Raw genomic sequence first — 72089 nt, 5'->3', positions numbered from 1 at the left:
TTCACTTTTTAACATGATTGGTCTACTTTAATCTCAGTGACTCTTGTCTTCACAAGACCACCCATATAAAGATAAGTTAGATATATGTATGAAGTGAAAAAAATTTTGCTAGGACTTTATGACCCAGTTGCTTATATACTTGTAATAAATAATGGCATATCTTTATGATTACTTATAGTAGATGTCTGAAAAATATTCTCATCTTATATTTCTGAACTGTTAAAGTAATCATGTCTGCTATTGTAAGTTTTATCTGAGACTAATGGACTGTAATGTGAGTTATGAGGCCTCAACTGTAGCTCTTGTTCATATGATACTTAAATTTCTCGCCACAAGGTTACATGATATCTGACTATTATAAAAATATGTGCTTGAACACATGACTATTAACTAATAGTCTTGGCTTCTTTTAAGGAAAAGGAATAGCGAAGTACCTAATATGTTAATATCCACATTTATAAGTTTAAATAATCAATAAAAAATAAACATTTCTAGAAAATATGATTTGATAAGATAAAGAAAAATAATATTTGGGATGATCTCATAATGATCATGATCATCATGATCATCATCATAATCATCTCATTGATCGTCAAATTTCTCGAGCGGGTCTCAGTAACGTCTCCATTCATCCTAGCCCTGAGACTTTAGAAGCCTCTCTTTACTCGTCTTTCCCAATGATGCCGCATTGGAGTCTCTTCCAGGGTCAGGGGAATAAGACCCAGCATTGTTACTGGTTCTGGCATATGAATACAGTGTGTGAAGCTCTCCCAAGTGGCAGGGAACTCTTGGTAGCTCTCCGGGTTCTCCCAGAGGGAAAACTAGGCTAAAAGATGTCCGGGAGCTTGGTTTTAAGTCTCTGGATATTGGCTGCTGGTGGGATTACACAGTGCTGGGGGCATTCCCTGGGTGTGACCGCCTAGCTACTGGAAATGGAAAATCTAGGCAGAAGAGGCCCAGTCCCGATCCGAACAGGCTTGAAGGTCTCAGTCCCGGGTCCCACACACTTGGGTTCCTCTGCGGGTACCTTCATGCGTGAGGCTCATCCAAACGTGTGGAGAGGGGCCTTGAGCATGGCTATGCCTAGGCTCCAGAGGTCTTTGGCCGCAGGAGCTCTGCTCGGGTGGGGAGGGAAGCTGGAGCCCATCCCCTCTGAGGGGCTCTGGGAAATCATAATAGATATGATTAATATATTCAAAGATAGAAGTATTATTGATTTATTTTCCCCTGGAAACAAAGCAATTAAAATATGCTATTTTTGTCAATTTTTGGTCAAAATTTAATTAATTTGTAATTAAAATATGCTATTTTTGTCAAAATTTAAATGCTATTTAAAATTGCATATATTAAAATTTTGGTTCAATGTTATAGTACCTAAGAGAACTTGATATTTATCAATTTTTAAAACTCAGCCGGTAAGTTCAAATAACTATTTCTGCACTGTCTGCACTGTCGTCCCATTGTTCATCAATTTGCTCGAGTGAGCACCAGTGATGTCTCCATTGTGAGACTTGTTACTGTTTTTGGCATATCGGATACGTCACAGGTAACTTGCCAGGCTCTGCTGTGCGGGAGAGATACTCTTGGTAGCTTGCCGGGCTTCTGAGAGGAACAGCAGAATCAGACGCGGGTCGGCTGAGTACAAGATAAATGCCCTACCCGCTGTGCTATGGCCTCAGTCCAACTATTATTTCTAATGACAGCATAACAAGGAGAGGTATAAGTGGTTAAAAAATTTTTTTTAATTAATGGATATAGTCGCGCTGAATAAAATCTGTAGTGTTTGGCAAGTATAACCACCTAAATCACTATATAATAAATTTTAGTGTTTTGTATCTCACTTAATAAAATTAAAAAAGAAAAATATAGCAGCAAATAGGAGAGGGTGTGTATTTCAAACAAAATTGTTTAATCAAACATTTTAAATCTTAACAGTCACATTGCTTATACAGAAGGATATAGAGATAGTCTCATTCCAGGAAAGTAATATAATAGAAAGAATCAGAAACAGTAATCATTGCATGTGGAGACTGAAATAATGACTTTTTAAAATTCCTTTTTTATTAGGAGACCTAAAATCAGGAAAAATATTAGTGGTAAAAAGTAGCTTTCTACATAGAATTTATGAAAATGAAAAAAAAAAACAACTTTTGAAAAAAAAAAGCTAAGTAAATGTTTTACATATGCCAGTAGACCAAAAGCTTACATTTGGTAGACTGGGAACACCTGTAAAGTCGATTAGAGGCAGCCCCAAAAGCGGAGCATAGAGCAAGCTACTGAGAATATACCACCCCCACAGCAGAGCCTAGCAAGCTACCCGTGGCATACATGATATGCCAAACACAGTAACAATGATGGTCTTCATTCTCCTGACCCTGAAAGAGACCACTATACGCCATCAGGCTACACTAGCACTCGACAGGGATGAATGGAGATGTTCCTGGTGCCTGCTCAAGCAAGTCGATGAACAACGGGATGACAGTGATACAGTGATAGAGTGAGAGATATATTTATTACGCTTTAAAAAGTCAATCTGTATATGTTTATGTATTTAATATATTCTAATTAATATATTTTATATATTTAATGCATTCTCACTTCAAATAGTAATTATTTGACATGTTGTATCGTGTGCTAGTGTAGCCCAATGGCATACTGGGGGCTCTTTCAGGATCAGGGAAACCAGTGCCATCATTGTTATGCTTTTGGCATGTCGAGTATCCCACAGGTAGCTTGCCAGGCTCTGCCATGCAGGCGGGATACTCTTGGTAGCTTGCCAGGTTCTCCGAGAGGGATGGTGGCTTTTTGGGTGGCCTTTTATCACCTTTACAGGTGTTCTCAGTCTACCAAGTGTCAGCTTTTGGTCGACTGGCACGTTGTAACGACAAACATACACCTGTCTGCATCTCTGGGCAGCACCTGGGACATCTGCAGCCTCAGGTTGATCTCCTTGAGGTTGATGGAGTGCGCCCAGAGGTTGTTGAGTATCTGTCAGAGCAGGACCCTATTGCGGAGGGTCTGTGCCAGGTCAAACATCCACACCAAGACCCAGGTCACCCAGTGGTAGGCTGACAGCACCCCACAGGACTGCCGCCATGGCTCTATATCCTATGGCATAGCGACTCAGCCCAGCCAGGGCAGGCACGTGACAGGGACGAATGGAGACATTACTGACTCCCACTCGAGCAAATTGATGAACAAGGGAATGACAGTGATACAGTGATACAGTGATTATATCATGTATTTAGAAGCTATTTATATCTTCTCATAGTGAACCAGTGTAGCTTGCATGTATTATTCTTTGCATTTGTTATAATTCTACAAAACATTCTCAAGCCACTAAACATGATAAAGATGCTGAAAAAAGATACCATGCCAATTAGCTAGTTTTTTTCCCCATGTAATTTCACTAATGCTTAAAGAGTATATTACTGAGTATTATAAGAGGAAATTGAAAGCTTTCATTTTCTTTATTTATCCACCATATTTGGGGGTAATTCCATTAGTATTAGGGGGTTCATTAAGGCAGCAATGCTGAGATTAGCACTGAGAGACTAGATGCACTCCCTGCCCTCTTGAGCACTGAGCTATCTCCCAGTGCTTCATCTACTTTACAGTTTGAGAGTGAAATACAAATAATTTTCAGGATCCAAGAGGAATCCTCAAAATAGAAAATTATAATATAAGAAAATTTTAACTTAATTTTTGGTAATGTTTAAACATCAAGTAAAATGGGAAAAAAGCCCTAACATTATAGGTGGAAATTTATATTCATACACATAAAACAATATCCAGACAGCTTGGGAAAAAAGACTTGTTTTAATCTGATACTAAATAAAATTATCACTTATCATCACACTTGTCATCCTGCTGCTCATCGATTTCCTTGAGTGGGTGACAGTAATGTCTTCATTTGTCCCTGTCATGTGCAAGTATAACCCAATGGTATCTGCTCGCTCCAGGAACACAAAGAGCCTCAAACTGTTCATTTAGGATCTTGATGAAGAAGTTTCTCCATCTTGTAGGATGGTGGCCAGGCGTTCTTTTCAGGTCTTCTGGAATTAGTCGGTAATAGCTCTAGTATAGTGGTTCTCTCCAAATCGCAGTACGTGTCTGGCCCAACTGATTTTTGACACCTTGGCAAATGAGACAGCATCCCTGATTTTCGGATCTCTAGATTCCTTCTCTCACTTGAGTGAAACATGATACTACAAGCATAGCTCTTTCGATTCCTCTTTGGGATACTCAAATAGCATTCTGTCCTGTTTTTGTAGGGCCCAGGTCTCTGAGGCGTATGTTAGTGCAGGAAGAACGGTGGAGTCAAAAACATGTGCCCAGAGCCAGAGTTTCTATGTCTCTTAACCACTTCTTCGACACTCTTGAAGGTGTTCCACGCCACTTTCTTTCTCCTGTGCAGCTCAAGTGTCAGGTCGTTTGGCATGTTGAATTCTCGATCTAGGTACCCATAACTGCTGCATTCGAAGATGTTCGTTCCATTGAGAGAAAATGGAACATCAGGAAGTACTCTGTTTCTCATGAACATTGTCTTCATGAGATTCAGCTACAGTTCGACGTTTCCACACTCATGGTTGAAGTTGGCCAGTATTCGTGCCACTTGGATAATATTTGGTGTTATTAGAACGATGTCATCAGCGAAGCAGAGGTGGTGCAGTTGTCAACTGTCTACCTTCATTCCCATTCCTTCCCATTTCAGTCATCACATGATGTTCTTGAGGGTGGCACAGAAGAGTTTCAGTGAAATGGTGTTGCCCTGCCAAACCCCTCTCTTTACTTGGATGATCATTTCCTTGTAGAATGTTGAGATCCTGGTGGTGAATCCATAACACAGCTCATAGAAGATCCTGATGTATTGAGTTTGAATACTGTTTGGTTAGGGCTTTGATGACCATTTCAGTCTCAACAGAATCAAAGGCCTTCTTTAAATCAATGAATGTTAAATAGAGTGGCATCTTGAACTCCTCTGAAACCTCAACAAGCTTGATCACCATATGGATATGGTCAATAATGCTGAATCCTTTTAGGAATCCAGCTAGGTCATATGGTTGTCCTTCATCTTGTGTTCTGACAATCCTATTCAGCATGCAACACTGGTCAGGAAAAACTGTCCATTGAATATGATGTAGTCAATTTTGTTGTGGAACTGTCCACTGGGAGACTCCCATGTACAATGTTTAGATTTGGACTAAAATAAATAAACAAAATTATCAGGGAAAAAAGCTGTGGGCTCTAGGCAGAGAGATAGAACAGTGATTAAAACATGTGATTTGCACACAGTTGACATGGGATCCACCTATTGCACAGTGTCTTATTTCAGAGGAAAAAATTAATTTAAGACTGCTTAAATATTTAGTTTTGTTTGGGGGCCACACTCAGTGGTGATCACTTCTGGTGGGCTCAGGGAACTATATGAGGTGCCAGATTTCAAACCCAGATCTGCTGAATGCAAGGCAAATGCCCTGTTAAATTTGAAAAACAGACTTGAAAAAAGTAAAGGCTAAAGCTCCATAAATAAAATAATATACAATTAAATTATTCAAAACAGTGTTTTCCAAGGACACTTGGGATGAGATTTCAGTGGTGTATGAAATCAAAATGTAGAGGCCATTGATAGTGCCCTGCCACTCAGGACATAATGTGTATCAGACTTCACAAATATTTCTCATTTCTGAGTCTTAAGAAATGTTCTAGGGGCTGGAGCAAGAGCACAGTGGGTAGGGCATTTGCCTCGCATGCAGCCAACCTGGGTTCGATTCCCAGCATCCCATATGGTCCCCTGAGCACCACCAGGAGTAATTCCTGAGTGCAGAGCCAGGATAAGCCCTGTGCATTGCCGGGTGTGACCCAAAAAGCAAAAAAATAATAATGTTCTAGAAAATATTCATAAAAAGCTTAATCTGAATGACATCTCAATTTCACAGGTTATTATCACTGTTAAAATAATTCTACATTGATACATTTATAATATTTAATAGCATTGTCTATTTACCTTGAAGTTTTCCAAGTGCAAATATCATCATTGCATGACAATGAGACTTGAATTTTAGTTTTGGAAGAATTGATCTAAACTCCACATCCTCATCTGGACTCATTTGTATTTTCTTTGGCACATGTAACTTGAAAAAAGGCAGGATAGTTTTAAACACAATATCTAACAGAAAGTGTTGAGTGCTGAAGGGCCAGGGATTTGAATTGACAGAGATCCCATTATAAAGGTGAAGAGTTAAATTTGCTTGATGATTTTTTTACTATTAAAAAGAATGACAGCATACTAACCCATCCAGTTAGAAAATAGTATAGCAATAAGCCAAGCCAACAAGCTGGAAATAGACCTAAAATGCTAGTTCTATCATATTTTTAGAAATCTTTTTTTTTCCCCCAGAAACAAATGGCTTTAAATTATTGATAAAACACTGAGAAGGATTTTATCTAGTGGTTCAGAGGTTATTTCAAATTGCAAATTTGCGTAGGAAAGAAAATGATGAACAAAATAAATTTTAGGAAGTGGTAAAGTGGCAGGTTATTCTTTGATAGCTTTTTGGTAATAATATTTTTCAATGGTTTTCTATTTCTGTTTTGGCAGTGTAGAGTCTAGACTGTTGTGAATTTCTCATTTTTAAAAAACTATTTATTTAAAAATTGTCTTAAAATTATATAAAATTCGATAAAATTGGAGCCAGTAATTTAATATAGCAGAGAAGGCACATACTTTGCCTATTGTTGAGTGGGATTCAATTCCAGGGCTCCCAGATGGCCCCAGACCCTCATCAGGAGTGATCCCGGAGAGCAAAGCTAAAAGTCAGCCCTGAGCACCTTTAGTTGTGACTCTGCCCTCCATAAATAAAATAAGATAAAATTAAATTAAATTAATTTTGGTGTTTGGAATCAAAATGTAGAGACCATTGATAGCAGATATTTAATGATGAGCACATGAAAGCTTTTTGGTGAATGTGTGCCTGGGGGTTTGGAACACATAAAAACTAGCAACATGTCTTGCAAAGAGCTAATTTACCTATTAAATCAATAAACTACCTACATTTCGATGATTTTAGGGGTTCTCACAGAAGTGGAGTTACTGCTGGATTTTGTGATGCTTCTATTGTTAACAGGAAGTAATGAGAGGGAGCAGGAGTAACAGTGCAGAAGGTAGAACGTTTTTCTTCCAAATGTCTGAAGTGGGTTTTCACATAGGATCCCTCAAGCCTTCTAGGAGTGATTCCTGAGTGCAGAATAAGGACTAACCTCTGAGCCCTGGTCCTGTGTGATCCCAAAACTGGGAAAAAATTTAGAAGATCTTTATTTAACTTAAAAAAATCATTTTATTTGGAGGTGGATGGGGGTTGTGGAGGTCAAGTTATAGTACAAGCACTTAAGCCATTTGTTTTGCATGTTTGAACACAGCCAGGAGTAAGACCACAGCACAACCCTATATGGACCCCCAAATCTCTATTTTAGGACAAAGAGAGGAAATGGGTAAACCTACAATTGTAAGAAGTCATGCTGGGAATCATCCAGTGTCAGCATAAAACGATTAAGAGTGGGTGTGAAAAATAAATTGGGACTTGTATTATAGACTTGGTGTCAGTTATTTGAATCTTCACAATGATGAGATATATTCATCATTGTTTGTTGAAGAACAATTCATTTTTTCTCTCACCTTGTCAATATTCTATTAACACCGGAGACAAAATAATCAATTTAACATAGTTGCAAGCTACAATAAATTTTACATTACTAATACGATAAAAATAATTTTATGCTAGTTATAATAAGATTTTATTTACCATCAGCTTTTATAATTAGTAGAAATTTGTAGCATAAATTTAAAAAGTGGATTCAGGTTAAAAAAACTTATTAATTTATTAGCTTATTACACTGCAATATTTTCATATTTTCAAATGAGATTACTTACATTCTAAAACTTATTAACATATTGTACAAGTAATAGGTTACCAAATCTTTGATAATTTATATGTTTCTCTTTGTTAGCTTAACTAGCTGCTATTTATATGACTGTGGATAAATTATTTTAATTTAATATATATGCATCAGTAATTGTAACTTTAATGAAAACAGTTATATCTTTAAATGGCACTTGCTTTGTATTTCACATAGTATTATTACAACAAAAAAGTGATGGCAGTTTTAAACTCTAAGTATGTGATCAGCATTTTGTTTTCATCTTATTTTACTTTTTGTTTTAGTGCTATAGCCAAAAGTTCATGACTTACTCCTGGCTCTGTGCCCAGAGAATATTCCTGACAGGGAACACAGGATCATATATGGTGTTATGAATGAAACTGGGCCTACTGTGTGCAAGTCAGGGTCCCTACCCTCTATATCATCTTTCTGGCCCCTTTATCTTTGTCTTAATAATGTTTCTCTGAATAATCTAAATCCACCACTTTGAAATTAAAAACTATATATCATTTAGAAAATTAGATACAATTAAAAATTTAAATTTTTTTAATTTGATTTTTTAAGATGCCATCTATTTCTTTTAACAAAGGACCATTTTGTTATAAAAGAACTACAGGTAACTTTCTCTTTTGATTCTAGTTAATAATGTTTTTTATTCTTGTGTTAAATGTGTATATTCATAAAGCATTTCAGCCAGAATTGTTTCTACATACTGGACTTGTAATGTACTGAACAGAAATTAATGTGTAATTATAGTTAAAATTAAGTTGCCTCCACCCGAGTCTTATCTCTTGTTATATGATTTTCATATGTGCTTCTTAAAGATATTGTTTCATTTATCTACTGACATATTTTATTTATTGAATTACCTGTTTGGGTACTGAAACAAAATTGTGAAACATAAACCTCAAGTTTTTATTGTTTATTAAAATGATCCAATTTAAGTTTTTAAATTATTAATGTTAATATATGGCTTCTATTTTTAGTAATCTGATCTCTTAGTTTAAAGAATATTTTACTCATTTCTCTTCAGCAGTTTATTTTTATACGAATAGCATTATAAAATATGCTGATTATAAATTTCAGTAGTAAATTCACATTTGAAAAAATATGTGGTAGGGTAAATTCCAGAAATTTTCAACAGTAACAATTTGAAAGTTAAAGAAAAAATAATCCATATGGATTTTTGTTGCTCATTTAGAAGTAACCAAATAATTTAATTGTTAAACTTTCAGAATGCTATACTCAAGGTCATAGCCATAATTTTCCCTACCTATATTTTGTGTTCACCCATATTTTTGTCCTACAGAATCAAATATCCTTTCATAAAAGCTGTTGATTTTAATTTCAATCCAAATTTAAAACTTACATAGAGCAATCATTATATATTAGTCTCTATCCCATCTACTTCTTTACTTATTTCATATCACAGGGACATGATTATCAGATTTTGGAGTCAGAAAAATATTACATTTCTAGAATATTTTACTGTATAAATTTAAAAATGGTAAGTTGTTTTTAGATTTCTCATTTTTAAATATGAAATCAATATAGCCACAAAATTGTCATTTTAAAGTATGTTAATACACTTGAAAAATCACAGACAAATATAAATCATCTGGTAATTATTATTTATTGCTTCCTCTCCTAACATTTCTTTTAAAATTCAATTATTGGAGACAATTCTTTTATATAATTATGAATTTGTTTCAAATTTTTGTAATTATATGTTATCAAATTTTTCTGTTATTCTTAAAAAATAGAATTCTAAATTTTAAATATTCAAAATAATAGAAAATGAAATGGAGAAAACTATTGCTGTAAGTGAAATTATTAAACATTTCTAGCTCTGTGATAAGTTATAGATGTAACAGGTCAATTTGAAAGTTTGAAAATGTATTTATATTAAAATAATTTCACTGTTACCTGTGTCTATATTTTCTATTTTGTCATTTTGCTAAAGGGATCAGAGAGACACTTCATTGTCTGCTCCTTACTTGGTTTCAGTTCCTGGTACCATACGTGGTTTCCCTAACTACTACCAGGCATAAATCCAGAGTCAAGGGTAATGTATATTATATATTTCTCCTTCCCTCTCGGAGAGCCTGACAAGCTTCCGAGAGAATCTCGCCCGCACGGCAGAGCCTGGCAAGCTACCATGGTGTATATTCGATATGCCAAAAACAGTAACAAGTCTCACAATGGAGACATTACTGGGGCCTGCTCAAACAAATCGATGAACAATGGGACAATAGTTCTACAGTGCTATATATATGTGTGTGTGTATGTATATATGTATATGTGTATATATATATAGATAGATATACACACATGTATATGTATATATGCATGAAATTTACTTTGTAAAATGTAGCAATTGAAAGAGTATTTTGAAATAAAATATATGTCTATCTTCCCTTTCTGTTTCTTTATGGGGTTCACGATCACGATCACGATATCTCGTTAAATCACTGATTTCTCGGGCAGGCTCAGTAACATCTCATTTCTTCCTTTCCCTAAGATCTTAGAAGTCTATCTCGACTCGGCCCTCCTAATGATGTTGCACTGGGGGCTCTTCAGGGTCAGGGGAATGAGATTCAGCTTGTTACTGAATTTTGCATATAAATACACCATGGGAAGCTTGCAAGGCTGTTCCATGTGGGCAGGAAACTCTCAGAGGATTGCCAGTTTCTCCCAGAGGGAGAAGTAGGCAAAAGATATTGCTTCTGAAAGCTTGCTTTTAAGTCTCTCTGGATGTTGGCCGTTGATGGGATTACACAACCCCTTTATGGGGTTATTGGTTTTTTTATTGAGCTTTGTAAGTGCTTTAGATATATTGAGATTTAGAGGAAGGGAGTTTAGGTCACAGTCAGACATTATTAAGGTTCATGACTGGCAGTGTTTAGGAAATCATAGACACAGGAACAAAAGCAGGGTCAGTATGTACAAGTCAAGTGTCTTAACACTTGTACTTTTATTCAGGCCCTGTATATTAGCCCTTTATTTGGTGAATGCTATCAATATATATTATTCCATTCAGTAGGGTATCTTCATTTCAGCCTGGGTTAAATATGTATGTATAAATATACAAAATAAAAATAAGTGGAAATATACATGCATATATATGTATATACATACACACTCATATATCACTTTATCATTCTCATCCCATTCTTCATTGATTTACTCGAGCGGATGCCAGTAATGTCTCCATTCATCCCAGCCCTGAAATTTTAGCAGCCTCTCCTTACTCATTTTTCCCAGCAATTGGAGGGTCTTTTCAAGTTCAGGGTAATGAGACCTGTTATTGTTACTGTTTTTGGCATATTGAATACACCACAGGGAGCTTTCCAGGCTCTTCCATGTGGGCGGGATACTCTCGGTAGCTTGTCATGCTCTCCAAGAGGTATATATATATGTGTGTAGGATGACATTACTTTGTCCTTTCCCTGTTTGCCACAAGTAGCTTGTCCCGGTTTTCCCTGGAGTTTAGGCTTACCCCAGTCTCACCCATCAAGGTGTTCCCGAATCTCTCCCATTCCTTTGTTTAGCTATAATCACTTCTCCATGCTCTCTTCCCCAAAAGAGTTAATCCTCGGCTTTCCCTTAATCCGACTCTGCTAATTTGCAAGGTCAGACCTTCCTAGGATACTGAATTTATATTATATAAGTTAATATTGCCTTTCTCCTCTTCTTGTGCCTTTTGAATTATTTACTTTAAAGCTATGACTGTTTTGTATAGACACAAGAAGACAATATTATGTTTTTATAACTTGAGAATTAATTGGCCTCGAATATTATTCCCTCCCGGGCATCTGCTTTCTCCACTTAAGCCTCAGTTGCCCTCAGTTCCTAGCACCCCAAAGTAGGGTCCCCGACGTGGGACGGGAAGGATCCAGGGCAAGCGGTGAGTTATGTGCTATCCTGGCATCGAGATGGGCCTGGCCAAAGTGCCTAATTCTTAACTAAGTTAAGAGCTTGATCATAGACAAATGCTGTCATGATCCAATAGTAATTATGAGACTGGGACCCTGCCAGGGATAAGAAAGACTGATCTGGCCTGAGCACTGTAGTCTGAGATTGGGATGGCCCCAGGAGAGCAATTCCATAAGCTTTAATGAATCTCTTATTGTGTCCATACAAAATAATTAATATTATGAATTCTTATATGTTTTCTGACTGAGGAGAAGAGAAACACATTCATGGGACTCCGCCCTTGGGTGGATCCTCCTGCTGAAAGAGAATTAAGTCCTAGGAGTAGCATCCCCTAAGGGAAAGGACCTTACCCTATTGATGGTGACCACACCTATGTGTACGCCCCAACCCCCTCATGCTGGGGAGATTTAACTAGGCTGTAAGAGTGGGTTGGGGGGCCAGATCCACGGGCCAGATCCACGGGGGCCAGACCCAGAGATCCTGAGAGAGACCGAGAGCGGGAGAGAAGCTGAGAGAGAGAATGAAATAAACTGATCTAGCAACCAGTCTGGACTTCTTCCTTTCGTCACCTGCCCTTGACCGACAGCACACACAGCAGTTCCGGGGCACCGAACGAGGGCAGTGAGACAGAGCCACCCGGAGAGCCCACGAGTGCACTCACCCCTCAGCGAACTTTAGTTTTTTACATATATATATATATATTTATGATAATATGTTGCACGGCCCATAAGCCACCTCCTGCTGGTGCCAGATAATTTCCTCATTGGCCACCCTCCAGAACTCACCGCTGCCTCTCCAGGAAGGGAGCATAAAATGAGGCCCCCATAAGCATACCACCAGACTGCACATCAGGGGTGCCCCAGAGGGGGTGGGTGGAAGCCCTCACTACTCCAAGGGACCCAGCCCCAGCAGCCGACCTCCACTACCCAACCGTCGCCACACTCCAGGCCGTTAATGGATATAACAGACAATAAATGACTGAGAATTAGATATAGTGCTTCAAAATATTTGGGAATAAAGCAGGAATAATTAGGCAAACTAAACTGTCAAAACTCTTTAAACTCCAAATGCAAAGCTTCAACTCATGAGTTATTCCTCACCAACAAGGAATACATAAGTTTTTCTTAAAAGGCATCATAACTGCTAATCTGCCATGATCCAAAGTAAGATTATCCAGTCTATTGGTGGATATTCTACATTATATAAAAATATCTCACTAATTTATAAACTGCAGTATGCGCATTTTAACTGTAAAAGATAGAAACAACATTATATTTAGGTAATACTCTATTGAGAAAAGGTTAAGAATAGGGGTAGGGAAATAAAGAAGAACAGCACATGCCTTCTATGTGTGAGATACTGTCTGATTCCTAGTATCTCTTGGCTTCCAAGCACTATAACAATATCAGACTAGCCCCTTCAGTCATTATTTCTAGGAATGACATTAGGACCCCTGGACACCACTGGGGAGGCTTCTAGTGCTCCCCAAAGCTCCGATTCCTAGTTGAGGCATGCCCAAGGTATGATTGTGGTTCTTCTCCAGGAATCCCTGCAATGTTCACATGTGGACCATAAACCCACAACATCATTTTAGCTGCAATATTTGCTGGGATCACACCCCTTTTTGTAGCGCTATCACACACCTAATTGAAATTTGGGTGGAAATAGTTTGCAGCACTGGGAAATGAGGAAGAGCTGTAAGGTTCATGCTCAGAGCCTGCAGGGATTTGAACTCATTATGACACACTTGCAAAGCAGTGCTCTATGCCCCTGTAAATTCCTCATAACAGACAGAAACTTTTGCAGATAGGGCTGGAATGATAGTACAGTGAGTAGATTTAAAAAAGAAGAAATTTTTAGAGTAGCGTATTCCATATCTCTCAACACTTTATTTCAACATTTATTATAAGCATATAATTTGCCTTGAAACTCTAGCATTTCTTTTTCTTTTATTTTTTTCCTTCTTCCTGGTTTTGGACCAGCACTGGTCAATGCCCAAAAGCTACTCTTATAGAGCCTGCAGAGCCATTCCATGCTAGGGATTGTACCTGGGACTTCCAGATGTATACCAACACTTTGAACAATCTCCCACCTTTTTGTTTGTTTTGTTTGGGGAGCACACCTGGTGGTGTTCAGGGCTTACTCCTGACTCTGTGTCCTGGAATTCTTTTAGTGCTAATAGTTTGCAGTTGTATCCTATCATCTGCCATGTTTCAAGATTCCTAAGTGTTAACATATGTATATACTTAAACATCACCACAATAAAAACAGTGAACATGGATTGGAGCAACAGTACAGTAGTAGGAGACTTGCTTCACATGTGACTGACCAGGGTTGGATCCCTGGCACCCCACATGGTCTTCCAAGCCTGGTAGGAGTTATCCCTGATCTCAGAGCCAGGAATAAGCCCTGAGCTGAGCCTCACCAAAAATCAAACATCCACACCTTCCTCCCTAAAATGAAACAGCTGACAACCACAGAGAACATATCTGCAACCCACAAGTACCCTTGTGTCTGCCCCACTGTAGTTCTAGTCTTCTGCCCCTCCCCTGCTCTGCATTTGTCCCAGCAGCACTTGATCTGTTTGTCTATCAGCTTGTATTTGCATTTCCCAGAATTTAAATATAGTAATCATGTAGTATATACTCCCTTTCTGAGTTCATTTTGTCACTCAGCATAATTAGAAATGCATCTTTATACTTATTTTTGCTTGAGTTATCTTTGTCTATGGAATCAGCTCTTTAAATATATATTTACGGTCAATATTCTGGAAAGTTCTGCCTATGTTTTGCTCTTTTTTTTTAATTCAGGTCTAATTTCAAGGTCTTTACTGTGTGAGATACAGATTCACTTTTATATTTTTCTTTTTTCTTTTTTTTTCTTTTTGGGTCACACCTGGCGATGCACAGGTATTACTCCTGGCTCTGCACTCAGGAACCACTCCTGGCGGTGCTCAGGGGACCATATGGGATGCTGGGAATTGAACCCAGGTCAGCCGCGTGCAAGGCAAACGCCCTACCCGCTGTGCTATTGTTCCAGCCCCACTTTTATCTTTTTCTTTTATGTGAATATCCACTTTTCAAAAAATCATTTTGGTGAAGACTTTCTTTTGGAGAATGGGGGCATAGGGGCAGATGAGGAGTTTGCATAACACCTGACAATGCTCAGTTTGCTACTGGCTTTGCATTCAGGGATCTCTCCTGGCGGTGCTCAGTGGATCATGCAAGGTTTGGGGGATTGAATCCAAACAAGCCACAGCTGTACTTTTTCTGGCCCTTAAAAAGACTTCCTTTATTGTAGCACAACTAAAATTCCTTTGAAATACATTAAGTTTCCATAAATATAAGGGTTAATGTCCAGGTTCTCAGTTCTGTTTCATTGTTCTTAGATGTACAGATTCATGATGAGGACGCATGGATGGAAGCTAGGCATATGAAAATGTGTTCAATGTCATTTATTATAGGTGAAACGCATATTGAAACAAAAATGTGGTAGCATCTCACATTGGTGAGAATGTCATAAACCAAAAAGACTGTAAGCAAACAGTATTGGCATTGATGTGATGAAATGGAACTATTTGTGGGATTGTTGAATTGGTTCAGCCTCTTTAGGGAAAAAAAAAACTCCTAAATAAAGTAAAAGTTAAAAGCAGAACTTGCATATGATACAGTAACTTTATTTGACATATGTTAAAAATATCAAACATTTAATTATAAGATGTATATCTATACCTTTGTTACTATAATATAAAAGCAGGATATAGAAATAAAACATGACTGATGAATGAATCAATGACTGATGAATAGAGAAAGAATTTGTGCTATATATGCATATGTACAATGAAATCTGTTGTATATAGTCAATCAAAACAATAAAATAGACAATAACAAATAATGACAAGCATTTGGCTTTACATTACAAAAGCCGGATTGCTTACAGTTGCAAAGAAGGGAATTAGAGGGATCAAGAATAGCACCAGGACTAATCTGAAGACAGTTTTGGAAAGAGGGTCCTGGCACTTTGGTGGAAGTAACTTAAACTACAACTTAAGACATAATAAATTGAAGGAAAAGATAAAGGAAACTTAGTTATTGACTTTAAAATTATAATCAATTTCTAGGAATTTAAAAATATCTCCATCAAAAGTCATTATAAATGTTTAATATTGTAAATTAAACTGCACTGTGTTTTAAATTTCAAAGTAGACTTTTAAAATGAATTTACTTACAAAGGATAATACACTTAGTGTGTCATACAGATTTTGGTGAATGCAGGAATATTTGGTTTCTTTGTTCAAAGTGATGGGAGAGAATCAGATTGTCAGCTGGAATTATTGCACTGTAATCATTTATTGTAAAATTCCAAAAGACATTTTAGCAGAAAGTAGTGTGAGTATTTATACTTCTATGCAAAATATTGTGTTTACAATGCTGGATCATATATTTTCTAATTTTTTGTTTTCTCTAATACATAAGTTTTCTTCTGACTTATACATATTCATTATGGATGATGAAAGAAGAAATTATCTAGAGTTTATAGCATATGGATGAGTTGAACTATATATTTGAGAATTTTCAGGACAAAGAGGAAATATAAAACCAGGAGTATTATGATTTAACTAAGAAAGATATTATAGATGTAAAAGAAAATTCCCAAGAATGATCCAAGAGGTACATTCAAAATTTAGTCCCCCTGTAAAGCCATTGTTAGATGCAAAAGAGTCTGTAAATGATATAAAAAAAGAACCATCATTGAATTAGAGAATTAAAAAACAAGTGATGTTTCAGATTACAGAAGAAAATAAGTAAATCTAAAGATAGATGTTATATAATAGTTAATATTAATATCTGACATTAACAATATCACACAATTACTGATAGTAAATATCATATTGACCTCATGTCAGTCATGATCATAGCACCATAGAACTATTGACTTATTTTTATGGTAATTATATAAGGTACTTATATATTTTTCATTCACACATAAATTCTCTAATGCCTTCAAAGTTTCAATGATTTACCTAAGATCATATTATTAAATAGTTGGGATTTGAGCCCACGTCATCTGGTTTCAGGTTTATGTCTTTGTTACTACTTGAGAACATATAAAAGCATTGACATAATCTTCTATGAGTTTCTCCTATAATTATTTTAGGCTTGAATGTGCTTATTGTTCATATAATCTGCTTTAGTATAGTTACGGGTAGTAGGTTCTTTTCTTAGTACAAGTAATAACATAAAAACATCAAAGAGGTTTCACTATTTGTATTCTGAAATTCTGAGTTTTATTCTTATGACTATCTCTTCCCATACTGTGTCCTTCCATCTGTTATAGTCATATTTCTTCATGTTTTTAAATCTAATTGTCTAAGACTAACCTCTAACAAATAAAGAATGACAGGAACTGAACTGTTGGTGAATGATTCACTATACCTGGTTTTAATTAGGGAATGATGGTGACTGCTAAATACTTTTTGTATTTGTCTGGATAGAGGCTTTTTAACATTGTCTATCCTTTGAGTTACTCCAGAAGTAGTCTAGTGGGATGGTCTTCATCCTTGTTGCAAAGGATTCTCAGGGTGGGTCACTTTCCAGCAGAGCCCAAACAATAGTTGAGGTTTCCTGGCTATGTGTGGAAAATCAAACCCTGATAAACCCTGCTTGAGAGATTGTTTTCAACTTTCATTGATTTCATTGATTTCAACTGTGCATATTTTGCCATAAAACCTTAAGGAAGGTAGTAAATTGTTTAAGGTTTTAAGATTGTTTTTCTATATGAAACCAACACTTAACATCAGAGAAGATCAGATATAGTAGATTCTCTTTGTGTGTGTACATGAGTACATATGGACATGTACATGTGTAGAATGGAAGAACGTCCTTGTATATGTCACTCCAAAATCTTAGATTTAAGCAAGAGTACATATAATAAAGCCATGAGTGGCATTTATGTTTTTCTGTGAGTTTTATAACAGGATAGCAAAGCTGAAGTCATCAGCTCATAAAAACAGGTACAGAAAGAATGAGATTCAGACACCCTAAAATTATTCACTAGAAACTGTGATGTGAAGTGACAAATTGTCACTAATACCTATGGTTCAGTCTGTATTCATACACAGAGTATGCTACTTGTCACAGATCCAGAAAACAAATACTGTAGTTTTACAGTGATGCCCTTAGGAAGAATTGAATTTGATCAACTGTCTTGATCTTCACTGAGCAATTTTAACAGAAATAAGAGAACAGCAGCACATTTCAAATGTTCAACTAAAAGTCCCACTGTATTGATAAAAGACAATATAAAAAACCTGCCTTTTTGAAATATTGAAAATATCTCCAGTAAATTTTAGAATATAAAATGCTGCTTCAAAAGTGTAGAAAAACTGCATGTCCAATAAAATCAACAAAAATTCGGGGATAAGGATCATTTTATCAAAATGCCAAGAAAAGTGTGTTAAATTTAAACAAAAGCCGACTCAAATGAATCTCAAAATATTAGTAAGACTATAGAATTGCATCTAGCTACAGTAGTTTTGATGTTTATGTCAGAATGTTTATTTTGTCATCAATGTTGCTGAAAATTAGCTTTTTCAAGGCTTGAAAATATTGTTTCTTTCAGTAATTTGTTAAACAGTTCCAACAGCATTGAAACTATTTCCTAACAAAATAAAAATAATTGGACAAGTTTCACATTAAAATAATCTTATATTCTTCACAAAGGTAAAACCGTATTATCATTGTATCACTGTATCACTGTCATCCCACTGCTCATCAATTTGCTCGATCAGGCACCAGTAACGTCTCCATTGTGAGACTTGTTACTGTTTTTGGCGTATTGAATACACCATGGGTAGCTTGCCAGGCTCTGCCATGCTTGAGAGATACTCTCGATACCTTGCTGGGCTCTCTGAGAGGGACGGAGGAATCAAACCTGGGTCAGCTGTGTGCAAGGTAAACACCCTACCTGCTGTGCTATCGCTCCAGTCCAATATATAGAACAATTGTATTTCTAATTCATGTGTTGAAATTAGAATAATATAAGAGTTCAAATTACAAATATATTTCAGAAATAGCATTTGGTGAGTTGAATGAAAACAGTTGTTTTTTTTTCTTTTTTGCTTTTCTTCATTGAATTAAAAATAGGAAACGTTTGTCAAGAGTAAACATAAAATAGAAGGTATGTATATTGCACGCATATATCTGTTCATGTGAATATGCAATACTATAGGCATTATAAAACAAGACCAGATCTTAAAATGGGAATTTAACACATAGAAAAAATTATATCATCTCAAAGCTATTTGCTTAATTTTCATTTCCCTGGAATTAGTGGTAGACCTGCCAGCTTTTAAATTTGGACTCTTTACATCGATAGTATGTTATTTGTGTTCCTTTATTAATATGGTTGGCCTTCAGTAATATACTTATTGCTAGAATAATAATATGGCATACTCAATAAAGGTGCTATTGAACAAAGTATGTTAATATCATACTTGTTATATATTTTTACATAAATTCATAATTTTTCAAGAGCAGATGGTCTGAATTTTTTAACTTTTTACATTTTATAGTTTTACATTGAACTTAAATTATAGCCATTTTCTTTCTACAGTGTATCAAGTAGTCTATAAAGTAAAATTGATTATAAAATCAAGCATTGTAAAAATGGAATACCTTTGTAGGATTGCCTAGATAAAAAGGGGATCAAACTGAGAATTTTAAGAATGCACTATAAAACACATTATCACATAAATTTTTAATTATATTTTTATTTTACTCCCTGCCCCGAGCAGAGCCCCTGCAGCTGAAGACCACAGCCATGCTCAAGGCCCCTCTCCACACGTTTGAACGAGCCTCATGCATGAAGTAACCGGCAGAGGAACCCAGGTGTGCAGGACCTGGGGCTGAGATCTCCAAGCCCGCTGGAATTGGCACTGGGCCTTTTCCGCCCAGATTCCCCATCTTCCAGTAGCTAGGCGGTCACACCCAGGGACTGCCCCCCCCTCCATGTAATCCCATTAACATCCAACATCCAGAGACTGTAAAACCAAGCTCCCAGAAGACATCTTATAGACTAGTTCTCCCTCTTGGAGAACATGGCAAGCTACAGAGAGTTTCCTGTCCGCATGGGAGAGCCTCACAAACTCTCTGTGGCATATTCATATGCCAAAACCAGTAACAATGATGGGTCTCATTCCCCTGACCTGAAAGAGCCTCCAATGTGGCACTGTTGGGAAGGATGAGTAAAGAGAGGCTGCTAAAATCTCAGGGCTAGGGCGAACAGACACGTTACTGAAACTGCTTGAGAAAATCGATGATCAATGGAATAATAATGATGATTATTTTGCTTGGTTGCTAGGTATTACTTTTGGTAAAAAATAAGATATTACAAAAAAGCTTTTGGAGGATTTCACTTGATCTTGCTGTATTGATTATTTTGAGATAAAATAATTGTCATAATTTACTTTGGATAGTTGTTTAAATTATAAATTGCTGAAAATTGCATAACTGTGTCCAGGGAAAGTGAAGAAATAAGTTCCTAGAATCACCTTAGCAACATATCACTAGGCAGTTTGTTTTATGTGATTCTGTTTATTGGCAGTATTTTAAATACATTTTTGATTAGTGACATACTCTGTGAAATTTACAGGGGTCTTTTTAGTAGGACATAACTCCTGTCCAAAGACATTTATCTTACTCTTGTAATTTCTCAATCAGACACATAACAGCCTACTTTGGAACAGAATATTAGCTTCAATATTACTCTCAGGTTTGATTTTAACAGTACAAAAAGCACCACCAGGCAGGAGAGATAGTACAGTGAGAAAGAAATTTGCCTTGCACATGCCCAGTCCAGGTTCTCTCCCTGGCACAATACCTACTACCCAAGTACTGCCGGGAGTGATACCTGAGCACAAAGTCAGGAGTAAGCCCTGATAAAACCAGGAGTAAACGTCATTGAACCAAAAAATACATAGACCAGAAGAACACTAATTTGCTTATAAGAACTTAACAATGCAGAAAGTCACTTTGCTTAAATTCATCAGGAAACATTTGTGACAGATATTCAAATTTCTCATTAATTTATTTATGTCTAAATGACGAAGTACTATGAATATTGATGGGAGACAAAAATATAATTTATCAAGCACATTTGTAAATATAGAATCAATGGATAAAGAGGAATGAATAAAACAATCTATAAAACAATATATAGTGAAATCCTGTCTCTAAAGCACAGGAAAAGTAGAATAAGATCCTAGTTTTAGAGTTTTCATGTTAATTATAAGCTTTCTGCCCTAGTAAGAATGTAAGTCATTCAGATGTAAAAGAAAAGTACTTCTTTTATGAGTTTGTCTTGAGGATTAGAGGAAATGTGTGTAGTAACAGATTGAGACCATTTTTATATGCAACTATATACACAGCTTAGAAATTTGTCTTTACCATATTCATACTTCTTTTTAAACTGTATCTTTTATCTTTAACATTGAGGAGAACAACAGCAGAGTTCCTTTTGAATTTTCTCTATTCAGGAATGCAAAGTTCTTCCCTTGAAGTTTACATACATCCAAGAAGTAAATACAACTGCATTTTCTCCCAGACGTAATAGTTTCATTATATTGTCTCATTTTTTTCTTCAAGGAACAATGGGCATCTGTGACATATTTTGTAGTTCCTTTGATCATGGAAGAAAAATAGCACAGATGTTGCCAAACTACAAAATAAAACAATAACAGGGGATTATCTGTCTATGTGAGAAGAAGAAGATGTATCCCCAGAGAGCAAACATTGACTTGCCAAACACATTTTTGTTTGCTTATAAATTCTAAATCCTTGTATATGTGGTTTAAGTCAAGCATCTAAATCATAATTCAATCAGTGTATGGGTTTCATCAGATTTTCTCTGTCATTTAAAATATATCTGAAATGAGACATTAATCAAGCAGATGGATTTTGACATTTTCTAGTTTTTGCAAAATATGGACAGTGATTAGAAAATGCCTAAACAGTGCTCTTAGTCCTATAAAAAGCACACTACCTAAAATAAATAAATGTGACATAAATATTCAAACATTAAAATATTAAAATATTTTTGATACTAAGGTTCATTATCTCTTGCACTCTATAAGATCAGAAAACAATTATTCCATGTAAGTAGTCTCTTGATGAAGTGAACGACTTTATTATTTTTTAATTTTTGGTTCAGGGTCGTCATCCAGCAAAGCTCAGGGTTTGCTGAGTCTTACTGATTTCTGACTCTTGCTCTGGGGTCGGTCACAATAGGGCTCAGAGGACCATACTGGGTTTCAGAGATTGAATGCAGTTGGCCACATAACAAGTGCTCTATCTACTGAAATATCTCTGTACTATCCACTGTCCAGCCAGATAGCAGAGCGGGTAGGGTGTTTGCCTTGCACACTGCTGACCAGGGTTCTGTTCCTCTGGCTCTCTTGGAGAGCCTGGCAAGCTACCAAGAGTATCCTGCCCACAGGGTGGAGCCTGGCAAGCTACCTGTGGCGTACTCAGTATGCTAAAAACAGTAACAAGTCTCACAATGGAGACGTTACTGGTGCCCAGTCAAGCAAATCGATGAACAACAGGAGGACAGTGCTACAGTGCTACTATCCACTGTCTCTTTATTCCTCTAAGACTTCTATATCTACAAAGCAAAAAGGATGTAATTAAAGTAGAAAGAACAATATAATTTCAGTTGAATCAATTTTAAATGACTTTCTGTTCATCCACAAAAAGCAGACTCTTAATTTGTGACATTTGCCACTTTTATTGTGAACAAATTGTTGTGATGGCTTATTTCAAACTATCGACATATCTACAAGATAGGACATGAGAGAGAGAGATAGAGAGAGAGAGAAAACATGCCTGCCATAAATATAGACTGGGGGTAGGTGGTGGGGATAATAGGAGGGGAACTGGGGACACTGGTGCTGGGAAATATACACTGTACACTGGTGGAGGGATGGGTGTTGGAATACTGTATGACTGAAACCTAATTGTGAACAACTTTGTAAGGGTAAAAAAAAAAAAGAAGAATGAAAGCAAACAAAGATACAGTTATTACAAACTGTTAAAGCTGACTTCAGGTCATATCTCTAACCAATCAGAAATGAGGACATTTCATAAGCTAACTGATAATATTACATTGTATGTACTGAATTATCTTACATTGTATCTGGCACTAAGGAAAAAAGTGTCAAGATTTTGAAATTTTCAAATGTTTTTAGAAATTTTCATAGATTATTCAAATATGGTTATTTTGTTTCTAAAGACATAGTTATTATTTTAAAATAACTACTTTATATATAAAAATTACAACTTTATAACTTCATCATATATTCAGATTGAAATGATTAAATTGAATGAATCTTACCCTTTTCCTGACATTTTTAATGCCTAAAGGTGAAATGTGTAGGTATGCATTTATATGTTAGTATATTTTTTATATACATAAAGTTTAATATGTTAGTGAAATTATCACTAGTGTTTTATTAGATAAAAACAAGTACTTATCACAAAGTGTTTATGAAATTAATTAAATTAAAATATTGAATTTTTAATCATTTATATTCTCATTTTTAGTTATCTCATATTATATAATTTACTCAAGTAAATCACTGTCACTGTCACTGTCATCCCATTGCTCATAGATTTGCTCGAGCAGGCACTAGCAACGTCTCCATTGTGAGACTTGTGTTACTGTTTTTGGCATATCGAATACACCACAGGGAGCTTGCCAGGCTCTACCATGCAGGCAAGATACTCTCAGTAGCTTGCCAGGCTCTCTGAGAGGGGCGGAGAAATCGAACCCAGGTCGGCCACAAGCAAGGCAAACGCCCTACCCGCTGCGCTGTTGCTCCAGCCCCATTCAAGTAAATACTCAAATGAATTGTTTTTATCTATTTTTTTCTTAACTTTTAGTATTCAGAATGTGCTATCTATAATTTATAGGCATATTAAAGGAGAAACGAAAATAATAATTTAGAACGTTCCTGTTCAAATCTTATAGTCTTTTTATTTTAGACTAAACTCGAAGATTTTCATAAGGTTATGTTTAAAACATTAATATTTTATGATCTACCAACTTTAATAGTTCCATAGTTCTTTTACAAACAGTTTTCTGTCAAATTGATGGTAAAGTTTTTATTTAATTTTTATCTTATATTGATTCACTATTCTCTGGTTAATGAAATTAAGATAGTCACTTAACTATACTGATTATTTTATAAAATTCACTTCATCATTTTTATAAGATACAATTTTAAACTGACTCTGGCATTTTTTGAAATCAGCATAAGTCAAATACTTCACTCAACTCATTTTGATAGGGAAATATAGTGGTAAAATTAATTCAAAGACTAATTGATCTACAGGCAACTTAATGAGAGAAAATTTAACTTTTATTGATACATTTGATACTAAATTGGTATCGTTTATTGGAGGAAAATTATGTTATTTTATGAACATTGATCTACATCTTAACCTGTGACTCTGTTAAGCCTGAATTATTTTTCCAGCAGTGTTAACAGAACAAATTTCTGATTTCCTTTGGATTCTTCCCAATTCTTTTAACTGAACTGTCCTCAATAACACCTACTGTTATTTTCAAATTTAAACACAATCTGAGATCCTTAATGTTTAATGGCATGCTATTTAAAATTCAAGCAGAAAAGTCAATACTTATGACAAATATTTATAGATTCATAAAAATATTTATTTGTCTTAGCTTTACATTTGAAATCTTTCACTAAGATAGATATGCAACAATGAGTAAAGCAAAAACTCTTACCTTCATGCTATTTAAATGGAGGGAGAGGAGGGGAAAATAAATCAGTATATATAAATACATTGTAAACTTTGTTAAAAGTTGTATGTTCTATGAAAAAAATGAACTTTGAATGCAGATAGATGGGGGCCCTGGTAAGGAGTTTTGGAGAAATAATAAAACTTAAGAAAGTTTTTCAGTCCTGAAGTAGCCCAAAAGAAATATGAAGACCACATCTCTTTGAAATACAAAACTATAACTCTTTGAGAAACAAAAATACTACCCAGAGAAGGATGGACCTCATAGAAAGGGGGAAGCTACAGGGAAACTCAAAATCATGACAAGAGTATGTAAGTCAAGAGCCTTAGGCCTCCCTTGTGACAAGAACCAGGTAACTTGAATGTATACCAAGGACTCCAGAACAAGAAAATTTGTTGAAAGATGTGTATAACTTTCTCCCAAAAGCTATTTTCACCTTTTCCACTTTGGAGAAGGCCCTGTTCTCTCTTGAACTGCATATTTCTTTCTTTCTTTTCACACTTGTCTAAGTAAATTTCTTCCAGTAAAATAATTTTTCTTTGTAGTGAAGATGGGAGGCAGGTAGATAGGGAAAAATACCCGAAACATGCCCCACCACCCCATCCAATGAATTTTGGAAATAATAAAACCAAGTAGCCATAAGGCTGCTAAAATTAGATTAAATTAAAGATACTCACCTGTGAGCCCAGAAACTATGGCCTGATAAGACCTTTACCTGTTGCCAGCACAAACTCAGAGAAGGCAGCACACCCCTCTGGGAAAAGTTCAACAGGACAGAGCCCAGGAAAGGAAATTTAAATAAGACCATCCACTGCTCTAAAATCTACTCCTTAAAAATTTTCCTAGCAATGGACTCTTGCCAAGGTAGAAAGCTTGTGCAGCAGCTTGGGAGAAACCCTATTCAAGTCAAACTGAACAAAAGAAGCCCGGACCTGTGCTGCCAGAGCCCATGAGTTGTCTGTGCCAAATGTTGCTTTGGAGTTCTTGTTGTGTCTGAATTCCCTCCTGAGATGTGACTTTCACACCTTTATTCTTCAGTGCTGGGAGGCTTCCACACAGAAGCTTGTGTTCTATCTTGAGTGCACGCTCTCTCTCTTTCCTCTCGCTCTCTGTCTCCCTCTCCATCTATCTCTCCATTTTCTTTCTCCCTCTCTGCACATTCTCTCTCTCTCTCTCTCTCTTTCTCTCTCTCTCTCTCTCTATCTCTCTCTTTCTCTCTCTTTCTCCTCTTCCTCAAATCTCTCAAATCCTACAAATAAAATCTATTATAGTTAACTGCTTATCTTCTGAAATTCTTTTCTGAGAGGTAAAGATGAAGTATGGGAAAGGCCTGGGTGAGGTCTAGCACTGATTTTTCTTTCCTGCAAGGGGCAAGGCTCAGAGCTGACTCCTAATCAGTCCTAGGTTTCTCCAGCAGTTACCTGGTGGCAGAAGAGGATAGAGAGACAAGGGCAGATCTCCTTCCAGGCCTTTCTCCTCTCCACTTCACATAAGTCACCTGAGGACCCCCACTGGTATCAGTAGGAAACAAAAAACAACCAACAAATGACTTAAGAATGGCTTATTTTAGAAGTGGAGCAATTAAGATATAAAATATCCCTGGCAGGCTGTATGGTACTAGAAAGCAAAAAGTCTTTTCATGTCAAAATAGAGCATAAAAAGGGCTCTCAGGTGTCAAAGCTGGAAATATTTAAGGAATAGAATAATGATATTGAATATAACTCAAAGTATAGAATAAACATTCATAAATTGACAGTAATACATATGGAGTAATAAATAATAGAAAGAAAACATTAAAAATAACTCTTATAAATGTAGATAACACTCCTCTAGTAGATGGGACTTAAGTCTACTCTTCACTGAGTATTGGCTAGACATCATAATTTGCTTCCAAATAATTGAATATGGAAAGAGGAAACAACAATTTTACAATAGCAAAATCTGATTAAGTTTACATTGACCAAATGATCAATGCTAACATCCTCAGTGAAGTCATATGAGTATCATTTATCTCCTAATATACGATGAGAAGGCTCTTAAGTACCCATAATTCCAGTTCAATCATGAGCAGGAAGAAAGTAAAACCATAAACTAAAAGATGTTTTATCAACCACCGATCAGTTGTCATAAATACAATCAAAGTCATGAAAAAATAAATGACTGAGAAGCATGTCATATAAGAGAAAAATTAGTTCTAAAACTGCATGCAATGGGATATCCTGAACTGAATTTCCACAAAGGGCTCTAATGGAAATTTAAATAACGTCTGGAATTTAGTTAATAGTAATATATCAATGTTGGGTTCTTAGTTTTGACAAATATAACACATGGTACTGTAAGATGATAACATCAGGGAAAACGAAAATTAGCCGAGGGATACACAGAAACTCAATACATTTTCTTTGCAAGTTTTCTGTAAAACAAAATGTATTCCCAAACAAAATGTTTATTTAAAATAAGGTGAGATGTGAGCAAATATTTGAGTAAAATAGTAAGCCATGAGAATATTTTAATTGGATGTACAAGTAAAAGTATACCAGCTAAAGAAAAAAATATAGACTAGTCAATTGTCTTCATTGTTTAAGGAACTGTAAGGAGATAAATATAAATTTCTAAACATAACTGAGTAAGATATCAATTATATAAAAGGATTTTTTTCTCAGGATGAGAAATATTGTATCTGTCAGAATGTGTATGCATGTTATGTTTGTAGGCTCTTCCATTTACATTTGCAAGATTTTCAAATGTACATATTTTTAATAGCTTATGTTGATGTCTATATTCAATATTTTTCATCTCCTAATTACAACTGCTGTCAACTTTGTCTCTTGAGAGGACACTTCTTCCTCAGTGCTATTAAAAGCAATGGAAGAAAGATTTTATTACAAATAAGTTCATATTTAATATGTGGAAATTCATTTCTACCAAGAACTGAATAAAAATATCTCATTGATATTTCTAAAATGTCTGAGATTAGACTTCCCTACATCAATATAATCATTTTATTGACTGTTGGTTTAAGTCCCAACTCAAAATAAATATTAACTACAAATTGGTATAATTTGTTTTTCTTTGAAAATTATTTTCTTGGGGCTGGAGCAATAGCACAGCAGGTAGGGCATTTGCCTTGCACGCGGCTGACTCAGGTTCTATTCCCAGCATCCCATAGGGTTCCCCAGGCACCCCAAGAGTAAAGGAGTAATTCCTCAGTGCATGAGCCAGGAGTAACCCCTGAGCATCGTTGGGTATGACCCAAAAAGCAAAAAATTTAAAAGAAGAAAATGATTTTCTTGAGTATAATTAAATATTCACGTAATGCGAACAAAGATAATTCTCTAGTATCAACAATGTTGACATGTTTCAGTTTCCACTCAAATTTCTCAGTTTGTAAGAATTACCAAAACTATTTGTCAGAAACTGAAGAGGTCGTAATAATTACTATAGAGTATGGAGTGAGAAAAATAGTACAGTGGGCAAAGTGTGCACCTTGCATGTGGTTTACCTGGGATGATCCTAGGAATACCCTATGTTGCCTGGAGCAATACAAGGAGTGATTACTAAGTGCAGAGCCTAGGTAACCACTGAGCATTGCCTGTCCTGGCCCCAAATCAAGCAAACAAAAAAATATAAAATGAAGAGATGATTGTCATTAGAAAATTTGTAAAACTTTTAGTTTTATTGAGATTTTGATACAGGTATAAATCCATGTTCTTGCACAGGAAACTTAAATGCTGTATCACTTAAAGGCTTTTATAGATTTGTTATTCAGCTACAGCAACATGTATTTAGTATAAATTTATTAGCAACATGTATTTAGTATAAATTTATCCTAAATTAAAAATCTATAGTAAAACATCCTAGAGAAAAATAGATTCTTTCATAAATTCATATATCTATAAAACAATAGCAATGGCAAAAATGCAAATAAAACTGAAGTGCCTATTTATATTAAATTCCTTAGATAATAGAAACTAAAAATTTATACAAAAAACATAAAATAATTGTACCTTTTACAATTTTGTCATAGTTGAAAATGACAATGTTCTGGTATAAACCCTTCCTACATCCAGCATTTTTCTTCCCTGTAACCATTAGAATGTCAGCTAATTTTCCTCAAGTTGTGTGTAGGATAAATCATTCGCAATGAGTGAGACATTTAGTGGTTTTAGAGTTATATGCACCTTTTTTCATAAAATTTGATCCTCATTACCTGAGTTCTATACTCTTCAAGTTCATCGATTTGCTCAAGCAGGCACCAGCTACAAAAATAAAATGCTTCTATTTCAGGAGACACTTTAATATACCGATGACACTTTCCCATCTTTTCTGAAGTATCTTTTATTTAAGTTATCCATCCTTACATTTTTCCCAAAGAGTATCTAAAATAATGGCCCCAGGAAAGCACATGCAATAAAGCTGCAGAATGCAGTGATTTCTCATGTTCCTTATGTCATCTCTTCACAAATTTAATCTTTCTTCTATGTTTTATGATACATTGTTTTACAATGACTTGCACCCATTCAAACCTATTGTACAAACTTTTTTCTAAAAGAATTAAGCATTTATTAACATAATAACACAATTAACATAATACTGAATGTTGCTACATATACAATATTCTTTTTTTGTTCCATTGTCCATTTATTTATTTATTTATTTATTTATTAAATTTATTTTATTGAATCACCATGTGGAAAATTACAAGGTTCTCAGGCTTATGTCTCAGTTATACAATGCTCAAACACCCATCATTTCACAAGTGCCCATATTCCACCACCAAAAAAAAAAAACAGTATACCTCCGACCCCCCACCCCCCAACCCCCCACCCCCCTGCATAACTGATAAATTTCACTTCTTTTTCTCTTTACCTTGATTACATTCCATATTTCAACACAAAACTCACTATTGTTGTTGGAGTTTCAACACAGAACTCACTATTCTTGTTGGAGTTTACCCCCAAGAATATGGCCCTATTGACAAGGAAATATTTGATAATTAGTTTTCCACTAATGAGAATGAAGAGATATAAAGATTTAGGATTTCTGTATTTTAGTAATTAAGTCCAGGGAGATTTAAGTTGGAAATTGCAGCATTTCCCTTCCTGGAGCAGCATGGAGCAAAAGCTTAGTTCACAGACTGGAGACATGGCTGCAAGCACTCGCTGGGACCCCAAGTAATATATCAGGCTCTGGATCCTGGTCGTTCAGCAGCAAAGCGGCTGTGCAAAGACATGGCCACCTGGGTCGAATCTCGGCGGAGCTCGAGCCGGCACTGGTCCCGGCCCGAGCTATACAATATTCTTAAAGATCTTGAGCTTCTAGTAAACATAATGTCACTTTTAGAGGCATTTATTAAGTCCAGCACATATGTCTCACCAACACATAAACCAGAGTCCTGCCATATTTTTCCATTTTCATTCCTTTTTCTTAACCTTAATTTCTCTTTTTTCATTCATGAAACAATATTTCCTGTTTGGTGAGCATGAGAATATGCAAGTACACTAAATCCAGATAACATGATTCACCTTATTTAGAATAGAAATCTTTATATTTCTGTTTATATTCCTCTATTTTTTTGAATGGAAATCCTAGAAATCTGTCTCCTTCTTTATTGAAATATAATAGTCTCAAGAGTTCTGTATATTAGGTTCTCTTAAAATACCATGTAAATGAGGAAATTGAAGGACAAAGTAGGTAATTTCTCAAACCCTTAATTGCAAAATGGTGTTATATAATTTCAAAAATGTGGTCGCTAAAATGAATCACAGTCACCAAATATATATGGTCAATGAGAAGTAAACCGAATCTATTGTCTTTAATATTTCACTGTAGTTATTGAATTTGTGAATTTTGTTCGTCTTCAAAATTTAATTTGTATAGGAAGTGATAAATATTATTCAACTCTCTGGAGTTTCTTTTGGCTACACTGTCTTTGCTCAGGGTTTATTTCTGGCACTGTTTTCAGTGATAATTCTTGGTGGTGTTAGGGGACCACATTTGATGCCTGGATTGAATCAGGGTCAGCACAAGCAAGGCAAGTAAATTACTCTCTGTACTATCTCTCCCACACTCCAAACGTGTTAATAATGTTTGATTTTTACTTTTTACCAGAAAAACTAACTTAAATAGTTTTTCTACCATATCATTGATTTCTTTGTGGCATATTTGTTCATTTTTCTCTAATTCATTTTTTCTAATACACAATATTTATTTAAGAATAACATTTATTTTTCTACCATGGTATATAGTTGATATTATTCAAATAATATGTCTACAAAAGACATGCTAATTAAACAGAAAAAATATGTTATTAGATTGTATTCTTGGATGATGCTTTAATTATTTAGTGCATTTTAATTATTAAATAAAGTGCAAAAGCAATAAACTTTGTATCAAGGTGCAAAATTAGATTGTGCAAGTTATTGGAAATAAATCAAGAGATTACTATATATGTGACTGAATTGCATTATGATTCACATTTACTTCTAGGAAACAGTTTTTGGTCTTTGGACCAAAAAACATTTTTCTGGTCTCTTTGATAAATTTTTTTCTTTGACCTTGATACAAATAAAATTTTCTATCTTTCTAGTCTGCGTATATGCTTTTTTTCTTATAAATAATTTATATTAAGAGAAGAAATTTTTTAAATAGAACATTTAATACTCTGTCCGTTCATATTGAAAACTATTTAAATATATAAGAAATATTTATCTTGGACAAGATTATGAGATTATAATATTTACAGTTTATAGAGATAAAATACATATAAATGAATATATGGCATTTTAATTTATATGTAGCTACATAGAGAGTAATAGAAAACTCTAAGTATATAACTATGTGGAATAAATTTTCTTTCACTTAAGTTTGAAAAAATGTAAACCCAAATTTGTTACAATTACACATTTTCTTGCATTAATTTTAATTCAATAAAGCACAATATATCAATCCAAGTAGGTAATATAGTGACAGTAATTTAATCTTTTCCACTGACTGCATAAAGCTTCTTTAATGAGAAAATTGGCAATAATGCACTCATATAGATTAATGATTGGCAGATGTTCAATTATAAGTTTACACAAAATGTTGTTCTGATATTTAAAAAAAAATGGTTCAGCAAACAAAGATGGTAGAACAGAAGCTTGGACATAGCTGAATACACGGACCTCCTGAGATCCTGCAGTAATTCTAAAAGATGCTCATTAGAAACTATGCCATTTTCATATTAGGCAAGCCGTATTTCTTCTTAGATTAGCTATACCATGTTATTTATCTTGCTTGACCTGCAATATGGAACACAATTTTATATTGAAATTGAAATTTGTATTAAGTGAATATTAAAACATAGTTATATACAATTCAAACACCCAAGAATTTCAGTGTTTATATTACTGAAAGTTTAATTTTTTTTTTAAATCATGATTTAAAGGAAATGTTGTATCACCATCTTTGTGTCACCACCCTATGTAATTGCTTTATAAACTAAGACTGTAAGGTGGGGAGGGGCAGAGGTAAGACAGATACAAGGAGAAGAGACAGAAATGGGAGAAGAGACAGAGGCAAGACAGAAGACACAGAAGACCACAGAAGTGGAGAGAGGAAACACAGAATCAAGGGAGTAGACACAGAAGTGAAAAGGCTCCGGAGAGAGAGATTGGGAGAGATCAGAGGAAAGATGGCAGAGAAAGAGACAGAGATAGAGAGATAGACAGAAGAGAGCAGAGCGGCACACACAGAAGCAGAGCACAAAGGAGGAGCCATCCCGAACTGGTCTATACACAGCGGCTTGAGAGCACTGAACGCTAGTGAAGAGACAGAGCCACTGCGATAGCCCGAGAACAACATAACACAACACATCTCATCATCTCACCTTTCTGCACACGTTGAAATTATTTACAAACACCCACATCTAGTTTAGTGTTGACTCAGAAGGTCTGGGAACATATCCTGACGAAAGAGTTTTGGGGACTTCCTCTCACTCTTGGTCTGCAGTGCCAAGAATTACCTAGGACACACTGGTTATACTTGTTCAGATGCCTCCACTGGTTCCCTATGGATCAAATTTCAACTACATGCAAGGCAGGCACTTTAACCCCTGTACTAGCTCTCGGACTCCATTAGTGAGAACTTTAAACTCAAACTTTCACCTTGCAAATGATCTACATTTAAATGTCATGTGAAAGGAGAAGTGACATGTTCATTTGGTATGTTTTTTAAAAGCATTTCTATAATAATTTACTCTACTACCTACATGTTTTACATGCCAGTGTTATTATTATTAATTCATTCTATTAAAGGATGAATTTGCTGAGGTTGTAACTTTATAACTTATCTTCACTACTTATCTAGCTTTATTAACAATATGGCATCTAGCATAGATGCACACATACATTTTTTATCAAAATTAATTTACTTCAACTTTGCTTTTGTTCTTCTTCTATTTCTTTCTCCTAATTTTCCTCTGACACTTAATTTTATACAAAAGAACCAGTGCTATACCATTTGGCCAACTCATAAAAAAATACAATACATGGTTTTGCAAAAACAGATATAAAGATTCTTTCCAGGACATTAAGCTTCTATCAACTTCTAGGTCTGAATTAGTAATTTTGGCCTTAATTTATTAAATATTTTTTTATTTATTTTTGTTTATCTTTTGGTTCTTTATTAGTTTTCAAACTTGTCTTTTATTATGACTTAACGGCAAGGTTGTATACATTACAGAGAACAATTCCTTTAAAACGTAGAGAATGGAAAACTTAATGATGACTGAAAACAAGAATAGCACCTTTTAACATGAAAAGTTAGTGAAGTATGAAATACAAGTAAACAAACCTTCAGTGAGATATAATTTAAACAAATATTATATGATGCACTAAACAGCAAAATGTAATACCTCCAACCTATGAGTGTTTAATAAAGTATCTAGTCTGATAAATTTGGTAGACCAAGAGCTAATTTCTTAAAAATATGTGGTACTTGGTTGTAAAATATAACATGAATATTAAAAATGTAATAAATTTCCAGCTCATTAATGAATTATTATTTAAATTCATCCCTCAGTAAAATAATACACTAGAAATAGTTTATAAACCATGATACTATAATAGAAACAAATTTTGATTTCAAAATACTTTACAGGAGAGTCAAATTTTGCTTCTTGCATCACTCACTTAACATATATGAGTTGGTTTCACAGAGGACTATATATTGAATGGCTTACTAAATACATATATATATTTCTAGTTCTTGAATCTAAAAATCCCAGGACCAAGACACTTGCAAACTTCAAATTTCATGTCTGAAAAAAATCTATACCTGACTTCATTGACTGCTTTCTCTGTCTGTAAGTGACAGAAGTTCCAGAAAGATCTATAAGCACTAATTGCATCCTTAATGATTTTACTCTCTTGAGTTAATCAGCTCCAAATACCCCATTGGTATTTATAGTTTCAACATGTAAAGTTAGAAGAAAGAAAAATATAAAACACCTATATACAGAGCAAAAGAGAGCAGGTTGTTTATGTTCTTTCATTTCATTTTATTGGAAAAAAAATAACCCAACTGAGATGTAAACAGAGCTAGAGCATATTAAAAGCTTGTTACATTTTATTTGACGATAAATACAGCTTTCATCAGTTTAAAGTAACTTTCCCCCAATTTTAAGAGAGGACATTATTCTAAATGCAATTTACAAGGTTTAAATATTCATGATATTATAAAAATAAAACAAAATACATATATGTCTATGTATTACATTAATTATATATTTCATATGTAATTTTTCAAATGGAAAGAAAAGCCAAATCTTCTAGAAATGTGTCTAATTGTTGAGAGTCTATAGGGATTTTTTTTGTCACAGGTCATTTAATAACATGGCACCCAGAAAAAAAGTTATCGTTATAATCAGTGGAAGTAGAGCTTGGCTGCTTAAGAGCTACATTGTTGTAATCAAGCACATTAATAGCAGTGATCTAAACTTCACATGTAGGTATTTTATTATAATAGAAAATTGTTTCATCTGCTTTTATTTGAGTTATCAATGATTATTATCTTATAAAGCATTAGCATCTTATTTCTTCACTGAATATTGCCACTTCTTAGAGTAATAGAAATGTTACTGGGGTTTTGTCATTTATTCTTTTTTTTTGGGGGGGGTCACACCCGGCGATGCACGGAGACACTCCTATCTCTGCACTCAGGAATTACCCCTGGCAGTGCTCAGGATGCTAGGAATCTAACCCGGGTCGGCCGAGTGCAAGGCAAACACTCAACCTGCTGTGCTATCACTTCAACCCCTCATTGTCATTTATTCTATCATAATTTTTTGATAAATACCTTCTTGGAATAATGAATAAAATAGATTTTCCTTTGTGCATATCCAAATACTATATGTGAAGCACAATGTAAAGAACATTCACATATATACAAACATACACTTTTCCAGCTCTTTATTATCAATAAATCAGGTATAACCCAAAATTTCAACAGAAGAATCAAAGTACATCCAACATGGCACACATATTCTTCTAGTATTATGGAAATTTAGAAAAGGATTAGATTAGTTTTGCTGAAAGACATTTTCATGGTTGCAGAGGTAATTTCATTGGGATTTCCAGACTGGAAAATATTGATTTGAGGAGAATTAATATTCTTTGATAAAGGAGTGGTGTATGCCTAAAATATTAAATTAGGAATATGAAATCTGTATGTCAGGAATTTTGTTCAACTTGATTAAAATTATAATCAGCTGAGAAGGACTTATAGCTACAGTGGAGAAAAGCTATGAAGGGATTTTATTAGGAAAACCGTAAATTGTGAAAAATGTTATTTGTATACAAAGATAAATAACTACAGTTATATTGATATTATTTTTGCATAAGAGGCTACAAAATATTTTATTATTTTTAATTTGTGATAAATGTTTTCAATAAATCCTGACAATATGTCTAATAATATTATATTGTCACCCTTCATGAAAATTCTCTTGATTTATTTGCTGTAGGTTTGGATATGTTGGCAAATGTGCTAAAAATATTTCACTATCTATTGTGTGTTGAAGTTATTGACATTTAAAACAAATTCCTAGGATTAAGGGACACTGAGATGGATTGACTATAGAAGTAATTCCCTTGGAGCTTCTCTATTAAACCATTTCACTGTCAATTGCAATGAATGTCCTCAGGATGTGGTTTAGGAGATGTTATGATAAATTACTATTGAAATTAACTGTGAGCATAATTCAGAAAAAGTTTTGTGGAGTTTTCAATAATACATGTACAGATTTGATAAAAGTTCTTATGCGATTTCACTGGTAAATGATTTTATCATGGTCATATTGGTTACCTACTGTGTCCACTCTCTTAGCTGTTATCAGAATAATTTTGAAAAAATCCTTTTGAAGACTCTTCTTGGCTTTCAAGTTTTTAAGTTTTTCCAATAGAGTAAATTTAACTGGACAAAATGAAGAGATTTTGAGCTGCTGGAGAGATAATACAGCAAAATGGAGCATTTACCTTGCATCTAACAGACCCAGGTTTGATCATCTGGCATCTCATATGGTGACCTGAACTTGCCGTCAGTAGTTTCTGAAGTGCAGAACCAGGAGTGACTCCTGAGCACTATTGGGTATTGCCCTACCAAAAGAAACAAAGCAAAAACCTTTTTGGACTGGAGAAATAGCACAGAGGGTAAGGCATTTGCCTTGCACGAGGCTGACCTGGGCTCGATTCCTCCGACCCTCTCGGAGAGCCTGGCAAGCTACTGAGAGTATCCTGCCAGCACTGCAGAGCCTGGCAAGTTACCCCTGGCATATTTGATATGCCAAAAACAGTAACAAGTCTCACAAAGGAGACATTACTGGTGCCTGCCCGAGCAAAATTAATGAACAGCAGCATGACAGTGACAGTGACAATTATATACATATATATGTATCACTTGTTATCCTGTTGATCTTCTATTTGGTCAAGCAGGCACCAGTAATGTCTCTATTCATCCCTGTCTCATGCTAGTGTAGACCAATGGTATCGGCTCACTCGAGGAACACAAAGAGCCTCAAACCATTCATTCAGGGTTTTGACGAAGAAATCTGGCCATCTTGTAGGTGGGTGGCCATGCAGTATTTTGACGTCCCGTGGAATCCAGTCGGTAACAAGTCTAGTCCAGAGGGAGTACTCTAAATTGCATTATGTGTCTGGCCCATCTGATTTTCGATACATTGGCAAACAAGACCACATCCCTGATTCTTGAACATCGACAGAGGTCAGAACTCCAGAATCCTTCTCTCACTTGAGTGAAATGTGATATTCCAAGCATAGCTCTTTTGATTCCTCTTTGGGATGTCCAAAAAACATTCTTGTCCTGTTTTCATATATATATATATATATATATATATGTGTGTGTGTGTGTGTGTGTGTGTGTGTGTGTGCGCGTGTATATACACACATATATACATATATGTATATATACACACACATATATACGTGTATATACATATATATATATACACACACACACATACATATATATGTTAAGCCCGGAACTATAAGTTCCCAAGCGGCAAGATGGACAGAAACATTAGCTCAATAATGCAAAAGCAGTAGGATTTTTATTCCAACATACTGGGGTCAACTATCTCACCTACAGAGTGGTCTCTTGATAGCCACCCCGACTTCAGGCAGCAAGCAGTTTATGTATAGTTTGATTACCCAGTACATGCCTTATTGTTTCAGAAAAAGAATCTTAGTTACCAAACAAAGGTGTTTTGGCAAGTATCTAGGGTAACAGTGTTTAGGCAACAATTAAACAATAATTTCCAGAATGCAATCAAAGTGAAAGTAAAGCAAAATTTATCAGTTACACGGAGGGGGGGGTAGGGGGAGCTAGGGGTGTGGGGGTATGGGGTGGAGCTATACTGTGAATCTCCTGGTGGAATATGGGCACTGGTGAAGGGATGGGTGTTCGAGCATTGTATAACTGAGACTTAAACCTGAAAACTTTGTAATTTCCACATGGTGACTCAATAAAATTTTTTTTAAAAAATAAACAATAATTTCCAGTATCAGTACCAATTTTATGATTACATAGACTTCTTTTAGGGTTAACAAAACAACTTCTGGGGCATTGTGAGAGTTGATTAATTGAGCCCACTTGCTGAGCCCAGGAACTTTCCCAGGTGGGTTCAGGTTGGATAGTCAAGCATTGTTTTATTGCTGAGAAACTGAATCTGTTTCAGTTCCAGGAACTGAACCTGAGGCCTACCTGATATTTCTTGTTTCTGCTTCCCGTCATGGCATCAGTTTTGCCCTTACAAATATCAAATATATTTTTACAAATTATTTATAAATTTTTGTCCTTTTGAATTAAGAATAATAAAAAGGGAATTAATATCACCTGGATATGTTAATATCATTTGGATATGTTATTTATGTAAAACCACTAAAAGTTTCAAAAGAGGCAATTCAATCTTTTTCTCTAAAAATACAGTCCATTTAATTCACTTTTAAATGGATCATGTCTTCCCAAAGATCTCTTGTACATTGTTTAGCATTTAAAATTTACATATGTATAAAGAGTAATATTTAAAATATGCTATTTGAAAAAAATATTGCAGTTAAAATAAAATAAAATAGTGTAAACATTTATTTAAAACATTAATAAATATAACTCAAGAAGATAACTTAGTATTAGTCACTTAAACTTCACTTCTTTAATGGAACGTTATCTGGAAGATAAGGTTATATCCAATATCAAATGCTACACCTAGCTCTCTCTAACTTTCACCCAAATAGATATTTGTTTAAGAAGACAATGGCGATTAAGCATGTTATTTATGATGAACTATAGAGGCACTTATAATGATCTACTTGTAATAAAATAGTATTTTATAGCCAGTGAATTGTTTTTATTATTTATCTTTGTCCATGTGATATGGGATTGCACTGCAGTGTAGCACTGTCCTCCCATTGTTCATCAATTTGCTTGAGCGGGCACCAGTAACGTCTCCATTGTGAGACTTGTTACTGTTTTTGGCATATTGAATATGCCATGGGTAGCTTGCCAGGCTCTGCAGCGTGGGCAGGATACTCTCGGTAGCTTGCTGGGCTCTCCGAGAGGGACAGGGGAGCCCAGGTCAGCCTCGTGCAGTCAAATGCCCTACCCGCTGTGCTAAATGAAACAGCCAGGAAAAGTACTTAAAGATAGAGGAAGGGGAAAACATATTCTTAAAGAATTAGGAAAAAATGAACATTTCTGTTAAAGAGAATTTTAATGACTCCTGGAAACTTCCTTTGAAAATTCAAAAATTTGTTTTGAAAACTTTGCTTTGAAAATTTCAATGACCACAGGAATTTTGTTAGAGACTTATCTGAATTTAGGGGAAATTCTTTAAATAATATTAATTTAGTGAACATATTTATTTCTGAAGACAAATAAGAACTACAAATATGTAAAATATACATGTTATTTTCATGATACATAAAAAATAAACTTTAATTTTTAATGGTAACCTATTTGTGTTATTTATTTATGTTTGTAAATTTATGTTTAGTTGCATGTTATGTGAACAAAATAATATTGTTTGTTAAAAAATTATTTGTTCATCTAATTGTAGAAAAACTAGCATTTTAATGTTATAATAGATAATATTTTAAAATTTAAAACCTGAACTTTATACACATGCAAATATAAATCAAGCAAGAGATTAGAAGAGGAAAAGAAGAAAAATTGATATGGAAATTTATAGAGATGTTTTGAGTATTTTATCTGTATATAAATATAAGAATCAGGCTTGTATATATATATATATCTGTGTACATATATATAGGCACATTATATGTGATATATATAGAGAGAGAGGTCTCTCCATTTTTTCTTTTTCTCTATTTTTCCCTATACATAGAGAGAGATCTCTTCATTTTTATTTTTAAACAATTACCTTCTCACTCTTGATCTATCTTCTGGTATAATTTTGAGACACTTATCAAGCTGTAAAAAATTTCTTTTGAGACACAACTCACAAAAATACCTACAAACTTTATTCAGAAATTTTTATTAATATATCTCCCTTAATCCACAGGGTCAAGTAATTATTTTAAATAGTTATTGTTATAATCATAATTAGATAGACAACTATTAATTCTGCAATCATATGATCATTTGGTTATTATTTTGGCTTCTATTTTTTTAATTGCTAAGCACTGAATAATTAACTGAAGTGATTTATTAGCAACGTTCTATCGAAGTTACTCATGGAATTCTAATGAAGTGACTCTTACAAAGGACTGAAATTAATTTTGCCAACTGTCGCATTATATGTATTGTTATTTATGCTTGTAAGATGCGTTTTGACAAAATTTTTCAACTCACCTTTTTTTTTTTTAACAAATATCATTTGTGTAAATAAAAGTTTTCTTGGGTCCTGTAGAGAATGTGATTTTCAGCAGGAAATCCTTCAAGTATTTTGAACAAAAGAAAGTCAAAAAGCTATGAAGAATTCCCTCTGGGACTGTAAAACAAATGTCTATTAAACTTTTTGAAATCTGAGGCAGAAAACAAAATCAAGGTATCAGAGTAGATAAATGAGAGTTGTCAGAGATGCCACAGAGATTAAACAGTTATGGAACAGGACGTAACTATTGGCTAAATACTGAATGGAGGCAAGATGTTATCTTTCATTTAAGAAAAGAAAGTAACCTATTTATGTGAGTAACATAAATAGAGAATATTAAGTCACAAGAAGAAAAACTATTTAAAATATCCTCTTATTTGTGTGTCATTACTAATTTTTAGAAATTGTTCTTGTGTGTGATTAAAGGACTTACATTTATTAAGCTATATGTAGCATGTAAATTAATATTAAGTACTTGCTATAACAGTTTTTTTTTTAAATCAAGGGACAAATATAAGCACAGATGCTTGGTAATGTGGCTGACTCCAAAACAAAAGATATTTTGGCACAGATGTGTAAGGGCCAGCTTAAAAAAGCTACGGTATTTCTATCTAGGCTTAATTGACATTGAGTCTCATAATACATAATTCTATCCATGGTGATCTTTCACATGAGAATAGTAGCTTTCTATAAATGATGCACTTAAATGTACATTTAGAATATAGATTGGAATTTCATTGTTTTAAAATATAAAAAGGTACTGCAGTGAACTATTAAATTTATTTAAATATTAGCTATACTACAATGTACTTGCAGTACTTATAATGCTGCTATACTGACAATTCATATTAAAATAGTTTATTTAAAAAAACTTCTCAGTTGCAAAATTTGCATAATACAAAAAGTATTTATATTTTCTTATAATGAATAAATTGAACCTAATCAGAAATAAGGTGAAAGTAATAGTGTATTCATAGACAAGAATTCAAAGGTAGGATTTAAAAAACATTTACTTTAGTTAATTTTGATATAAAAAAAAACAATTCTATGTTCTATTTTTTAATGGTTCTTGACTTTCCTTAACTCAAAACATGCAAGTACTAGGAAATGGAAAGTTTCATTATTTACATCTAACTGCAAATGCACATAGCTTACATGCCTGTCCTGGAGTCAGACAATCTTTTGTTTCTTGACATTTTTTTTTTTCTCTTGAATAAAAATGGGACTAAACGTTCTCTTCTCAATCATTTGACTGATTGCAACTTCACATTTCAAGAAAGGAGGATAACTGGACTATTCCCCTTGAGTGACTCCATCACTTCAGTCATGTCTAAACTATTTTTATAGCTTGGCCATAGACCAGAAACCTAACAGCAAGAATACTGACAAAACTCATGGTGCATTTAGAACTGCCTGACTGCATTCAGACCGTTAAAATTCACAAAGGGTGGGTTGGGATGTGAAAAATAGTAGTGTTTTAGGTCATCGGGCCACTTTCAATTTTTCTCATGATCTGGTTTCAATAAGGTCTCAAAGATTTTCCAAACCTTTGAAGTATTTGTTTTAAATATATACAAATATATATGTGTGTGTGTGTGAGCACGCGCATGTGTGCAAACACATATCCACCCAAAGATAAGTAATGTGAATTTCTGAATCATTAGCTTAGAAAGCAATAAAACAACCTTTTGTTATATGTGAAAAAAGAAAGAAAAAGGCATTACAAATTACTTTTAAATACCATAGCATCAAACTTTATAATTTATAACCCGCAATGATCATATTAAGTGAACTTATACATTCTCACATGAAATATTCTTAAGGTCTTGGGAGATATTATAAACAAATGCAGTATACTTTTTAACATAGAAATAGATCATTAAAATGATGGTAGAAAGCATCGTAATTCAATATGTATGTAACTGATGAGGTGAAAACATGTGGTAATTCTACATGACAACGAGTAAAAGAGGGAGTACTGGTATTCTGGCAGTTTGTTTTCAGAGATTGCACTTTTGTCATTGTATGATGCAGTCTCTCTATTCTAATTCCTTATGTTATTTATTAACAAAATACATTTTGTCTTTCAACAAATCACAAATGTTATAATCTACATACATTTTCCATCCAGTTGCAAAATTATTATACATAATTTCAAAGATAAGAGACATGGCCAATTAATATAATTATAATTATTCTCCATTTTTTTTACTAAGAAGTTTCATTCATGTGACTAATGAGCAAATTCAAAATCTAACTACACACACATAGCAAAATTAGTAAGTTTTCTGACCATGTGAGGAAAATTGTTTGTTTTATTCTGTATTGAGCAAATTTTAAAATGTATATATCCAGACTCCAAATAGGATATCCCTTAGGATAGGTTTATATAGTTAAGTAGACTACAGAGTTTAACTAGTCCCCTAATTTTAATGCTATTATGAATTTATAAATTTTGTACTTTATACAATAGGAGGGAGAGAGCACAATAGATAGCACATTTAATTTAGAGGGCCTAAATTTTTCACACATCTGGCTTAATATAGAAAATTAATTTAAATGTGTTGAAGACTGTCACTGTCACTATCCCATTGCTCATCAATTTGCTTGAGCGGGCACCAGTAACGTCTCCATTGTGAGGCTTGTTACTGGTTTTGGCATAGAGAATATGCCACAGGTAGCTTGCCAGGCTGTGCCGTGTGGGTGAGATACTCTCGGTATCTTGCCAGGCTCACCAAGATGGACGGAGGAATCAAACTCGTCGGCTGTGTGCCCAGTTGGAGACAATTTACAAATTATTTTATCTCCAATAATAAAAATGAAGTTTATAATTCATCTCATATCTATACTAGAATTATTTTATCTGTAGTTTCTTATATTTACTTCAAATAATATTTTTGTGCTGATTTTAAAATATGAACTATGTTTTTATTTGCTATACTATTATCAAATGATTCTTCTTAAATAGATGAAATCTGCTATTGTCGTGTAATGGTAAACTCTGAAAGTTCTGGTTAAGTGATCATGTGTTGTTTAAAAATCTTATTAGCCACATATTGTCGTATAACCACAGTGACTAAAAAAATTTATTGAAATATCAATAACGATGTATCTTTGAAGAATGTATTAAAATTACACTAACCTTTTTTTGAAAACAAAAAAGTTATCATCTATGACAAGCCAATAATAGCTTCCTTTAAATGAAATTTAGAATATATTAGGACTCAGTAGCTCACATCTACTAATTATAAAAATAAATAGCTTTATAAAACTTAAAGTGAATGTACTTAATTTCTACGTGTTTAGTTTTGCTGCCACACTTGGAAATACTTAGGAGTCATACCTGGATATGCACTCAGGAATCACTCCTAGTGGGCCTCACTGGGGACCTTATGAAATGCTGGGGATTGAACTCAGGTCAGTTTAGCAAGGCAAGTGCCCTGCCTGCTGTGCTATTGCTCCAGCCCAAATGAATACACTTTTGAGGAAGAAAAATTGCAGTAGAAAAGAGAAGTATTGCATAATTACAAAGGAATAACCCCTTAAATGTACTATTACTGTATAAAAATATTTTGCATAATAATAATACTCCTCTTTGTTGGTACCATATTTGTCCTGGGTTACAGATTTAAAACTGAATAAGGTTTTTTTCCCTTTCATTACTTTGAAACATCATACTATGTTTAAATTTCCTTTACTCATGGCAAAAGTTTAGGAATTAATACCACTGTTTGCTCTATGATATATGTCTTCTATTTTTGGCAGGTTTCAAATATTTGGTGTTTCAGCAACTAGAAAGTATGTAATTTTTTCATATTTAATTCTTGTATTTTTGATACTAATATATGTATTGTGTCATTTTTCAATAAAATTTTAACCAATTTTATCTTATGTATTTTGAAATTCCAAAAATAAACACTTATTGGATAGAAAGACAATGGTAGCTGTCTAGATTCACCAATCTTTATTTCTGTTATTAAATTTTCAGATATTGAATTAAATTGATTTGGGTATTGAGCAGGTATTGTATTTTTTAAAAAGTTCATTATTCCTAAAAATAATTTTACCAATATTTATAAAGTTTAGGGTGAAATAAAGAGATTTTCATATGATCTCTGCCCTTTGAAGTGCACCATATCCCCAATTTTCTTTCTATATCATTCACCTGTATACTCACTGTTATCAAGGGTGAAACTGCATTAAGGTATGAAAATCACCCCAAGTTTACATTTAATTAGAAATTTATGTCTTGGTTCTGTACAGTCTATGGGTTTGAGCAAATATATATTATAGCACTGTAGCACTGTAGTCCCATTGTTCATTGATTTGCTCGAATGGGCACCAGTAACGTCTCCACTGTGAGACTTGATGTTACTGTTTTTGGCATATGGAGTACATCATGGGTAGTTTGCAGGCTCTGCCGTGCAGGCAGGATACTCTCGGTAGTTTGCCAGGCTCTCTGAGAGGGACAGAGGAATCGAACCCAGGTTGGCCACATGCAAGGCAAATGCCTTACCCGCTGTGCTATCGCTCCAGTCCAAATATATACATATATACATATAAATGTAAATATGTACATATACATATATGGCTCAAAGCCATAAAATGTACAGACTATATTTATGTGTGTATAGTTAAAAGCACTAAACAATCAGTCATCATAAATTGAATTTTATTTAATTTCTCTGCTAAGGGAGGGCATCCTTAACGATCTCCCAGGTCTACCCTAGCAGTATTTGGAGATCCATATTATAAAAATCACACAGTATTTTTTATTGCTCTCAAATGATTTTTTTCCTTCTAAATTTTAAATCAAACTGTTATTTATTAAAGCTGTCATCGCTGTCCTAGAGACTTGATAGAGCTGTCTCAGGGACACACTGTTCCAGACCACATCCCACCACCAGTGTTCCCCTCCCTCCACCAGTGCCCTAACTTTTCCCATCACCCTCCAATCTGACCCTTTCTCAGGAATACAACAAGTTTATTGTGTATTTTATATTACTTGCTCCAACAAAACTTAAAGAAAAGGCAAATGGATTTTATGAAAAAATAAATAAAATTCATCAAAATAAAATTATGATGACTGAGTGCTTAGTGCATTTAACTAATACAAATAATATTTCAGGTTGCTGCTATTTTTTATGTGTCTACAGTCCCATCATAATACTTAGCTCAGTGCCAATAAACAACTTATATTTTCCAAAGCAGTCTAGAAATTTGCATGATTTTTCATTAATTGTTTCCACAGAGGAAATCCATTGTTTATTTTACCCCCATTATTCTTGGTATCACATATTAATACAATTCATTTTACAAAGAAATTCATATCTCTCTGTAAACTGTTGATCAATTTTCATTGCTAAATGTGCTAATTTGGCATAACAAAACAAAATAATAAACTATTTTTATAAAATATTCTATTTCTTCTACATCCAGTTATAAAAAGGTCTTCCAAAATATCTATACTATCTCTACTTGTTATCACTCTATATTTTTATCTATACCTATATTAAATTTAGTTGTTAAGATGTCAACTTTCAGAATCTATGCATGAAAAATGGATTCAAGATTATGTGGTTAATAGCAACACTTAACAGAATTAGCGGCATTAGAGCTATTGATGAATTAGATTCTAGCAAATTTATGGCAGCTACTCCATAAGTTTCCCAATTTTCAACTGTAATATATTATGGGACTTGCTGAAAGTAATATTGACAGAAAACTAGTACTAAGTGATATTAGCACTTGTAAGAACAATAGTAAAATCAATGATTTCTACTAAGTAGAAACTTTGGGTATGTGGTATGGTCTCAGAGCCTCTGAGCTAACTCTACCTGTTAACAAGAGTCAATGTTTCCATATTGTTTGGGTGTCTTCCAGGTTAAATTGACTGAGCCTGGACCATATTAGTGGATCCATAGTAGCAAAGTTGCATCTGGAGACCATACGCACACTTTCTTTCTTACCAATTTTCACTTGGTTGTATTTATTGAACTTATGGAAGTGCTGAGTGAGTCATGGCAAGATGCCTGTCAAGTGAAAGGTGCCATCCAGCCTGATTGAAGTCAGTAAAGGGGCTCTACATCTTTATACACAAGTGCCTGGAGGGCAACAACTTTGCTCTATATCAATGGCATATGGAATCAATAAAACCCCTTTGATTAAACACACTGGTTAATTATTCTATCTAATGAATGCCTTCCATAAAATGTCTCCTTAGACTTAATGCTTGTCTTCTACGCAAAACATCATCATTCATGTATTGCAATTGTTGGCAATTGGCTAGATTTTTATTTCGGGATGTATAAAAAAAAAAAAAACAGGAAAAAAATGACCTCCTGTGGAATTTAGGAGGAAGTTGAGAATGGTAGGTACCAGAAATTTTATTTTCAAGTTAGAAGGTGTACTAGGTATGCAGCAGCTTTTGACTGTGATCCTGTTATCCTAAGACACTATAAGTCAACTTCTATAAATAAAATTTGTGATATTTAATCAGATATATCATGGCATTTCCCAAGCATCAACTTCAGTTCTTTACTCTAAAACAACGACTCAGTGAAAAGAAATTGTGCCACTCTGAAATTTCAGTGTCTAGAGCCATTTTAAGTTTCCACAACTTGAAAAAAGTGGTGTGATGGCATCTAGTGTGTAAAGGCCAGGGATGCTACTGAACATCCTACAGTGAACAGCCTGGACTCAGAAAAGAAGAATTATTAGACCCAAGTTTCTTATCATACCAAAACCTAGAAATTATTATAAAAGATTATGCAGAATTAAAGTAATTTTAATATATGTAGCGCTGCACTGTTGTATCACTGTCGTCCTGTTGTTCATCGATTTGCTCGACCGGGCACCAGTAATCTCTGATTTGTGAGACTTGTTGTTACTGTTTGGGGCATATCAAATACGCCACAGGTAGCATGCCAGGCTCTGCCAAGGGTGTGGGATACTCTTGGTTGTTAGCTAGGCTCTCCGAGAGGGACGAAGGAATCAAACCTGGGTCGGCTGCATGCAAGGCAAACGTCCTACCTGCTGTGCTATCACTCCAGTCCAATTTTAATATATGTTTCATTAAACAAATATTAACATGTTTGTAGGGCATTTGCCTTGCACATGGCCGACCCGAGTTTGATTCTCAGAATCTCATATGGTCTCCTGAGCACCGCCAGGGGTAATTCCTGAGTGCAGAGCCAGGAGTAACCCTTGAGCATTGCCAGGTTTAACCCAAAAAAGACAAAAAAAAAACAACACATGTTTTTGGTTTTCTTTTTATTTAGTGGGGAACACACTCAATGGTGCTCAGGGCTTACTTCTGGTGTTGTGCTTAGGGATCACTCCCAGTGCTCTTGGGGGACCGGATAGGATGGGAGGGATCAAATGAGTTTGGCCATGTGCAAGACTTTTAACATGTACTTTTAAATAGTGGTCACATTGTTTTCTCTACGTATGAGTTTATACTAAGAAAGTGGCAAAAGTAGTTTAAAAAGTGTTACAACGTTAGAAAATACCCATTGTTTAATCTTAGATTTTCCTGAATTTATAGCCAATGTTATAACTGTTCCATACATTGGTACTTATGACAAAGCTTACTTCTTATGGCAAAGCTATCATGAAGTCATGGGTAAAACATGACTCTTCTTGTTGATAATTGGTTCCAAGACAGTTAACTAAAACCAGAGGAATTTTGGAAAGCTCTTCAGCATGTTTTCAGCTCTCTAAGAATAGGACATCTGTGTAGTTGTATTGCCAAAATAGATCCAACATTTTAGTGCCCTCTATTTTAAGAACGCTTGCCAATAAGTTTTTCTGCATATCATTCTGCACTGTTGTGAGGGAGGAGGGAATGTTGTGTGGGAATTTTGAGTATTTTAAAGTTTACTAAAGTTTGTATTTAACAGATGTGCATACTTTTATAAGCATTTATACATCATTCCCATACATATGTCTGTGTGGGAGGGTGTATGGGTGTGTGTATATATATATCTGTATATACATATATATATGTATGTATATATGTATGTGTATGTGTGTGTATGTATCTTGTTTCACAGATCATTTGTTATAAAGTTGCATAGAGTAAGGCATAGCTCTAGAGGTCTATGGTCAATTCATAGTTATAATAAATTCTTTTTTAACTCACCAAAGAAACAGAATAACCTAACAAAATGTTACTGACACAGTCTCTGATAGAAAAGAAAGATAGACAAAAGTAAGGCATATAAATCTCAGTTTCTAGGACTGCATGGAAACCTCTGTAGAACAAAAGTATGAAAAATTACATAAAAATCCAATTTAGGAAGCATAAACTACCATCCTACCTTGGATTGACACAGAAAAAAATCACAATAGATAAATGTAGATAAATGTTATTTATAGTAGCATAGCAACTATATATGAATGTGTATGTGTAACAGAAAAAATATTTATATATAATATAATGAATATAATATATAATGAAAAACAATTTTTGATAGAGTTGGTATAGTCAGTTCAGTGTGACTTATTTTTTTTTTTTTTTGCTTTTTGGGTCACACCTGGCAATGCACAGGGGTTAATCCTGGCTCTGCACTCAGGAATCACCCCTGTTGGTGCTCAGGGGACCATATGGGATGCTGGGAATCGAACTTGGTTCAGCTGCGTGCAAGGCAAATGCCCTACCCGCTGTGCTATCGCTCTAGCCCCCCAGTGTGACTTTTTTTAAATCACAACGTTTCCACCAGGTTTCTGTTTAACTTAAACATATGCTTGCCAAAATTTTCAAACTCCAATTGTCTGTCTACCTTTTCTAATATTTCTGAGATTGGCACCTATAATCTCAGTCCAGCAGATGTTGGTCACAGAGATATAAACAAACAAACATAAGGACTCTCTACGTTTGCCAGGGCAGTCCCAAGAGAGCTCACAGGCTGGCCATTTACTCAATACAATATTGCTCCCCACCTGGGTCCCCAACATGGGATGTATTGTTTAAGCCAAAACACTGAAAACGGTATGCACATCAAAATAGGCACATTATTCAGGTGTAAATTTGGGTACAAGTGAGTATAATTTGGGCCATAGTTTTGTTTTTATAAAGATGGACTAAATATGAAATCTACCATGGTCAGTCAAATCCATGCCACATGGAATGCAAAACACATCAACATGACCAGTAACTCTTTGCATGCATGTAGTTGTTTTATCTGAAGTCCTTTATAATATTAATAGGGAATTAATATTATAACTAACATTAATTAATATTAATTAATATTATAATATTAACAGCTTTCCCTTTTCTGTCTACACTATTATCTTCTAAGGTTAGCAGTTTATTTTTATTTAAGCTGCTGTAATTTAGACACTCCCTAAACTTACCGAACTGTAGTTGCATGGATATACATAAATCTCAAATCCATTAAAATTTAACTCTATAATTTAACTCAAATTAAGCACTCAATATTTGGTTATTTAACTTTGCAATTATTCTGAGAATTTTTTTAAATTTAATTGATTAATTTAATTAATTTGTTTGTGGGCCACATCTGTCTGTGCTCAGGGCTCACCCTTCATTCTGCATTCAGGGATCACTCCTGGCAGTGTTCATGGAAATATATAAGGTGCCAGTGTTGGAATTCAGATCAGCCACGTACAAAGCAAGCACCCTTCCTGCTGTTACTATTTATCCAGCCCAATGGATTGACTATTTGTAGCATCTACTGTTCACATAGAAATGCTACACTTGGGTGTTATATTCATGTACATATTTTTAAATTGAAACTGTGTAAAAGAAAACTTTTCATTTCAATCTTATGAAGAGAAACCTACAACATAGTCTAGGTACAACACTTCATAATAATCACATTTGTTTACAATTTTAAAAACTTTCACCTAATAATAAGAAAGCTTCCTCTGTGACTTATTGCATCAATGTACATTGCATTTACATGATTTTATTTTCTCAAATATTTTCAAAATAGTGATTATGTCTAGGGTAAATCTGGAACTGATTTTGTGATGTATAAACAATAAAAAGAATATGAAATATTTCAACAAAACATATTTTTCTATGATTAGGTTTTGGGACCACACTTCGCTGTGTTCAGAGACTACTTCTGATTCTGCACCAATGAATCACTCCTAGCAGGGATCAAAGGACCCTGTGGGGGTGTTGAGGAAAGAACCCAGGTGAGCCTGTGCCAAAACTTTATACTCCATAGTCTCCTCAAAACATAAAATGAAAATAGTTATTTAAGATCACTATTGTCAACATTCATCAAATTATTTTTATGCCAGATTTTCTTAACATAAAAAAATATATCACTTGTATCATTGTTCACCAATTTATTTGAGCGGGAGAAAGTAACGTCTCCATTCATCCCTGTCACATGCTAGTGCACCCCAATGGTTTCTGCTCGCTACAGGAACAAAAAGACCCTCAAACCATTTGTTCAGGGTTTTGACGAAGAAGTCTGACCATCTTGTAGGTGGGCAGCCACGCAGTCTTTTGACGTCCTGTGGAATCCAGTCGGTAACAGATTTAGTTGTTTCTAAGTTGTTTCAGCAGTTGTTTCTAAGTCACATTAAGTGTCCAGGGCATCTGATTTTCGACACCTTGGCAAATGAGACAGCGTCCCTGATTATTGTTTGTCAATGGAGGTCAGAACTCCAGGTTCCCTCTCTCACTTGAGTGAAACATGATACTCCAAGCATAGCACTTTCCATTCCTCTTTGGGATACCCAAATAGTGTTCTCATTCTGTTTTTGTAGGGTCCAGGTCTCTGAGGCTATGTTAATTCAGGAAAAACTGTGGAGTCAAAAAGATGAGCCTGAAGCCGGAGGTTCTTCATCCTCTTAACCATGTCTTCGATGGTCTAGAAGGTGTTCCACTGTGCTCTTTTCCTCCTGCGCAGTTCAGGTGCCAGGTCATTTGTCATGTTGAGTTCTTGACCTAGGTACACAAAACTCCTGCATTCAGAGACCTTCGTCTCATTGAGGACAAATGGAACATTGTAGGATGACATTACTTTGCCCTTTCCCTCCTTGCCAGAAGTAGCTTGTCCCGGTTTTACCCAGAGTTTAGGCTTACCCCAGTCTCACCCATCGAGGTGATCCCGAATCTCTCCCATCCCTTTGTTTAGCTATAATCACTTCTCCATGCTCTCTTCCCCAAAAGAATTAATCCGAGGCTTTCCCTTAATCTGACTGCTAATTTGCAAGGTCAGACCTTCCTAGGATACTGAATTTATATTATATAAGTTAATATTGCCTTTCTCTTCTTCTTGTGCCTTTTGAATAATTTACTTTAAAGCTATGACTGTTTTGTATAGACACAAGAAGACAATATTATGTTTTTATAACTTGGGAATTAATTGGCCTCGAATATTCCCTCCTGGGCCTCTGCTTTCTCCACTTAAGCCTCAGTTGCCCTCAGTTCCTAGCACCCCAAAGTAGGGTCCCCGACGTGGGACAGGAAGGATCCAGGGCAAGCAGTGAGTTATGTGCTACCCTGGCATCGAGATGGGCCTGGCCAAAGTGCCTAATTCTTAACTATAAGTTAAGAGCTTGATCATAGACAAATGCTGTCATGATCCAATAGTAATTATGAGACTGGGACCCTGCCAGGGATAGGAAAGACTGATCTGGCCTGAGCACTGTAGTCTGAGATTGAGATGGCCCCAGGAGAGCAATTCTATAAGCTTTAATGCATTTCTTATTGTGTCCATACAAAATAATTAATATTATGAATTCTTATATGTTTGCTGGCTGAGGAGAAGAGAAACACATTCATGGGACTCCGCCCTTGGGTGGATCCTCCTGCTGAAAGAGAATTAAGTCCTAGGAGAAGCATCCCCTAAGGGAAAGGAACCTTACCCTATTGATGGTGACCACACCTACGTGTATGCCCCAACCCCCTGATGCTGTGGAGATTTAACTAGGCTGTAAGAGTGGGTTGGGGAGCCAGATCCACGAGCCAGATCCACGGGGCAGATCCACGGGGAGAGATCCAGGAGAGCGGGAGAGAAGCGGAGGGAGAGAATGAAATAAACGGATCGAGCAACCAGTTTGGCCTTCTTCCTTCCGTCGCCTGCCCTCGACTGGGGCACCGGACGCGGGCGGTGAGACAGAGCCGCCTGGAGAGCCCGCGAGTGCACGCGCCCCCTCGGCGCTCTTTAGTTTTTTACAGAACATCAGGAACTAGTCTGTTTCTCATGAACAGTGTCTTTTTGAGGTTCAGCTGCAGTCAGACCTTTCCACACTCATGGTCAAAGTCGGCCAGCATTTGTGCCAATTGGCTGACATTTGGTGTTATTAGAACAATATCATCAGCAAAGCAGAGGTGGTGTAGTTGCCGACCATCTATCTCCACTCCCATTCCTTCCCATGCCAGTCATTGTATGATGTTCCCACCAGTCCTTCGCCAACTATAAGACCGAGATGACTACCCTGAGCTGTCCCGATGGATCTATCACACCTTCCAGGATGGCAATGGAAAAGGTTTTCCATAACTTCTACTCAGATCTCTTAGATAGCCTCGTCCACCTCCCCACATATCAAATTTTCGCCAGATGGATATGTCGTTCCCAGCGTTCTCCCTTCCGAAATCCAACATGCCAGTTAGTTGGAATAAATGCATATAGCACCCGGTCCAGAAAGGTCAGACCTGAAAACCTGATTAATCTGCTCCACTTCTCGTCAATACACTGGCTTGGCTCTTCACAGGCTCCCTGTTCATATGCAAGGTTCCGTCCCAATGGAAAACCAGCAGGACTGCCCTGTTGTACAGGAAGGGAGACTTCCACAACATCGGCAACTATTGCCCGATCTGCCTATTGTCCATCATCTACAAGTTATTCACTCGAGTCATCCTGAATAGGATTGGCAGAACACTAGATGAAGGACAACCATGTGAGCAAGCCGGGTTCCAAAAAGGATTCAGCATGATCGACCATATCCACACAGTGACCAAGCTCATTGAGGTTTTGAGAGAGTTCAAGATGCCACTCTGTCTAATGTTCATTGACTTAAAGAAGGCCTTTGATTTTGTTGAGACTGAAAGGATCATCGAAGCCCTAGCCAAACAGGGTGTTCAAACTCAGTATATCAGAATCCTCAATGAGCTGGATTATGGATTCATGCCATTATCTCACCAACCTACAAAGAATTGATCATTGACGTAAAGAGAAAGGTTTGGCAGGGCAAAACCATTTCACTGAAACTCTACAGTGCCACCCTCGAAAAATAATATATACATATTTTTATTTTAAATTAAAATATAAATTGCATGATAATAAGACTTTTAGAATCTTTCTTTAATACTGAAAGTTCTACCACTTCCTAAATTAAACATAATTCTCTGAGAGACAATTATTTTTTTGTTTAGAAATTATTCAGTTACTTATATTAAATCTAAAGAAAAAAACAGTCTAGTACTATATATTCTACATGGGTAAAGCTCCCCAACTGATACAATTTATTTGAGAGAAGGTTGGCAACATCCTCCATTTACTGATATGATAGGTGCCAACTACAGATAGTATATTCTGGATACAACACCAATGTTTTAACCTTTCCCTGTAATACATAATATAATTTCAATAATTTAATGTGTGCATGTCAGGGGTAGAAGGCATCCTCCCATGCTCAAACCCTGTGTACAGCTCAAACCCTGTGTACAGGTTTGAGCATGGGGCCGAGAGTACAGTGCCATAAAGAGAACCTTCCATCACATTAAAGAAATCCCAGGGATCAGTGTTGACAAATCATCTGTCTCTTTCAGCTTTCTCTGATGATGTTTTCTATTTCTTCCTATCCTATATTTTATCATAAAATGCACACATAACTATGATTCCACATTATTTGTTGTCACCATTTTCTTACTAGTTACCTCCACCAATGATTTTTTGATGCCATTGTATGTCCTTTAAATAATTTTGGTGAAGATTCATAAGAGAAATACATAAATTTAATTCAAAATCTTCAACCAGAACCAATAGTTACCTATTTAATTCATAATTTTTTTGATTTTGCAGAGTCTGGTGCTAAATGGTGCTCTGAATGGTACTGTACTGTCTGCTCCTATGTGCCAGGCTGTCTTCCCTGGGGCCCCTTGGAGGGGGGCAGATTGAGTTTTCCTCCCGGCACAGAGCAGAACCCCGGCAGCTGAAGGCCTCTGGAACACAGCCACAGCCATTCTCAAGGCTACTCTCTACACACTCAGAGGAGCCTCACAGAGTCTCAAGCATGAAGGGGCACATTGAACTCAGGTGTGAAGGACCCAGGGCTGATATCTCCAAGCCTGCTCTGATTGGGACTGGATCTCCTCCACCCAGATTCCCCATTTTCCAGTAGCTAGAAAGTCACACCAACAAACTGCCCCTGGCATCATGTAATCCCATCAATGGCCAAGATCCAGAGACTATAAATCAATGCTCCTGGAAGCGCACGCTCTAGGCTCTAGTTCTCCCTCTCGGAGAAACTGGTAAGCACCGAGAGCATCCTGCCCACACAGCAGAGCCTGGCAAGCTCCCCATGGCATATTCTATATGCCAAAAACAGTTACAATGATGGGTCTCAATTCCCTGACCCTGAAAGAGCTTCCAATGCAACACCATTGGGAAGGACGAGTAAAGAGAGGTTTCTAAAATCTCAGGGCTAGGATGAATGGAGACATTACTGATGACCACTTGAGCAAATCGATGAACAAGAGGATGACAGTGATACAGTGACACTTTCATTTGTCTGAATCTTTGGCAGGAAATACTAACTTGCTCATCTTTTCCTTCTTAATATTTGGCATAGATCTTAGCTCACAGAAAACAGCAATATTCCTAATCTATAAACGAAGTAAATTAAGAAAAAGTGTCCTCCAATGATAATACAGCATGTAGGGTGCTTAGTCTTGTATATGCCTGGCCTGAATTCAATTTCTGGAATCCTACAAGGTTCCCCACTCTGTCATCAGTGATCATTGAGTAAAGAAATAGTGTAAAAATGGATAAAACCAGGTTGGACACGCAAACAAAAAGAAACAAAGTAAAAAAAAAAAAAGGGAAATAGAAAATGTATTTTAATGAGTTTAAATTTTAAGTAAAACTAAATAGAGTACAACATTAGGAAATTTATCAGTAAACTATATTTGAAAAATGTTTACAAGTTATTAGGTATTTGTGGGTTAAAATATCAAAATTGAAATCCAGGAAAATTATCATTAGTGAACTTTTATGTTAAAAGCATTCCAGTGCATTTTAATTTTTTAAATTACAATCTCCAGGAATGCAAAAATAGTAACGCAATTTAGCTATTTTTGTAACTATTTTTGAAGATAAAAATTTTTAGCATATTCCATGGTGATAAAATAATTCAGGAGAATACACAACACATTTACAATACAAAGAGATTTATGTGTCCAGACTTAGAGTACTTGTAACTAAAATCATTATAAAACATGGACTCTTAAAGTATTATGTGAAAAAACATCTTTTCTTCTTCTTCTCCTTCTCCTTCTCCTTCTCCTTCTCCTTCTCCTTCTCCTTCTCCTTCTCCTTCTTCTTCTTCTTCTTCTTCTTCTTCTTCTTCTTCTTCTTCTTCTTCTTCTTCTTCTTCTTCTTCTTCTTCTTCTTCTTCTTCTTCTTCCTCTTCCTCTCCTTCTCCTCCTTCTCCTTCTTCTTCTCCTTTTCCTTCTCCTTCTTCTTCTCCTCCTTCTCCTTCTCCTCCTCCTCCTCCTCCTCCTCCTCCTCCTTCTTCTTCTTCCACACTTGGTGATGCTCAGATGTTACTCCTGGCTCTGCACTCAGGAAATACTCCGAACAGTGCTCTGATGACCGTAGTGGATGTTAGGGATCAAGCCCATGTCAGTCACATGCAAGGCATACACTCTCCCACTGTATTACATAATTCCAGCCCCAAAATATTTTTTCTATATTTGACTATTTTGCTCTGATCCCCCAAATAATTATTTAAGTAATATAATCTATTAGTCATTTAATTATAGATGTGAATTCTGTTTTTGCTGTCAGTTTTTTAAATTGAATTAACATTGAATTATAATATTATATGTTACAGCTGTTAAATGTTTAATATTAACATTTATATAAAATACACAAATTTTACATTTAAAAGGCTAATTCTATGCATCTTACTATTATTTGCTTTTACCCATTTAAGCCTCCCTCCCCCACTTCCTTCTGGTATCCATAGACTAGCCTTATAGTCTAAATATTAATTTCCTTTTATTTAGTTTACCCTTTGGCTTTGTTCATCTAATATCAAATATGAGTGAAATTATACCAGTCTTCTGTCTGATTTATTCCACTAAGCATAATACTCCCTAAGTCTATCCATTTTGTTTTTGTTTTTAATGGACAAAATTTCATTTTTATAGTTTATTAAATATTCCACTGTGGATTATGTGCACATGTCTACATAATTTTTGAGGGGTTGAAGCCATAAACAGCTGTGCTCAACTTTATAGTTGCTTATTCCCAAATGGGACTTACTCCTGGCTCTGCACTCAGGGATCACTCCTGGCAACTCGGGGATCATCTGGGATGTCAGTGATAGAACCTAGGTCAGTAGTGAGGCAAACACCTTATCTGCTATACTCTCTGGTCCCCTATAGAAAAGTTTTAATGCAATTTTCTTCCTGTTCCCCTATAGAAATGTTTATCCAACTATTTGTTGATGAAAAGAGATTTAAATAGAACTTGGTTATGCACCTAATGGTGCAATAAGCACAGAAATACATATATTTGCTTGAATTAATGAGTATTTTATTGAATTGCAGTGATATACATATTTACAAAGTTGTTTGTGATTGGGTTTCAGTTATATACTTCAACACCCATTCCTTCATCAGTGTACTTTTCCCACCACTAATGGTCCCAGTTTCTCTCCCACCCTCGCCTGCCTCTATGCCCCCAAAGGGAAGAGGGAGTGAGAGACAGAGCAAGCAAGAGAGAGAGGGAGAGAGAGAATGTTCTGTGAATTTGAGGAGAGATAAATACTTAGAGGAGAATGACTATCATTTGCACCGTCTAAAAATAATTTAGAGCATTTCTAGGCTAGGGCATTTCTCATGCAAGCATCCTATGAGGGCCCATACGGGCCCTGAAACACCACCAGGAGTAATTCCCGAGTTCAGATCCAGGAGTAAGCCCTAAACACCAGTGGATATGACTCCCAAACCAATACATAAATAAATAAAATCAACTTGCTTTGGAGAGACCCTCCCAAAGTAGAGTTTGGGAGACCTAGGGAACTCTACTTGTGATATTTGGCCAACTTGGTCAATAACTCAATGCTAGAAGCAGAGAATGTGGTGCTTATTAAGGACCTGTGATGCCAGGGATTATCAGAATCTTCCAGTCATGCTCAGGAGCCTCTATGATGCTTAGAAGACCACACAGTCTCAAGTGCTTTACTCAGCTCTGGTGAATATTTGGCGTGCACCCTAACCTTTGTATCATCTCCTTGGTCACTCAATCTTTAATATTTGGATATGTTTATAATAACCCTACCAATCTAAATTCCACCAAATGTGTGTAACTTTTCCTTTCTCTTCACATTTTCTCAAACTCTTAATTCTTGTCTTTTAAGAAAGTGCCACACATGTTATATTATCTCATGCTCTTTTGATTTGCATCTCATCTCCATAATACAAAGACATGATGAACACCTTTTAATGTGCTTGCACTATTTTGTAATTATGCTTATTTTACAATTTTCTGCTCACTACACTGCTTTCTCTTACTCTAAAGATTGTTTTCTTTACTAAATGTCATCTATTATACTAGAAGACTATATCATCTGTGTTTCTAAGAACTAAGCAGTGATCTCAGTCTCTTTCAGCAGAATCAGACATTATTGGGCTAACTAAACAATAGTACTTAATTTAGAGACATTCTGTAATGTTAATATCAAATATTTTAAAGTAAAGTTGCCTATTTTTTTCAATAACACTGAGTCAGTTTAACATTATTGAACAACAGATAAGAAAGCTTCAGAAAGTAGATAGCATTGATTCAAAATCTTGAGCATCACAATTTTTATCTTCAAAAAAAAAACACTTAATACCATTGTGATTCTGTTTCTATTTCTGAAATTAAAGGGTTTTCAGAAAATGAATGGTAGAAATATATCTAGTATAGTGACTTGCACAGCTGGCTCATAATACATAGTATTGTTTTTCATTATGCAAAAAGGCTTCATCATTAATACCGTATTTGCACAGTAAAAATAAAAGTGCAGATCAGAAGTATTTTCTCTCAAAACATCATTTTACAATGCAAAATAACCTGAATTATATTTTCTGCTTAAAATTCTCCTTTTCTAGTTTACAATAAATGAGTTACTTTTGGCTCCAGGCAGGCGAAGCTTTTGCTCGGTAAGATTTGTGGAAAAATGTGTTTGAATGCAATGAAACCAGAAAATGTCATCGTGTGGCATTAAATCCCAATAAAAGCAGTATTTTAGGCTTTCTTAAAAACTTGTTTGACTCATAATATTGGATATTTGATAAATGATATTTTTTGTAATAGATACACCCAACTTCTGATAACTGGATTATTGGGGAAAATTACTAAATATTTCTAAGTCATAGCTATGGGATTTATACACATCAAAAGCTTTTTTCATTGTCAACAATCTCCATATTAGTTGTAATTAATAAAAATGTGTGTACTTTTTTGTTAAATAACTTAATTTTTAAAGTTTGAACATTAGAGGAAAAAACACAAAAGCTAAAGTAAAAATAATATATGCTACCATATTATCAAACACATGAAATTATTAAGTACCTAATGGATAAAATTACTGAAATAATAATAATATAAATTAAATAAATAAAAAATCATTAGAATGCTTTGTAAAATTCACAAAATTTAATTTGCGGCCATTGTTTTCTCTAATTACAGGATTCATAACAAGATTGCATATAAAAGTTCATTGATGTATGACTTTTCACTGACTACCAGTAAACAGACTTGGCTATAAATTCCAGACCTTTTCCTTCCACAGCCTTTGAACTTAACTTTGTATCTCGTTTTAGTGTTTCTACTTCAAGAAAGTCTTTTTAAGTGGTTTCTAGATTTGAAGATAGCTTATCTGTCATTGATATTAGAACTCCAAGACTCAGACCAGATGTGAAAACACATAGAATGAATCTAATAGCCAGGCACTCAGGTATAGATATAGATATAGATATAACTGGTATACAACTTTGTGTGCATTCAATAAATGATTGTCACTGTCACTGTCATCCCATTGCTCATCGATTTGCTCCAGTTAATGGCACCAGTAACGTTTTCATTGTGAGACTTGTTGTTACTGTTTTTGGCAGTAATACATCATGGGTAGCTTGCCAGGCTCTGCTGTGCAGGCAAGATACTCTCGGTAGCTTGCTGGGCTCTCCAAGAGAGGCAGGGGAATCAAACCTGGATCGGCTGCATGCAAGGCAAACGCCCTACCACTGTGCTATCACTCCAGCCCCTATAAATGATTACTTTTACAAATGATATTTTGAGTTGTTTATTGATGATGGAGTTTAGTAATGCATTAAACAATTAGAAATTGTTCTTTATGATACTGTTACTAGAAGGGTTTCATGCACAGCACGATCCAGCAGCACATTCTATCCCAGTGCCCACTTTCTGGTCTCCCCTTCCATTCCTCTTATCGTCCCTCTGCATAGGTAAACATCCTACTGAAGACTAGTTCTCCGTTTCTGTTGTTCCAACATTTTTTCTCTCTACATAGCATATGGCAGAGGTCACTCTGTATCTGTCCTTCCTTTTTTGACTAACATCACTTAGCATAATATTCTCTAGATCCTTCAACCATTCCATTCGTATATCACTAGATGAATCTTACTTGCTCATAGTGTGTGAACTTTTTGATGTATTGTAGGATTTGGTTTGTTAATATTTTGTTCTTTATATTTGGGCTTATTTTAAACATGACATACAACTATAAAATTTTCCCTTTTTGAGGGGGATGAAGTGATAACACAGCTGGTAGGGCATTTGCCTTGCACGCGGCCGACCTGGGTTCGATTCCCAGCATCCCATATGGTCCCGTGAGCATAGTCAGGAGTAATTTCTGAGTGCATGAGCCAGGAGTAACCCCTGTGCATCACCAGGTGTGACCCAAAAGCAAAAATAAATTAAAAAAAAATTCTCTTTTTGTGATGCATCTGACTGCATTTGGTATGAAGATAAAAGATTATCTATCATTGAAACTGTTTGAGAGTATTCCTGTTATTTGGTATTCTTTGTTTTCTTTTTTCAATTTTCTGAAAGAGCCTGAAAAGAATGGAAGTAAGTCTAGGTTGGGAAGAACTTACACTATTAAATCCATCTGGGCCTGGGATTTTGTCTTTGAAAATATTTTTGATTGTTATTTAAATTTTCTTGATAATATTGAATCTATTTTGGTGTTTTGTTTCTTTTGGGTTTAAATTTGGGAAACTATAGAAGTTCAGAAGTTAATCCATATGTGGGGGAGAGGGTTCCCATTTCACAGCACAAAGATTTTCTAAGTAATCCATCATGATTCTTTGAATTTTTGTGGTGTCTATTCTGACATTCCCCTTTTATTTCTGATTTCTAACTTGATTTAATAGAATTTTCTCTCTTTCTTCATGATTTTTTCTTTAGTTTTGAGCCACACCCATAAGTGCTCAGGGATCACTCCTTAGGTATCATGTTCCAGAAGGGTTCCTATTGGAGTGTATGGGGTGCCTGGGATTGAACCCAGGTAGACCACATGCAAGGATAGTACCTTACCCCTACATTATCTCTCTAGATTTCTAAGTCTTGCTAATACTTTGTCAGTTTTCTTAAATTTTTCAAAGAACCAATTCATGGTTTCATTATCTTTTCATACTTTTTAACTTTTCACTTCATCATTTTTTCCTCAAAGTTGTATTATTTTCTTCACTCTGCTTCTTTTATATTTCTTTTGTTGGACTTTTTTCTAGATAATTAAGCTGTTTAGTTAGGATATTTCTATGAGTCCTTCCTTCCCAATGAATGCATGTTTTGCTATGAACTTTCATCTTAACACATTTTTTGTGTGTGTTCCATTTTCTGGTAAGCCATAACTCCATACGTATTTTTTTCCAGGAATCTTCAGATTTCCTCTATGACCTACCCGTTGTTCAATAATAGGTTGTTTCATTTCCAAGTGTTTAACTTTTATAAGTAAAATACTTATATCATGTTTAGTGACATTTATTGAGACATCCTTTGTAAAATTTATAATTTAATTGCTAAGAGTAAATTTCAGTCATTTTAATTAAAACTTTATATTTTAGGGTCTTTAGTATAAGTGGTTAAATTCCATGCAAATATATTAATCCTTCTACTTCACTAAAATGTTGAGACTCACTCTTCTGCATCACTTTGGAAAAACTTATGGTTGAGAAATATAAATATATAATGCATAATTTATATATATAAAACATTACATAGTTATGCCATGTGACCAATCTACTTATGATTTTCTTTTGAAAAGTCTTAGATATATTACCTGAAATATTTTACTAAACGCTATTATTTGTTTCTTAACCAGGCATTAAAATATTCCTACTAAATATTAAACATAATATGCATTTTACTTGAGAAAATAAAATATTTCATGTATATAAGTATAGTTGTTTTCCTATTTCTGATTTATTTCTTGATCGATGATCCTTAAAATATTTAATAAATGCTATATTATCCTTGTTATCATTTTATAGTATCATTTAAACATGACTCATTCTTCACATTAAGGACAGCAATGCACACTCAGTGCGCCTGAGGACCATCCAAAGAATATCATTTGTGTGTTAATTAAGGGCAACAGGATCATCATACTATTACAAACACCATTAACTCTTCACCTGTTCAAGTTTCTGCATTAGGACATTTTCTGTTAAATATACCTCAAGTACTATGTCAGTGCAAATTGACTGAGAAGTTGTTCAACCATAGAGCCATAAACAAAGCTGCTGAAACAGTTCTAGGTGACCTCATGTTTGGATTAAACGAAAATTATTAAGCGACAGAATGGGAACCAACTCAAGAAACATTTACTAAATAATCACTATTTTTCAGCTGTTTTATATGTATATATAAATAAATATATAATAGTCATTTTATTGCCTCTCTCTCTAAATTCTTTATCTCCTCCCGCTAAATTTTTGTAATAATTTACTTTGGACTCAGGAGAATCTAAATAGAGATTAAAATGCACCATTCTGCCATCAAATACATTTCTTTCAGCTAAAGCCATTTTAGTCAAGAACACTTGGGCTTAAATTATTTTATAACTTGTGAAAAACTAAGGCACGCCGAGGGCCGTGTGCACTCTCGGGCTCTTTGGGCGGCTCTGTTTCACTGTCCGCGTTCAGTGCTCTGGAACCGCTGTGTGTGGGCTGGATCGGGACGCCGTTGGCCAAGGACAGGTGAAGGAAGAACGAGGACCAAGCTGGTTGCTGATTAGTTACCGTTTATTCAATCTTCCATCTTTCCCATCTCCCGCACTTCTAGCTTTGTCCTCTCTCTGGATCTACTGCAGCCTGGCTTCTCCTTCACTAGTCTCTCAGCCAACTTGTCTCTCCCACCTTGCCCTCTAGGCTACACACAGTCAGGTAGCAAAATCAACATAAGAAAGCCCTTCCTGAGGGCAGCCAGGTTTGAAGAACACTACCTAAGGGCATTCCAAAGCAATTCCTGACTCTTAAGGTGTTTTTCTCCTTTTCTTAGTCCAAACACTCATTAACATCTTAATACTAGTTATTTTTGTATGCACATAGCAAGAGATACATTGAGGCTTGCAAAGCTGCCCTCCTGGCAACATCTTGCCAGACTCAGACTACAGCACTCAGGCCAGATTAATCATTCCTCACCCTAGCAGGGTGACACAAATTTGCTGTATATGACTTAATTTTGCTGTAAATTCAAAATATCCATAGCATAAGATAAAAAAGAGTATGTCATATTTCTTGCCACAAACTCTGCTATAAAACCATGCATCTCTCCCTAGCATAGGACCACCCCATCAGCATCTTTCTAGCATTATAAAAATATTTCCACATAATTCACTGGCCAAAGAAAGAAAGTATAGTGAATATATACATAACATATATCACTGTATTACTTTTGCTCATAGATTTGCTTGAGCGGGCACCAGTAATGGCTCCATAGTGAGACTTGTTGTTACTGTTTTTGGCATATTGAATACACCACAGGTAACTTGCCAGGCTCTGCCGTGCGGGAGAGATACTCTTGGTAGCTTGCTGGGCTCTCTGAGAGGGGCGGAAGAATCGAACCCAGGTCAGCTGCGTGCAAGGCAAACACCCGCTTATTATATATGTAATTTAAAGGGAGACTAGAAGAGTAACTTACCTCTATACCATAAAATAAGAACTGATTAATATTGATTACTAGTAATATCTATCCTAAGGTAATAAGAAAATATGTCTTAAAGCAAATCTAAGACCGATGAATGAAAAGGTAGTAAGTCACTCCAGAAAGGATATCTAGGTCATTCCAGATGGGTAAACAAAATAACTCTGTAATGCGATATGATTTCTTCCTATGAGGAATGGATAATTAAATATTTAAATAATTAAATATTTCAAGTTTTCACTTTTCAAAAAATGTGAATTTCCATCATTTTCAATCAGTTCTAATGTTGTCACATTTTATTAAATGTAATCACTTGATATCTAGAACTGATGTTTAGGTTTTTTTTTTCCTGATGACTAGTAATGTTTTCTAATAAACTATGTTCATGCAAACAAGCCATAAATTAATATAAACAACTACTATTTTTTGGTATGGGAATGATTGTCCACAAGAAAAAATGTACATAAATGTAGGAAAATAGGACTGTTTTGTTAAAATGAGTTATTGTTCAAATACTTTTGAGAATATAGAAATAAGGGGAGATCATAAATAAGTTCCACATGAGATAAAAATCTATTAAAATAAATGTGTTTTAAATATATTTGGTGAAAACCAGACTATGAGAGTACTGATATATGGGAAACAATAAAACTCACATTCATTTCACAGCAGCAAGGTTTTGGAAGAACATTTATGTAAAGCTTATCATTTTAATGAGTGCATTGGTCTAAAATGCATTTGACTTTTGAAGAACAGGACTGGACTGGCTTGAGCTATTTGCATTTAAAAACATGTTCTTACGCAAATTTGTACACATCATCTGTGATTGAGCATACAAGTTCCTACTAGCTATGAGAGGTTAACTAGACTCTTTATCCACAGCATTTTCCTATAATCGCTGTTCTAAGTATTTCTTTTCAGCTACATTTTTCTGCTTTTGTTTCCTTGTCTTCCTTAACTCATAAACCTTAACATGAGTTGATTATGCTTCCAACAAAATGCGATGTCATTATCATAATCTTATTTTGTTGATGGTTTAAACTATAGTAAAATTGATTTGGCAACATCATTGCCTCATTCTCTTTGATAAGAATTAAAATAGTCTGAATTCAAGGCTAACCCTGTCATTACTGCATAGTATCTCAACAGCTCCCTCCTATGTTTTTCTCTCTATTTTAGAAGAATAGAGCCGCAATTCTGAAAAGGGAAAGATCCCTTGATAGCCACCATATGAAACTATGTCTGAATTATTTTTGTTGTGTTTTGTTAGAGGGGCAGTGGGAAATATGAGTTTTGATTTTAGATGTGATCATTTCCTGCCTTTCATCCTTTTAGTGAAAAAATGCAAACCCTTTCCTTTATCCTTGTCTCTTTGACACTGCTCATTTCACTTGAAAGTTCCTCTCACAAGATTAAGTCTCTAGGCTTCTAACTGTTCATAGTCTCTCTGTATATTTATTTGTTCCCTTTTATTTATTCTCCACAATGCTGTCAGATGTCCTTTCTACCAGTATGATCATATTATTCTCACTTTAATTCTTCATTAATAGAAGGATAAATAATAACCCAGGATAAACCTGGAAACATTAGGAAACATACATTTCCATGGATATAAAATAACTAGTCACAAAATGATAAAGAGATATAATTATCAAAAATAAAAAAACCAAGTAGAAAGTAATAAAATTTCCCATTTGGTTCTCAAGAGCACATCTGGACTCATAATTGCAACTTTTAGAAAAATTGTAGACTAATGTTTTAATGTAATACAATGAGAACTAGGTTGTAGGCTATAAGATAGAATATAATAAAGGAAATATATTTTTCACTCAATATAAATGTTTTCAATATAGATATAATTTTTATTCATGTCACAATTTTCTACCTTCTTTCACTAGCTTAATTGGGATATCCTTTGCTATGTTTCTTCAACCCTTTCTCTTTACTGTAATTAAAACCTGATTTTGTCCTTATATCTTTGAATATTTTTTAAGTAACTGTTTCAGATTATTTAAAACTTCCTATAAAAACAGCTGTTTCACATTTTCTCCATCAATAGCCTGCTATTGCATTAGCAAATCAACAATCATTCAGAATCCCGCGTACCATATAGCCATTTAATACCTATGCAGATTTCTTGTCTGTTATCACATTTGGAGCTAATATTATACATAAAATATCAACAAAATGTTTTTAATTCATGCATAATATATGTTTTTTCAATTCATTTTACATTTTATTATTTATTTATTATTTATTATTTATTTAAATTTATTCTAGAAAGAATCAATTGGCATGCTACATAGTACCAACGACTTATTGAATAAATCAAACTAAATCAGGTATGTGTTTTGTTATGTGCTGAAATTGAAATAGAGATTACTTACAGTTATCAATAAGTTAACTGTAATAAAAAGAGTATAGGTATACTTAAAATATACAAACTGAATATTGTCAATGTATTATAAGAAAAGGTCACCAAAGGAACAATTGAAATATTATATTTTAGGGAATAAAAGACTAGATAAAATAAAATGTATTTATCTCTAATTTATTTTATTCATTTATCTTCAGTGCTTAAGTACCTTGTATATCGACACTGAATTTTTAAAACAAATTTACTTTCATTTTAGGAAAAATGTTTTTAAAAAATGATCTGGAATATCATTTATTTTGGGGGTTACTAAACTAAAATTGCAATGATCATGAATGGAAGATAAGAAAACTCTAGGTTCATAGTAATAACTAATAATTATACCAATTCTTCATTCTACTGTGTAGGAAAAGAAATAACCAAAAACAGAAGTCCATTTACCCCCCTTTATTATGTAAGAATTGTGCGAAAATCAGAAATGTTTAGTTATCAATGATGAGGTATTTTACTTTAGCTATTTAGGGATACTTACATTCAAAGCATTGTTTTGGATATATAGTTACTTACTTCTTCAGATGTTGCTAACTCCCATGCCCATTACCAAAGTACTAAAATTCCTCTAACACAGTACTTTGAATATCTCTTTGACCCTTTGGTCTTCCTTTCCCTTCCCATTCTAGTACCCTAAATTCTGAAGTTATAATTTAAAGGTTTGTTTGGGGTTGACCTTGTTAGTGAGATTATTTGATATTTTTCTCTCTCCTTATGGCTTACACTGCATATGGTATCAGATTCAGCTCCATCTGAACCACTTATACATCAATTCCTCCATTGTCAAGTGTATCAGTTATTTTCTTATGTTGACTATTGTACATAGAACATCAGCCACTATAGGACTGTGTATAGCCTATCAAATTACTATGTTTAAATCCTAAAGTTGGATTTCTGGAAGTAAATTTTTATATTGAATGGTAGGTCCTTTAGTTCTTTAAGAAACCTCCATGTCTCCAAAGTGGTTTAACCTTTTACATTGTGACTAAAAATGCCATGAGAATTGTTTTTCCCACACTCACTATCATTATTTTTTTCTTATCTTTTATATATCGAATAGGTGATCCTCACATATGAAGATGATATGTTAAATCTCACTTTTTTGTACTACAGCGGGAAGGCTTCAAGCGGGGCTCATTGGACCCAGATATTACACCCAGTGAGTTGAATTCAATGCACCCAGTGTAGATCCAGCACAAAAAAACAGTGGATACAGTGCTGCTCTCACTCTGTGGTGCCAGAGACCCTCGGAGCCTTCCCAGAAGTACTTAGTTATCTTCAGAGGCATATTCAGCAATGCTTGGAGAATCCTAGGCTGCAAGCAGAAATGCTTGGAAGGACATATGGTACAGGAGATTGAACCCTAGTCTGCTGAAAGAAGACCCTTAAATCTTATACTATTGCTCTTTTTGATTTACATTTCCCTAATGGAAAGTGATAGGAAGCATTTTGTTTTCAACATAGCTGTAGCTGCCATTTGCATTTCTTTCAGAAGTGTCTTGTCAGCTATTCTGCTCAGTTCTTGCAGGTTTATTTGCTTTTGTGTGATTGACTGTTAGGATCCCTTTATGTAGCTTTATATAACTTGTTTGTCACATGTTTAATGACTACGTATTTTCTACCATTCAGTAGACTCTTTCCATTTGTTTATAGGATTCTATGCATAGACATTTTTCCTTTGATATAGATAGTCCTGCTGTTGATGTTTGTTTGCTTTGTCATTTAAGTCCAGTACCTAAAGACATCACTGAAACCAGTCTCTTAGAGTACATTGTCAAATATTATTTCCACCTACCATATGATTGCAGGTTTTACATCTAAGTTTTTTGTTTCTTTGTTTTGGACCAACATCTGGTGGTGCTCAGTTATTTTTCCTGGCTCTATGCTAAGAGATCACTCCTGATAGTGCTGGTATACACACATATGTGCACATTTTTGGAAATGTTGTGTTTTACATCATCTCTTGTAAATTTTTTTGAGGAGTATAGTTTGGGAGTCACATCCAACTGCTCTTAGGTATACTCCTTTTTTTAAAATTTTTTGGGGTCACACCTGGCGATGCACAGGGGTTACTCCTGGCTTTGAACTCAGGAATTACTCCTGGCGGTGCACAGGGGATATAATGGGATGCTGGGAATCAAACCTGGGTCGGCTGCATGCAAGGCAAATGCCCTATCCGCTATGCTCTCACCTCAGCCCCTCTCAAGCTTACTCTTGACTTGGTGTTCGAGTAGTCTCTTTTGTCAGTGCTTAAGGAATTTCTATTTTTAAAAAGTGCACATGAAAACTTGATACAAACTATTAAGCAGTTATAAATCAATAAACTATAGAATGTTATGGTCACGAGCATGTTACAATTAATTCCAAAGACAGTTATATCTTTAACAGACTATTTAGATAAAGTATAATTATTGAACTGCAATGCCTACACTATCATTTCACTAACTACAGGAATTTAAGCTGAATCTCTGTAGAATTTTTAATGTTTAAGAACTCAAGTTTAATACTAGAGTTTCAAAGATTTGTTGTCATGGTAAAGTAATTTTAAAATCCTGAGCATGACTGTGACATCATGAGAGAGTCAAAAATTTATCATGTGTACATTTCAAGAAATAAAACAAAACTTATTCAATGTGTCTTAAATGATGATTTTGTATTATTAATTTGATATCTAGAATTTTTTTATACTTGCACCTAAATGAGATTTTGATTTGCTGGATAGGCCAGTTTTTCAATTAGGATGCATTTTACACTTTATATCCTGCAATTAATTCACATCTGGATTAACTTCCAACAAGCAAAGGTAGAAAATAATTGACCATTTTTAAGAACTACTGAACAATGGTGCTACAGTAAGTGAAATAATAAGGACTTAAGGGTTGGGAAGATACTACAGGTAGTGTAATCTATATAGGATGCACGTTGTTCTGGCTTGATCCCCAGATTACACACCACCAAGTACTTCTGGGCTAGCCCTGGTAGTTCTATGCACCACGGGATGTTATACAGCACTGCCTTCTTGGATCCTGATATTGATGTGGCCGGTTGATATTAATTTCCAGTAGTGGCTTTGGGACCTGAATCCTGTTTAGGAGCTCCCCACCTTAAAAAATGAAGAGATATAATGGAAATACTATCTATGATTACTTCAAACAGTTTCTGAACAATGTTTAAAATCACAAAGACATGATCTTAACTTTTTTTGTTTTAATTTTTAACCCAGTGGTAGCGTTTTATTTGTTGAAACCATTTATCTGTAGATTCTTTCATAATTTTTGTGGATTTATATTTTTTTAATTTTTATTTATTTTTTATTGAATCACCATGTGGAAAGTTACAAAGTTCTCAGGTTTATGTCTCAGTTATACAATGCTCAAACACCCATCCCTTCACCTGTGCCCATATTCCACCACCAAAGACCCCAGTATAACTCCCACCCCCCCGCCCCCAACCCCCCACCCCCCATCCCTGCCTGCTTAGTTGATAAATTTCACTTCATTTTCACTTTACCTTGATTACATTTCATATTTCAACACAACATTCACTATTGTTGGAGTTTTCCCCCAAGAAAGACAGCCCTACTGCCAATGCAGCATTTGATAATTAGTTTTCCATTGCTGAGACTGGAAAGATATGAAGTCCCGTTGTTTCAAGTACATAGAATTTATCCCCCCTCCTTCCCGTGCCACCAAGTTCGTGCCTGCTTAATGAATAGTCCTCATATTATGGTTGACACCACGCCGCCCTATGATAAAAAAGGATATTTCCAGTCCTCGGCCGGCGTGGGGCTATGGCTTAGTTCAGTCTAGAGACATGGTTACAAGTAGTTTCTGGAACCGGAAGGAGTCTAGTTAGGCTCCGGATTCTGGTTGATCAGCAACATCGTGGCCACTCAAAGTGTGGCCACCCGGGTCGAGTCTCGGCGGAGCATGCGCTGGTATCGGCCCAAGATTTTCCAAGCGTCCTGCTGTTCCAAGTATATAGTTTTGTTTTTGTTTTCCCCCTCCAATTCCCATGCCTCTAAGTTCGTGCCTGCTTAATAGACTTCATAATATGGTGGACACCACACCGTGTTTCTCCCAGAAAAGGGAAAAGAATCGAGAAAGAAGGATATTTCCTCACCTCGGCTGGTGTGGGGCTTTGGCTTAGTTCACAGTCTAAAGAAATAGCTGCTACTTTGATTACAACAAAAAACTCGGTACTATTTATTTCAACAAAAAACTCGGTACTATTATTTGGAGTTTCCCCCCACAGTAAGACCTGCTATAAAGGAACCTTTTCATGTTGCTGACAATCAAGAGATATTAGTTTCATGTTGCTGACAATCAGGATTTCTATGATTTCTTCATATAGAAATCCCAAATCCCGCGCAGTTTGGGATTTCTATATGAAGTCCAGGGAAAATTCTTTTGGTAATTGCATAACTGCAATCTTTTACTTCCCTTTTGTGGTGCTCATATAATGGAGAAGCCTGGAGAGAAGAACCGTGCCCCGCTGGAGGCCCATGGGCCAGTAGCTCCTATCACACAGTTTAGAGGCATTTTGGGGGTGCTGCTCATGTCCAAAGGAGTTCAGTTGCCTCTGGGGTCGAGCTCGTGCAGTGGCAGAAAAGAACATACCCACATGGTGCTGTGCTTAAATATCGGCGCAGGGCGGATCCGGAAATCCCGCCCCCTTGGCTTTCTAGGACTTCCGCGGGTACCTGCATACTCTAAAAACCAGCAATCTCCTCGCTGCGTTCAATAAGAGAGAGTTGAGAGAGAAAAGACCTTGCCCCACTTGAGGCCCATGGGCCAGTAGCTCCGATCACACAGTTTGGAGGCATTTGGGGGGCACTGCTCGTGTCCAAAGGAGTTCAGTTGCCTCCAGGGTCAAGCTCATGCGGTGGCAGAAAAGAAAAGAGTTTTGTGGATTTAATTTTTAGGTATGTGAAAATTAAATCCTATACAAAATGGAATAAAGGAATTTAAAATCCAGGAAAGAGAAGATGAAAAAGACAGATGGAGAGAGATTTTTATGATTTTGCAGAGAAGAAAAAATTTGATGTGAGGAGGGGTTGGAGTTTAGATGGCCGAGTTTAGATGGCCGAAATTAAAAAAGAAATGTTCTATAAGTGTTTCTGCAGCATCAACAGCATAAATTTATAAAACATAGAACTAAACAAACATTTTGATATGGGCCTCACTTAGAAACTCTCTGGAGAGCTTAGCCAGAGAGTTGAACTCTGTGGAACACAGACTGAGGATAAGCTCAGATCTAAGATGTGCTTCCCCAGGGTGGAGGAGGGAAGAAACAGACAAAAGAGAAAGGGACCTACAATCTGGCACCAGGCATATAATGTCAACCTGATATGGGAAGGTGCTGAATTCGAAGCTTTTACCGAACTTCAACTTTATAGCAGTTCTTATTGAGTTAAAAACAGATGTTAGTTTTTTGTTTTGTTTTGTTTTGTTTTTTGCTTTTTGGGTCACAGCCAGCGATGCTCAGAGGTGACTCCTGGCTCTGCACTCAGGAATTACTCCTGACAGTGATTGGGTCGCCGAGGATCAAATCCAGGTTGGCCGAATGCAAGGCAAACGCCCCACCCACTGTACTATCGCTCCAGCCCCCAGATGGGTATTTTTGAGCCCAATGTAATTTGTTGCCATGCTGGGTGGAAGCTGGACCCAACTGTTCCTGAGGTGGGCTCTACCCAACAGGGCTGCATTCTCAGCTCCACCTAAAGGCTTACTGCCTGAGCTGGCATGGACCCACTCACCTGACAGGTGCGTAATAATGTATTGAACGTGTAATATGTAAGGTGTTTGCTTGCTTGTTTTCAGAAATAAGTTATTTACTTTATATCACTAAACTGAAACAAGTCTTGAATCTTAAGAGTTCTTAAATCCCACAAATGGGCACACCAGGCCTGGAGTAGGAACAGGCATTACTAAAATGAGCTAAGCCCAAGTGGAGTGTAGTCTTGACTGTGTCCAACAGGGCAGCATTCCTGTCTTTGCCCTGACAGAAATACCACCTAAGCTCAACCCTAACAGCTTTTGGGGTTTAGTACAATATGACAAATTTGTAGCCAGCCCAGAATTTAAAGAAACTTCTGCAATATGAATATATAGACATAATCTCTGGTATGATACAGAGAAAATGAATGTAAAGACTTTACAAAGGTTCTACCTTATGTCTGAACCTGTTGACAGAAAAAGATTGGAAT

The sequence above is a fragment of the Sorex araneus genome, chromosome 10 (genome assembly GCF_027595985.1).
Source record: "Sorex araneus isolate mSorAra2 chromosome 10, mSorAra2.pri, whole genome shotgun sequence".
Taxonomy (NCBI): Eukaryota; Metazoa; Chordata; class Mammalia; order Eulipotyphla; family Soricidae; genus Sorex; species Sorex araneus.
This window is presented reverse-complemented; position numbering follows the sequence as displayed.